This window comes from Hordeum vulgare, chromosome 7H, assembly GCF_904849725.1.
Source record: "Hordeum vulgare subsp. vulgare chromosome 7H, MorexV3_pseudomolecules_assembly, whole genome shotgun sequence".
Lineage (NCBI taxonomy): Eukaryota > Viridiplantae > Streptophyta > Magnoliopsida > Poales > Poaceae > Hordeum > Hordeum vulgare.
The window spans coordinates 471,549,714-471,621,802 of record NC_058524.1 but is presented as its reverse complement, the minus strand read 5'-3'; the positions used below and the strand labels follow the sequence as shown (position 1 = coordinate 471,621,802).

The 72,089-nt window shown below is 43.6% G+C and overlaps 1 protein-coding gene and 1 long non-coding RNA gene across 2 annotated transcripts; one reads left to right on the top strand and one right to left on the bottom strand.

Annotated features, from left to right (window-relative positions):
- Positions 1-23,147: 23,147 nt before the first annotated feature.
- Positions 23,148-45,560, bottom strand: LOC123409330 (60S ribosomal protein L27-3-like). The gene is made up of 2 exons (XM_045102265.1): positions 45,510-45,560; positions 23,148-23,653 (listed from the first exon to the last, which is right to left on the bottom strand). Exons 1-2 carry the CDS (start codon positions 45,558-45,560, stop codon positions 23,291-23,293), a joined length of 414 nt encoding a protein of 137 aa, XP_044958200.1. The 3' UTR covers positions 23,148-23,290.
- Positions 23,983-26,564, top strand: LOC123409331. Its single transcript, XR_006612844.1, has 5 exons — positions 23,983-24,202; positions 24,303-24,429; positions 25,543-25,636; positions 26,260-26,333; positions 26,416-26,564. It is a non-coding gene; the product is annotated as an uncharacterized LOC123409331 (long non-coding RNA).
- Positions 45,561-72,089: the final 26,529 nt, after the last annotated feature.

Genomic DNA, 72,089 nt, shown 5'->3' with positions numbered 1-72,089 from the left:
TGAATACCACCTTGGTCATCATATAAACTCCTTGAACCCAACAGATGGACTTCAAGAAGTGCCTATGGACAAATCCTATAAATATAACTTCAGACAACCATTAGTCCATAGGGATTGTCATCAATTACCAAAACCACATATGGAGAAATATGCTCTAACAATCTCCCCCATTTTGGTAATTGATGACAACCACTTGAAGAGAGTTTATATAAGGAAATAAGCATAACCAAGCGCACACACACAAAGCAATAATGCATGCGTGCAAGATGTAAATGCTTACGCAATAGAAGAAAAACCCTCTAAACATATCCAAAGTAAACTCTCTAAACTTCTCCCCCATTGGCATCGATTGCCAAAATGGACAAGAAGTTTAGAAAACCAATATAGTAGGTGGTCCTCCAAAAAGTGTGTACTTCTCAGCAAATGAGTGCAAAGAAATACAAAAATACAATGATAAGTAGTTGGATGAAAGCAAACTATATCGGGGACCCAAAGATTGCAAAAAGAAGGATTGTGTGCCACAAAGACATACAAAATAGAAGCAAGCAATCAAAAGATACCAGATGGAACAAAAAATCATATGGTTCTTCGAACCACATGAATAAAAGATATTATGATAAAGGCAGAGGAGTGCTTTATCAAAACTAGAGAAGCTCCCCATGATTTGTGCACTAATAAGAGATTTTTGTATTTTATACAAGTGCAAAAAATAGGATCGTTGCTCCCCCAAAATTAATAAAAACACACAACGAGTGCAAGAAGATAGATGAGACAATAAGCATATCACTTGCACAAAACAAATGGTTGAGCAACATGTAAAAGAAGCAACTTAAGAATAGGCTAAGATAAGATAAGGATGAGCATTACTCATCAACGTAGTCTTGATGAAATGAGAAATAAAGTGCAAGACTTATCATTCCCCACACACATGCAAGGAAATGGGCTCACAAGCTTACTAATAAACTAAATAAGGATCATGATCTTTTAGGTGACATTGTTATATGTTTTGCTACACATTTATATCATTTTACACATATTTGGACTAACCTACTAACTCAGTGCACCCGGTGCTAGTTTTTGTCTGCTCATGTCTATTTTGCAGGGGCTTTTACCCAATTTTCCGAAGCCCGAAAAATTCCAGGAAAAATATGAAAAAATCAGCGTAACGAAAGCTTCTAGATCACCGAAGATGGACCAGAGGGGGGCAGGGGCCGTCTAGGCAATCTCCTGGCACGGCCTACCCCCTGGCCGCGCCAGTAGGCTGCCTGGGTGGGTCCCACCTCCTCCGGCGCCCTTCTTTGGCCTATATTTAGTCCTTGTGAGCGTCAGAAGATCTCTGCCCATAGCTATGTGAATCGCGAATTTCTCCATCGTTCCGCCACCACAGCGCTTCTGAGATGGGGAGCGTTAGGAGATCTCTTCCTGGGACCCTGCCGGAGGGAGGATTGATCTCCAGGAGCTTCTCCACCGCCATGGATGTTTCCCAGACGTGTTGTGTGTAGTCCTCCTTGGACCATGGGTCCATGACCAATAGCTATGTGATGTCTTCTCTCCAATCATGTGCTTCAATGGTTAGTCCTTGTGAGCTGCCCTACATGATCAAGGCATCTATGTAATTTTGTTGCTATTGCTATGCTCGGTTTGTAGGGATCCGATGGATTATGAGATTATGTTCAGATTGTTATGAGTAATATATTTGATTATACTTTTATATTATGTTCCTTATTGATTCATGCATGTTCTCCGTTGCTATTTATTGCTTTGGCCGAGTAGTAGACTGTAACTCCAAGAGGGAGTGTTATGCATGATTGTGGGTTCATGCCCCTCGATGTCTAGCTTGAGTGACAGAAACATGAGACTAGGGGATGTGTTGTTGCCACCAGGGAGAAAACAATGGTTCTTGTGACCACGGTTGCAAGGATTGTTTACCTTACGCATAGTTCGTTAATGCAGTTGTCCGTTGCTTTGAGTTTACACTTTGGGTGGGGCTCGCAACTTAATACCGGTGAGATGTTCTGGATTGATATCTCAAGGTGGATGATTAGTAAGTAGATGATGATGAATAAACGATCTACTTGTCTTGGCATACTGCCCATTACTATTGAACCTCTAACTCTCAAGTAGCATAATTAGCATTGTGGTGCGTTCATAATTCTGTCAATTGCCCAACTGTGATTTGTTTACCCAAGCATAGTTGTTTATGATCTTTTGGGAGAGAGACATCACTAGTGAACATCATGTGACTCCGGTCCATATCACCATCATTGTTTACACCTCCACCATTTACCGCTTCCATTTACTTTTCCTTTGCAATCACTATTAGTATTCTCGCTTGTTTTTTGATCCTTTGCAAACTACAAGGTCGGAGAGATTGACAACCTCTATGTACACGTTGGGAGCAAAGTTATTTATGCGTGTGCATGTCCACTTCTTCTGCTAGCGCCAGGGTGTAAGACACCTACTTATTGGTCCTAGGAGTCCTCCAGGTTCAATAAACCTTACAGTTCCCATGTAAGGGAAAACTTGCTGCTGACTACATCCCAACCTTCCACTTGGGGTAACCAACGAGGTGCGAGAAGTATATACATCATCTCGTCATCAAGCAAAGTTTTTTGGCGCTATTGCCGGGGACTCCAGTCTTCAAGATAGAGGAGTTGCACGCTATCTTTTACTTTTGCTTTTTAGTCTTGTTAGTTTGCTTTTTTAGTTTTTGCTTTAGAGTCTTATACCAAAAACCACAAAAAAATTAGTTGCTTTGTACTTGCTTGTTGCCACTGCCATGGGTTGCACTGAGAACACCAAGTTGTGTGACTTCACTAGTCACAACAACAATGACTTTATCTGCACTCCTATTGCTGCTTCCGCCACTTGAGCCACGTCCTATGAGATTAAACCTGCTTTACTGAACCTAGTTATGGAAGATCAATTCTCCGGTGCTGGAGATGATGCTGCTTTGCACTTGAACAATTTTGTTGATCTCTATGATATGCAAAAATATAAAGAAGTAGATGGTGATATTGTCAAACTTAAGCTTTTTCCTTTCTCCTTGAGAGGAGGAGCTAAAGTGTGGCTTCAATCTTTCCTAGGAATAGCATAGATTCTTGGGATAAGTGCAAAGATGCTTTTATTGGGAAGTACTACCCTCCTGCTAAGATTATCCAGTCAAGAAGTAACATTATGAATTTTAGGCAATTGGATAATGAACATGTTGTTCAAGCTTGGGAACGTATGAAATATCTTGTTAAGAATTGCCCTACACATGGTTTGGCTACTCGGATGGTTATCCAAACTTTCTATGCAGGATTGAACTTTACCTCGCAGAATTTGTTAGACTCGGCCGTGGGAGGAACCTTTATGTCAACTACACTTGGTGCTGCCACAAATCTATTGGATGAGATGATGACAAATTATTCTCAATGGCACATGGAGAGAGCTCCGACATGTAGGAAGGTAAACTATGTTGAGGAGATCTCCTACCTTAATGATAAGGTTGACATGATCATGACTCTACTTACTAAGCAAGCTCCTATTGATGCTCATGATGTTCCTTTAAACTCTTTGGTTGCTCAAGAAAGTGAGGAAGTTGATGTTAATTTTAGCTCTAGGGACAACTTTAATAATAATGCATATAGGAGTAATTTTGGTAGCAACCCTAGACCGTTTCCATCCAACAACTATGGGAACAACAACAATTATCCTAGCACCAAAAACTCCACTTCTAAATTAGAGAGCATGCTTAAAGACTTTATCACTTCTCAAAAGCCTTCAACAAGAGTGTAGAAGAGAAATTAGAAAAATTAGATAGTGTCTCTCTGAAGGTGGACAACATAGCTCATGATGTAGAGATGCTTAAAATTAGAACTTCCCCACTTGAGGAATGGAACACTACACCCATGAATGCTATCCAAGTCCAAATTAATGAGAACATAAGAATGCTAGCCAAACTTAGGGATAGATGGGATAGAGAAAAGGAAGAGGAAGAGAGAATTAAGAGCCTTCCTACACACACTACCATTGCTACTATACAAGTTGTTGAGGATCTCAAAACTTTTAGCACCCATCGCACTCCTAGTCCCAATGGACCTTTTAATGGTGATGCTAATACCTCAACTATAGGACAAGAAAGTCCTTTGAATTTATAGACTACTAAAAGAATGAGCTTAGATGACATTACTACCACTTTAATTAATGGTAGTAATCTCGATTTTGACAATTGTAGTCTTTCCGAAGTTATCACTTTTTTGCAAAGAATGGCTAAAGACCCCCACACTAGTACACTTAATAATGCCTTCACCGAGCATATTACCAATGCTCTTATCACAGCTAGGGAGGAGAAGCTCAAGCTAGAGACTTCTATTCCTAGAAAACTAGAAGATGGTTGGGATCCTATGGTCAAAACTAAATTGGATAATATCTCTTGCTTTGCTTTGTGTGATGTTGGAGCTAGTGCTTCTCTTATGCCCAAAAGAATGTATGATATGCTTGATTGGAAACCTTATGATCCATGTTCTTTTGGTGTTCGTCTTGTTGATTCTTCCATAAAGAAACCTTTAGGGAGAATTGATGACGTGCTTATTATTGTCAATGATAATTATGTGCCCGTTGATTTTCTTATTATGGACATTGAATGTGATCCTTCATGTCCAATTATTTTGGGACATCCTTTTTCTCTGCACCGTTGGTGCTATCATTGACATGAAAGAGGGAATCATTAAATTCCAATCCCCCTTAATAAGGGAATGGAACACTTCCCTAGAAACAAGATTAAGTTACCTTATGAGTGCGTTACTTGGCAAGTTATTCTTCTGGAGTTGATAACACTTGATCTTCTTGCATTATGCTTAGCTCAAAGGCATAAAAGAAAGCGCTTGTTGGGAGGCAACCCAATTTGTTTTTTACTTTCATATTTAGTGGTCCTGATGCTTGTTACTACTGTAGAAACATCATTGTATCTTTATTTTTAAGCTTTGTTCTAAGTTATAGCCTCTGATTGCAAGAAAGTTCAAAAATTATGACATGCTGTCCAGAAACAGATTATGTCTGCTTGACGGACAAATTCTCCAGAAATCACCAGATCATCTTTTTGATCTAATTTGTTTTGAAAGCATGCTCTATATAATTGCCTTTCTGGCTTCTGTTCTGAGTTTTTTGATTTGAGTTGCAGAAGTGCCCCGAAAAAATTATTTACTACCTCATGTTCTGTTTTTCACAAATTCTGCCCTATTTTGCGTTTTCATTGTTTTGCAAATCCTAAGCTTACTTTTTATTTGCAAAAACCTTTTGGCAATCATGAGAATCAGTAGCTTTTCATGAAAATATTTATTTCCAGTAGGTAATGAATTATTTTATTAAGGAAACTAACCACTCTAATCAGCTTATGATGAGTTTCATATGAAGGGAGTTTTCAAGTATGCGATGGGAGATGATGAAAGAAGATACATGAGTGTCAAGCGCTCAAGCTTGGGGATGCCCCATGCACCCCAAGAAATATTCAAGGAGACTCAAGCATCTAAGCTTGGGGATGCCTCCGTGCATCCCCTTCTCTATCAACAATCATCGGTTCGTCCATCTCCATGCTATATTTTTATCACTTTATATGTTATGTGCTATGCTTGGAGCGTCCCGCTCTTTAATTTTTAGTTTGTTTTAGTTTTTCTGGCTGTTCATAACAAGTCGGAACCTAGCCTACCTTGTTTGGGAGACACACACGCTCCATTCCACTCTAGAACACAACATAAGTTTTCATGCTTATCTTTTTTGTGTGTTCTTCATCTTTCCATAGCTACTGTCATGCTTAGCTCTTAGTTTTCATGCTTATCTTTTTAAGAGCTTTTATTTAGGTTGCTTTTGGAACTCTCTTGAGTTATCATGCTTATCTTGTTTAGAGAGTTGGCTCGTTGCACTGAGTTGTGTGTCTTGCATGAGTAGGTAACTGAGGTTGCCACTTAAGTATAGTAGTAACTTGCAATAGTTTTGAGGTATTGATTTGAGTAATGTTTGGACTATTGGTGCCAAGAGCTTGAGCATATTAGTGATAGCTGTCGTATTTTGGGAAATCCGTGTGTTTTCAAAAACTAAAAAATTAGTTGAGAACTCTAGCTACTAAATTGATCGCTAACCTCTGGAGGGGTTGAAATATATAGAGTACCCTCACATTACCATGAGTCGAGGATGCGCAAGGATAACCAAACCCCCAAACACTCCTCCTCGGGGTACTTGTATCTTTGTGAATCTCCTAACTAGATAGAGAGTTACCGATAATAAGTGTATGAGTTCTTCGGACTAATGTGAGTATTCGATTGTTGGCACTTCCACCATCCATATTTTGCTAGCCTCTTCGGTACTGTGCATTGCCCTTTCTCACATTGAGAGTTGGTGCAAACTTCGCCGGTGTGTCCAAACCCATGACATGATATGCTCTGTCATACATAAGCCTCATTATATCTTTCCTCAAAACAGCCACCATACCTACCTATTAAGGCATTTCCATAGCCTTTCCGAGATACATTGCATGCAACATCCACCATCTCATGACTTGATCTTCATGTCATACATGCTTTTGCTTGATCCTGCTACACTGGCAAAGGCATACATTTGCAAACATCATGATAGTTTTCACTCGTCTTTATGTTGAGTACTTCTTATAAAGTGTGACGATCTTCTTTTTATTCATGTAAAACATAGAGTGTTGCCCTTAAGTGAAGAAAATATCCCAAAGAGGACAAACAAAAGATCCCAAGGAGGAAAAATGAGAGATAATAGAAAGAGACAAAGAGGCCACAAAAAAATAAAAATAAAGAAGCGAGAAGGGGGCAACACTACTATTCCTTTTGAAAGATCCACACTCGTACTCCATTGCTATACTTGTACTACATAGAGATTATCATTCATGCATAACTATGTGGGGACCCTTACACTATAGAACTTGGTTTGCATATTCCAATGATGAGCCTCCTCAAATGAGCTCTAGGTCTTCATGAGCAAACATGTTGGATGCACCCCCACTAGTTCCATCAGAGAGCTTACCTTAGCTCATATGTGCATCCCTTACATGGCAATCCCTACTCCTCACATCATATCTATCATTTGGCGTTCTCTTGCCTATGGTTGTCCTCATTGATGTGAGCCTTTCACACTCTATTTTTTGTCTTCCTTCCCCATCATTATTCTATTTTCCATCCTAAGTGCCAACATATCTTGTTTACGCTCATCCATTGCATGAGTGCTCAAAGTCGAAAGCGAGAGGATCATTTTGACTTGTGCCTGACTAGTGGTTTGGGGATGAGTCAAAATAAGATTCTTAAGGACACCAAGTGTGAGGTTTAGTAGATTGAGTTCTCAATTAAAAATATATATTTTATGATCTCAACCCATCTCCCACTTCTTGCACGCAAACACCATTTGCAGACATTCGAGTCACGGACAGCGAGAGCTCTTGCACCTTTATGTTCTTACTTTCCTAATTTCAATACTAAATATAAACTCTTGCTTGTTATTGTCTTGAATTGAATTGCATATCTTACTTGCTTTAACTTGAAGTTCTTATATGTGTGTTAGCATGTCACCACAGAAATTATTGTGTTATCATTTATCTACTCGAGGACGAGCAGAAATTAAGCTTGGGGATGTTGATACGTCCCAAACGTATCTATAATTTCTGCTTGTTCCATGAACTTTTGGGTGACATTGTTATATATTTTGCTACACTTTTATATCATTTTACACATATTTGGACTAACCTACTAACCCAGTGCACCCAGTGCTAGTTTCTGTCTGCTGAGGTCTATTTTGCACGGGCTTTTACCCAATTTTCCAAAGCCTGAAAAATTCCAGGAAAAATATATAAAAAATCAGCGTAACGGAAGCTTCCAGATCACCAAAGATGGGTCAGAGGGGGGCCAGGGGCCGTCCGAGCGACCTCCTTTCGCGGCCTACCCCCTGGGCGCGCTAGCAGGCCGCCTGGGTGGGTCCCACCTCCTCCGGTGCCCTCCTTCGGCCTATATTAAGTCCTCTGAGATAAAACCCTTTCATAACATCCAGAATCGCTAATTTCTCCATTGTTCCGCCACAGCAGCGTTTCCGAGATTCAGGAGCGTCAGGAGACCTCTTCTCAGCACCCTGTCGGAGGGAGGATTGACCTCCAGGAGCTTCTCCACCGCCATGGACGCTTCCCGGACGTGCCGTGAGTAGTCCTCCTTGGACCATGGGTCCATGACCAGTAGCTATGTGATGTCTTATCTCCAATCTCGTGCTTAATTGGTTAGTCCTTGTGAGCTGCCCTACATGATCAAGGGATCTATGTAATCCTATGGCTATTGCTATGATCAGTTTGTTGGGATCCGATGGATTATGAGATTATGTTCAAATTGTTATGAGTTATATATTTGATTATCCTTTTATATTATGTTCCTTAGTGATTCATGCATGTTCTCCGTTGCTATTTATTGCTTTGGCCGAGTAGTAGATTGTAACTCCAAGAGGGAGCGTTATGCATGATTTTGAGTTCATGCCCCTCGATGTCTAGCTTGAGTTACAGAAACATGAGACTAGGGGATGTGCTGCTGCCACCAGGGAGAAAACAACGGTGCTTGTGACCACGGTTGCAAGGATTATTTACCTTACGCATAGTTCGTTAATGCAGTTGTCCGTTGCTTTGAGTTTGCACTTTGGGTGGGGCTCGCAACTTAATACTGGCGAGATGTTCTGGATAGATATCTCAAGGTGGATGATTAGTAAGTAGATGCTGATGAATAAACGATCTACTTGTCTTGGCATACTACCCATTACTATTGAACGTCTAATTAACAAGTAACATAATTAGCATTACGGTGCGTTCATAATTCTATCAATTGCCCAACTGTGATTTGTTTACCCAATCGTAGTCGTTTATCGTCTTTTGGGAGAGAGACATCACAAGTGAACATCATGTGACTCCGGTCCATATCACCATCATTGTTTACACCTCCACCATTTACTGCTTCCATTTACTTTTCCATTGCAATCACTATTACTATTTCCGCTTGTGTTTTGATCCTTTGCAAACTACAAGGTCGGAGAGATTGACAACCTCTCTGTACTCATTGGGAGCAAAGTTATTTCTGTGTGTGCAGGTCCACGTCTTCTGCTAGCACCAGGGTGGAAGACACCTACTTGTTGGTCCTAGGAGTCCTCCTCGTTCGATAAACCTTACAGTTCCCGTGTAAGGGAAAACTTGCTGCTGACTACATCTCAACATTCCACTTGGGGTAACCAATGAGGTGCGAGAAGTATATACATCATCTCATCATCACCACATCATGTACCCTTGGGCTTCTTCCCTGTCCGACCTCCTCTCCAGATGGGCACCGATGTCGAAGAAGAAGCACCGCGGGTATCCCCAGATTGTCCGCCAACACTCTACGGAGAGATAGGGGTGGAATGGAAGGACCCCTCCCGCGGGTCGTCGACGAAGAACTACCTGCGAAGCAATCTGGACCCGCGCCCACCATCTTTGAACACCTGCCATGACAAAGAGTGAAATAAATTAGTACAACGTAAAATAATTGAATACCTGACATGAATAATAATATGTATATATATTATTTAAGTTGGGATGCATAAAAACTAATAATAGTCTGGATCGTCTATATATGCTCTAAGATCAATAAATGCATCATCATCGTCACTATCACGTGTGTCGTTATGAATGATGTGCTCATCTGGTTCAGCGACATCATCATGTGGAAGGCCTTTCTGTAATCGGTCAAGCATTGATAGGTCATCCGCAGCAGTAACCTCTTCTAGTTCTTGCTCTGCTGGTTCCGGCTCAGGGGTGAAGTCGGATTCACTGTCGCTGACTATTTTCGTGTTCTGGGGTGAAGTAGAGTGGTTCTTTGAAACGGTTTTTGGAAAGACGTGTTTCTTGGAAGAATTCTCCATCATATGTGTCTGGGTTAATGTGAGGTTCATAATCCTCTTCATTAGGGGGAGGTGGTCTAGCATGTGGCGACACTTCATAAACAACATCCCAACCATTTAGATTCTCATTAGTTTGACAAGCCCACGATAGATAGAAAAATTGGGTCGCGTGTTGAGCCGTAATATATTCATTAGGAACATCTAAATGGGTGATTTGTTCGATTTCGACTAGCCCTATATGTTAGTGAGTCCTTCTAGTCTCCTTAGTCTGGAACCAATAACATTTGAAGACTACGACGTTCGGTGGGTTTTCACCATAGAATTGAAGTTCAAAAATTGCTTCAACTCGTCCATAATACTCGGTACCTCCTTCATCGATAGCACAGACACCACAATTTTTAGATTTCCGGTCGGGCATAGATAGCCCTTTGCCAAAGGTACGAAAGTGATACCCGTTGATGTTGTATTTCTCAAATGAACGGACCTTATAGTCAAAACCATTAGCGCGCCTTGTATCACTTCGGCGTCCATAGACTCTGAGTTAGCCTACAAGTGTAATACGAAACGATTGTTGCATTAGCCGCAAATTAGACCATTATTGATAATTATCGTTTGTGTGAACTAAGAGATGAAACTGGGATACCCGCCTTCATGATTTGCCAGAAGCTCATACTCTTCGACGAAATCATTTTGGATCACCGCTCCATCCGAGAATTCGGCGACGTATCGACTATATCAAATATCCGGGAATAAGAGTAGTTCAAAGGAACTAGAAGTTGCGGAAAATGTACTAAGAACTTACTTGTTGTATGGCCGCACTTCTGTTAGGTTGTTGAAGATATACAACGAAATTGTCCGCCATTCTTCGACATCGAACGTTATTGGTTTTGAAGCACCGACTAGTGCGAGCTTCCCTTTGAATAGGCTAAGGTTGGATCCACCTTTTTAGGGTCGCCATCATTGTACCGAGGATTCGGATTATGCACATGATGATTTCTGGCTTCGTAGTATGTTGTCACGAAGTTTGCCACCTCCTCAGTAATGAATGCCTCGGCCATCGATGCTTCAATTATACGTTTATTTTTATATTTTGCTCGAAGCGTCTTCTCCATCCTCTCAGTTGCAAAGCACCAACGATTTTGCATGGGCCCACCCAATCTTGCCTTGGTCGGGATATGTAAAATCAAATGTTACATTGGATTAAAGAAGCCCGGTGGAAAGATCTTCTCTAACTTGTAGAGCAACTCGGGCGCCAACTCCTCCATGTCATCTACCATGCCAGGTGATAGTTCTTTCGCATAAAGAAGATGGAAGAAATAGCTCAACTTTGCTAGTACTAGTCATTCATCCTCAGGAATAAAGCCATGCAACAGTCACTGGCATTACTCGCTCAAGCCATATGTGCCAATCATGACTCTTGAGACCAAATATTTTCAATTTTTCAAGACTCGCTCCCCTCTTTAGATTCACTACATACCCATCAGTGAACATCAAGTGCATTTTGACCCACAAGATGATGCCCCTCATAGATGGCATTCCAAGATTGAACCAGGCCTTTGGCTTCGACCAGTTATGCTTTCCTTTTGATTGTCGCATGTTTTGTAACGGTCTATCACACACAGTCTGTTGATCGACTCTAGCCTTAGGATTATCCTTTGACTTCTGCTCTATGCCAAACAATGTACCAAATATGGCCTCTCTGATATTCTTTTCAGTGTGCATCATGTCGATGTTGTGTGGAAGAAGGATGTCTTTGAAGTAAGGCAGATCCCACAAGCATGTCTTGTGAGTCCACACGTGTTCTGAATTATACCCTGGACGCTCTCGATCAGGCTCGAGAGCATTTAACTGATCCAAGATCTGTTGGCTTGTCAACGCAGGTGGTGTCGAGTTTTTGACAACTTTACCTTTGGTAAAGTTCTTCTTCTCTTTTCTGAACTGATGGCGAGGATCCAGGAACTGTCTATGCAAGTAAAAGCAAGAATACTTCTGACCCGCCTACAACCAATGAAACTGAAGAGCTTCCTTGCATGTGGGGCACGAGAACCTTCCATGAACACACCAGCTAGAGAATAGCGCATACGCTCGCAAGTCATGATCGAGTACATGTACCAGACATGCATTTTGAAGTTTTCTTTTGTAGCGGCGTCGTATGTCTTGAACCCATTATCACAAGCTTCTTGCAATTCATCCTTAAGCGGTTGCATGTACACATTCATATTCTTCCCTGGATAGTTGGGCCCTGGAATTATCAATGTCAGGAATATGTTCTTTCTTTGCATAATGTGTCCGGGGGGGAGATTGAGTGGAATGACAAATACAAGCCAACTACTGTATTAGTTTGTCGTCATACCAAAGGGATTGAACGCATTCGTGGCAATGCAGACTCGGGGATGCCTTGGATCTTCCGCTTTATCCGGATGTAATGGATGGAAGTGCTTCCACGCTTCCCAATCTGATGTGTGTACCGCCATCTTATTCCCATCTGCATCAACTTCGGTTCTTTGGCCCAAATTGTGCCATGTCATCTGTCTGGCCGTCTCTTCGACCATGAAAATACGTTGAAGCCTTGGTATTATTGGCATATACCGAAGAACATTAACTCGGATTTGGGTCTGGCTCTTCTCACCCATACCATTGTCTACCATAACGTACCTGGAAGACTTGCAAACGGGACAATAGTTCAAGTCCACATACTATAGCCTAAATAAGGCACATCCTTTCTCACAGGCATGTATCTTCTCATAGGGCATCTTAAGTCCACGAAGTATTTTGTTTGACTCGTACAGGTTTGCAGGCATGACATGGCCTTTGGTAAGAAAGTGTCCAAATAGTGTCATCACCGCATCATAGCATTCTCTTCTCAAGTTGAATTGAGCCTTCAGAGCCATTACTTGTGTGATGGCATCCAGCTGACAAAGCTGAGTGTGCTCGTGGAGAGGATGTTTTGAAGACTCCAAAATTTCATAGAAGGCCTTTGCAGATTCCACCATCTCATCGTGCAAATCCCGAGCATCATGAAAGCCTTGCACCATGTCTTCGATCCCGGTACCATGCTCGTTGGTGTGATGATGAACTGGCTCTGGTGCGTTGGGCACACTCACCATGAAATGTCCACACCGTATAATCAGACGTAAAACCCCTCATGTGTAGGTGTTTACCCATTTCATCATGTGTCCTCTTTTTAAAGTTGTCGCACCCAGATTAGGGGCACCAGGTTGTTCTCTCGCCATTTGCAAATGCGGCTTTCACAAACTCCTTGGTTTTTTTAAACCATTCTTTGGTCATCTATTTCTGACTAGTGTGACCGCTGTACATCCACGCACAATCACACATCTTTCCTAGCTACTAAACACACAAGAAATATATATATAATTCAGCATATATATATATTCATGAGTTAATCAAGTTTGTCAGTTTTATTACGTCCATGTAACCTACACGCTAATAGGGAAAGATAGGTCTTAATCCCACCCGAGTATGTGTAGATTGGGTTCATTTTCCCATGCTCTGCTCCGGATGTGACGCAAAATTTTGGAAGCACCTCCCCGCTGTTGTCCTGATACATGTCTTGGCAATAAACAAAGAGGATGTGTACCCAGAGATTAACAGGGAGGCACTGACAAAATTATGCATCGGATCTGGAGCAGAGGATATGGGAAATCAAACTCAATCTACACATACTGAGGATATCCATGGATAAAGTTAGACAATTCGAAAGAATCACGGTTATAAATATATGAAAATGCATGCATATTTATAACTGTAATCCTTTCGAATGGGAGATGCATACTGATGATTCAATCTACCTATAGCTAGCAAGTTTCATCAGCACGAAGACTGGAACAGAGCAAATGAAGGGGGAGGAGGAGATTTCATTTGTGCTCACCCAAGAACGTAGGGGCAGAGCTCACCGAACACCAGACCCTCGCACCGACGTAAACAACTACACATTTAAATCCAACGATGAGTAACATAGCATTATTGTTTTTTCCATCAACCTAACTAAATGTTTACAATAGGATGCCACCACCAAGTTGTAAAAAAACAACTCGCACTGCTCATTTGTCCACATGGAGACACCCCTACCCGGAATATATGTCATTCAGGGATTTGTCGACGTCGAGGCACCCCTAACCTATATAAATGTCATTTAGGGTTCCATCGACACTGAGGAACCCCCTAACTCGCTCGTCCCCGACGCCCTCGGGTATGGCAACGCACGATTGAAGGGTCAGCACACCATCTCTTTCGGTTCCGGAGACCCCTCCTCTCAGCCTCTCCTCTCCTCTCCGATGGTGCTCCTGATGAGGTCCGCCGCCGGCGGCCTCTAGAAGGCCGAAGAGCACCTTTTCGGTCAATAGGAGGCCGAAGAGGTTTCGGCAGTCAGGGGTTGGGGTCGGGGTTTAGTGGCGTCGGGGACGACGTATTAACAGCTGCGTGGAGTTTTGTGCCGGGGTTTTGGGATGTTGTGTCGGGGTGTCGGGGTGTCGGAGTGTCGTTTTCTTCTTCCTCTTCTTTTTTTTTCCTCCTCTTGCTTTTCTTCTTCTTCATCTTTTTCCTTTTCTTCCTCTTCCTCTTCTTCTTCTTCTTCTTCTTCTTCTTCTTCTCTTCTTCTTCTTCTTCCTCCTCTTCCTCTTCTTCTTCTTCTTCCTTCTTTTCGTTTTTCCTCTTCTTCTTCTTCTTCTTCTTCCTTTCTTTTTTCCTCTTCTTCCTTCTTCTCCTCTCTCCTCTTTTTCTTCTTCTTCTTCTTCTTCTTCTTCTTATTCTTCTTTTCTTCTCCTCTAACTAAGATAATTAACAACTAACCTAACTAAGCTAATTAACAATAGCTAATTATTAACTAACCTAACTAAGCTAATCAAGAGTCGCTAATTAATAACTAACCTAACTAAGCTGTTTAACAGTAGTTAATTAACAACTAACCTAACTAAGCTAATTAACAAATTAGATGGAAAAAGGAAAAAAGAAGGGCTCATCGGAGGGAGGTGGCGGCGGGCGATGAGGACGACGTAGGGAGGTCGGGCATAGAGGAGGAGGTGGCGCGGGGAGGAGGGGGTGCGCCTGGAGGAGGGGCGGTGCGGTGGTGGAGGAGGGGGTCACGGGGAGTAGGGGTGCGGGGAGGAGGGGCCGGGGCGGTGGTGGAGGAGGGGCATGGGGGAGGAGGAGGGCCTGGGAGGAGGGAGGACGATGGTGGAGGAGGGCCGCGGGGAGGGCTCGCTCCAGCGACAGGGCACGGGGAGGAGGGGATGGGTCGCTCTGACGATGGGACACGGTGGTGGTTTTCGGGGGTGAGAGAGAGATGCGTTATGAGGGAGGGAGAGGGGGTGGGGGGTGGGGGCCAACGGCCATTAGGGTGCCATCTTCTTTGTCGTCTGCCAACTGACGGCAAAGAGGTAGAAGGCTAACGGCAAAGAGTAGCAGATTGTATACATAACGTCCGGTTGACCAACGGTCCAGTGGGCCACCCCCATGCTCTCTGCCATCTGCCTTTCGTCTCTTTGTCGTTAGCTGACTGACGACGAAGAGCTCATTGATGGCAAATAAAATCTTTGCCATCAATCACCTCTTTCTCGGCTGGTTTTTGACAGCTGATGGCAAATACCCTCTTTGCCATATGCGAGTAGACGACAAAGAATAGGCGGATGGCAAAGTACCTGATTCCAGTAGTGTCTCTCGGTCTAACTGACCTAAGTGTTTAAGCTCCTAAGTAGATGGGCTCTAATCTTGATATAATTGGTCTAACTGACCTAAGTGTTTAAGCTCTCTCTCTCCCTCTCTCTATCTCTCTCCCGCCCCCTCTCCCCTCCCCCCTCCACACTCTCCCTCTCTCCCTCTCCCTCTCCCCCCTCTCTCTCCCTCTCTCCCTCTCTCTCCCTCTCTCCCTCTCCCCCTCTCTCTCCCTCTCCCCCTCTCCCTCTCTCTCTATCTCTCTCCCTCCCCCCTCTCCCTCTCTCTCTATCTCTCTCCCTCCCTCCCTCTCTCTCTCTATTTTTCTCACAGTTCTTTGTTTTGGACGTCGAAAATTTGTCGGGCTACTACTTCGGAACATGTGGATACTTTGGAGGCGTCGTCTACTTAGACTCTCGTCTTGGAGAACACAACTCTAACCTAATTGTGGGAATCTTTAGGCATCGTTACGCTGCACCGACTATTCACTACTTTCACCACTCTATTTCTCGGTGAGTTTGATCGTTGCGACTATCTTCATAGTGTTCCTAGGTATGATTGTGTAGCATGTTCCGCTACAGATGAAAGTTCATATTTCTATTTGCTAACATTGCCATACCAGGAACAATGCCACGCAAAAAATACTTTACTCGAAATTTGGTGCTCCCACAAAATGCTCCATACATGATTAATATCCGTTGATCCTTGACCACCACTTCTTCTAGTTAGTGGACCATATTGATGTTCACAGAGAAAGTATAAGATTTTGTAAGTTGCAATACAACAAAATCATCAGTCATGTTCAAGCTCAAAGAATTTTTCAAAATTATTTCTTCGTCCACACAAATAAAAATATATCTCGTGAGCAACTCATCCCACTATCCATTGTATGGATCCACTCATCTATTGGTTTCTATAGATTTTGTCACTTTGTAGGTACAACCTTTTTGCTTGGACTACTAGGCATCCAATGGTCCTTCCAAATATTAATACTAGTTCCAGAACTAACTCCGACTTCTCATAAATGTATGTAAACCAACAAGCACACTTTGTCATGCGAGCGAGGATCCCTTCTTAGGCCCTGCTTTCCATAAATTGACATTTGCGTAGTATTTAGCTTTGAAAACCCTTGCACACAAAGAATTTGGTTTAGTGATCAACATCCAACTATGTTTTGCCAACATTGCTAAATTGACGGCATGCAAGTCCATGAACCCCATCCCTCCATTCTTCTTAGGGATGCACATCTTCCAGCAAACCTCTCAATGCATTCCTTTTTATTCGTCTGTGTCTCCCCACCAAAAACAAAACATTTCATCTGTTATTTGCTTAAATATCTTTTATGAGATGTTGAACATTGTCATAGCAAAAACTGAAAGAGATTATAACATATTTTAACAGGATTCCCACAAAAATAATCGCCATAGCTTCAAACACTTAAGTAATCTTTCAAGAAGATGTATGAAGGTGTCACTAGTATTTGCACCTAACGTTGCAGGAAGGCCAAGATACTTATCACATATAGTGTATGTTAGGATATCCAATTGGTTGCACACTTCGGCCTTCACCTCAACATCAACATTAGGGCTGAAGAAAATAATGCACTTTGCCTCACACACAATTTGTCCCGAGTTTGCACAGTATTGATCAAGAACATGCCTCAACAAGATTGCATTATTCAATTTTGCTTTCATAAGGATCAGGGAACATCAACAAAAAGTAAATGAGAATATGAGATACCGACAGCGCAATCCGTATAGGGAAGGTTAGTTGTGCAGAATTCTAATTTGTTGGACATTATTGTATATTAGTTACATATATGCTCCCATATTATGTAGATGTTGGCATTTCAAAGAGACATTACTACTCGTGAAAATAAAAAACCGCTCTCGGTTTTTTTTCATTCGTCCAATCAGCTTCACCGCTTGAGGAAAACATTGTACTCCTTCTGTCCCAAAATAAGTGTCTTAACTGTATACTAACTCTAGTATAAAATTGTACTAAGCTTAAGACACTTGTTTTGGAACGGAGGGAGTAGAATTTAAGTACAAGGAACCGAAAAACACAAGGAGCATGAAAACTAAGTAATTACTCCCTTCCTTCCTAAATATAAGTCTTTTAGAGATTTTAATGTGGATTACATACGAAGCAAAATGAGTGAATCTGCATTCTAAAATATGTCTATATATATCTGTATGTAAAGTCTATAATAGAATCTCTAAAATGTCTTATATTTAGAAACGGAAGGAGTACAAGACTATTACAGAAATGAGATGAACAGGTTCCTTGAGTTTTCTTCTTCTTTGTTGAATCTATGAGACTATTGCAGACCAGCAGTCTTAACAAAAGGGCGTGATCCGTCAAATGTGTTCTGAAGTCAATCACACAGCCATCACAAGGAACAAAGACGCCGAGTTTCTCCTTCCGAGCTGAACAGTAAAATAAAAAAATGAAAAGAATTTTAAACAATCTGAATTTTCTTTTTGTGATAAACTTTGACAAAAGTTTTAAGTGCTTGGAAATATTCGTCATGTAATCACATTCCTAGAAGGCGTGGCAAAAAAAACAAAATTCATACTCTGAAAATACTACTTTCAAAAGCATTTTGGAACACCGATTTATTTCTTTTGCCACGCCTTCTAAGAATGTAATTCCACGAGAATTTTTGCAAGCACTTAATTTTTTGTCAATGTTTATTAGAAAAAAAACAGATTTTTCTGAGTTGTTTTCAAATTTTTTTTTGCTTTTACTGTTATCAATCTCGTTTGAGTTCCCGAGCTGAAGAACACTTTCGTTCTTGGTGCCAATTTTAAACCTCATTAAAGATTTATAGTGCATGGAGTAGGTAGGATAGGGCGAAGCCTACAGATGGGGAAAAGGAAATAAAAGCACTTTGCACCAACGAACACAACCCCATCCCTGCTCTTGGCCAGCTGGAATACCATTCCAACGCGATGGTACTACCTATTTTCAGAACATCGTGTTAGAATGATACCTTTCACTGCAGATTTTGCAACATCAGATAACTGAGCGGTGTACAACCGACATCAACAATAAAACTGTCACGAACACAACATATTTCCTCCGTTTATAAATATAAGTCTAAACTTTTTAGAGATTCCAATGCGGACTACTTACAGAGCAAAATGAGAGAACCCAAACTCTAAAATACATCTATAAACATCCGTATGTAGTTCATATTAATTTTTTTTAAACAGACTTATATTTAAAAAACGGAGGGAGTACAACACAAAGCAGTCATTGCAAGTTCATCAAGTGGAAAAATTGGCACCCTAGCACTATGACAGGTAAAATGATAGAGGCGGAGCTGTTGAACATTGAACTAAAACAAGACCATATAGTCAAATATAAACCATTGTTCAAGAATTCGTCCGATTAACCAGTTAACTTGCCAGTTAATCGCTACTCTTAGGGTGACCGAATCGAATAAGACCTATTCACCGTGTTAACTTTCCATGCCGATTAATTGGCCAGTTAGACCGATTAATTAGTTGTCATACCGATTAATCAGTTGCGAGACCGATTAATCAGTTGTGAGACCGATTAATCACTACTGCCCATTAACTGGTGGGCAAACGAATCTCAAAATTTTGACACGTAACCCCTGCCACCCTCTCTTGCTACTAAATACCTAGGATTTGGCCTTCCTCCCGCTTCCTCATTCTCCTTTCATCCCCTTCTAACCTGGATGGTGGCTAGTCGTGTCTTCACGAGTGCCAGTCACCACACTATACCTGCAAGATCTAGTTGCTCCGCCATTCTGGTCGCCTGCCTGGACCCCACCCCACTTGGCCACTCCCCATCCCCTCCCATGGAATGCTCCCCAATCTCTACCTCAATTGCGTCAATAGTAGGCAAGGCACTACCATCTTTCCCCCTATCTTAGTGGAGAATCCACATTCATATATTAGTAGATTATGAATTACAATTTTGTAGATAGGTGGATGGAACTGTTGGTATTGGTTGTTATTTGGAATATATTGTGTGATGTATGTTAGCAACTATATGAATAAGTTTAAATGATTAATTGATAATTTTGAATTTTGAGATTTTATATATTTGGAAGTATAACGATTATTAATTTTACCTCTTGTCTATTTTATATGCCTACAATAGAATATTTTGGTATATTACATAGCTAGGTGCGCGGAATTATGGTATAATACATTGAAAATGAAGATATAAGTTGGAAAGTTTCTATTTAATCAACCGATTAATGGTCGACCGATTAATCCAGTTAATAGGCCGATTCACTGATTAATCGCTACTCCCAAGCCGACCGAGCAGTTACTGGTTACCGATTTCTTAAACATTGATATAAACATCAGTTGAACAAGGCAATAAAGCAGAGCCACTTCATCATAGGAATTTAAATCACTTCACTGAACCAAAACAAATTACTCCAATATACCATTAGCTGATGAATATAGGAACAAAACTATTTTGCAGTCGGTAAAATAACTATGATATCGTAATGGGAGCGCTCCAGGAAAATCAGCCAGAAGATACGGCTGCCTATTCGGGCTTCCAGCGGTTGCAGCTGGCTCCAAAATCACAAAAACAAACACTCGGGCTTCCAGCAGTTGCAGTCATCTATTCCCCTCTCGGCCTCGGCTTTTTTTAGAAAAGGAGGCTGAGCCCCGGTATCTGCATCGAGTGATGCATGCAGCCATCTTTATTACTTATTCAAAAAAGGTCTGACAAGTACATACATCAAACCACCCGAAGCCCCCTCTCACACCTACATACCATGATAATGTGGAGTGCTCTCACTCTCCATATCTAAATCTGGTTCGTCTCCGATCCATCCACGTAACGTATCGGAACTCACAACCGGTGCAGCAGACCTAAAGCGTACACCACATGCACACGTTTTAGAAGCCGCCATCATCCTCGAACCGTTGAACCATCTTCAGAAGAGAGATCCACATAATCCTTGTCAGTCCAGCCATCCGTCGACGCCACCACGGCACCCAACGGCACCACCTCCCCACGCTCGTCCATCCAAACACGAAGGCTCGGTAAGATCTGTCGTGCGTAGCACCTACTGACCAGGCATGACAAAGCGTAGCATCTGTCGGCCAGGCATGACCAGACATCACCACTGAAGCTCCGTGCAGGACGAAGACGCTCCACCTCCTGCCACCGTCTTCCAGCACTGCTCCACAAACGATGCTCCCTAGAGAGGAACGACACCGCAATGCCGCCATCGTCCGATCTGGAAAACCAGATCCTAGGGTTTCCCCCGGAGCAGGACGAGTGGATCAACAGTAGTTACAGTCATCAAGGTAACGGCTCAGAAAGCCGCCATCGTTTGCCGTCGGCACGTTTTTCACCGGCAACCATGTCTCCCCACCATCAGACCCGTCATCCCCGGCGGAGGGGACGCCGCCACCACCATGGTCCCAGGTAAGCCGTCGTCGTCGGCACCGCCAAGACCGGATTAGATCCGGCCAGCAAGCACCAGGAGAAGGCGCCCGGAACCAAGCTGGCGCGATGGATCAGGCTGGATTACCAGGCGACCCGGCCCCGGGAGTCGAAGCCGCCGCCACCCCGGGTGCCGCCGTCCAGGCTCTCGAACCCCGCCGCCACCAGGAGCCGCCGGCCGAAGCCACCGCCGTCCGTGGGCCGTCGTCCAGGCCTGAGATCCCCGCCGCCACCGGTAGCCGCCGCCCCTGGAACGAAGCTGTCGCTCCGGGAACCGCCGCCGTCCAGACGCAGGGTCCCCATCGCCACCTTCATCAAGGCCACAAGCCAGTGTTGTGGTTCCCTCTGGCAGCGGTAGAGGAGAGGGAGAGAGGGGGAAAACGCGGCGGCGGTGGTGCTAGGGTATCCCCCGAGTCGCCAGGGAGGAGGCGACGCAGGGGACGCGGGGCGATGCGATTCTTAGAATTCTCGGCCTCGGCTTAACCCTGCACAACCATCCTGCTAGGGTTACTCCTTCCCAAGTCCGGCCACGAAGATCCTCTTTACTCTGGCCACCAGACCATCCCCACCCCCTAGCCCCTCCTTGTCGAGTTGTGCTTCGCGCTTCAAATCCCAATTTTGCTGTATGTGCATGCTGGATGGATGATGTGCTGACTGGAATAAAACTATGTGATGAGTGCCTCCTGGATGGAATGGATGTGTGTGCCTGATGTATGTACTTGCATAGTTCATCCGAGTTAAGACTGTATACTAATTATGCCGTTTGTTTGTAAAATCTTGCAAATTGACCATATAGTTGTCCAAAGGATTTGTATTGTTACAACCTATGCAGTTCATCCAGGTTTAGGTTGCCAATTCATAAGTGATGATTTGATATAGTATGTCTAATATGTCAAAATTGTTGAAATACGCTGTCTATCACATTAAACAATATGAAACTTGGCAATCTGCTGCAAAAATAGCTCTTAATCAAGTCATTTATGATTATAAGCAACATTTACAACACAACTAAGAAACGACTGCATCTTGGCTCAGCTAGCAGCTACAGCTGCTCATTCGAACCAAAGCCGTTGCAGCTGTGGAAGTTGCAGCACAAACAAACACACCACTAATGAACTTACATACAACATTTGACATCGCAAAACAATCAAGCGGGATCAAAAATAATTATAACCAATACAGAATACCCAACAATCCTGAAATGTTCTCACCGCATGACACTAACATGGAAGTGTTGATCCATTTATTTTCATCATGCATCTAAGAGAAGGAATATATACGCAGCACACAAATATGGCAAACCAAATCAAAGGCAACCCAAGACTGATCTAATGCTAGCACTGCATATCCCAGTTACCATTCAAGCACGAGTGAGACAAAGAAAAGAAAATGTGGAACATGTAAGGAGCACCACACAACTGATTGCAGACAAGAGATTCAACTCAAAACAGGCCAATGCAAGCAGGATTTCAATCTTTGAGATCATGTTGCCCTGTAAATGTTGTTTCTTGTATTACTGGGTCAACAAACTGTTTCACCGCATTATTGACTCATATCCGCATTTTCATTAAATACTACTCCCTCCTATCAGAGGGAGTACTAGATCAGAGGGAGTAATGTATATCATTAGTTGCTTCCAAGGGTACACATGTATCCAAGCGATAACTTCTACGAGGCTCTAATACTATGTTCAATTGAGAAAAACAAGTGAATGCATTTCATTTGTAAGCCACAAAGGGTACATGATAAAATGACAATATGAGACTAGTGTCTTGGCAATGCATAAACTGTATTTAAAAGCTATGCAAGACAGTGAAAGGGTCAATATGAAGAAGTTTACAAGCATACCAAAACAGTACTAAACCCAACACAACATGCCAAAGGACGGATCAGTGAAGCTTGCAAGGCAGTGAAAGAGTCAATATGAGGAGGCTACAAGCATACAAAGCAGTGTGGCAATTATTACAGTTAGAGGGCTAACTGAATCCATGGTAGTCCTACACAACTCATCAATCACGAACAAGACTAAACAATATAATCAGAATTGGGGAAATAAACGGCTCAGGGAATAAGTTTCAACAAAATTGCAACCATGTGCATCCTTTAGCATGATTTAATACATGGAACATCATCATCATGCCTTAATTAAATTCTCTCCGAGATCCATACTAACCACAAAATCCTCATGCACAATACAAAACAGTGATAGAGATAGCTCAGTGTGTGACTGATTGCAAGAACAAGGAACTACTGGTATTGTAAAGACGCTCTGCACCTAGAAGCGGAGCTTGGTGAAGAACCACCTGTTCTTGCCGGTCTTGAACCTCTCCTCGAGACGTGCCTTGGCGGCCTTGCAGGAGGCAACCTTCTTGTCGCGGGTGGTGAGAGCGTCGGGCCCGCCAGAGGCGAAGTCCTTGAAGTAGACGTCGAGGGTGTAGCGTGTGGGCATGATGTGGGTGAAGTTGACCACCTTCAGGAAGCACTTGACGCGCGACTTTGCAGTCTTTTTGACCGAGTCCTTGCGGATCACCTTCTTGGTGTACTTGGCTAGGCCGGCGACGAGGCAGTGGCCGTAAGGGCGTTCGCGTGTGCCCTCCTCGAAAACGCGCACAATGATCGCCTTACGACCGGCGAACCACTACTAGAAAAACGACTATAGCTAATATGAAATCAATGACGCACCATGTAGATATATGTGCGTTATTAATGACCATATTACTAATGACGCATCTGGTGTGTGATGCGTCATTACTATTTTTGTCCTGGCCCCACACCTTTTCTAGACTTAGCAGCGGAAAGTGCGCCATTACAAGTTTGAACGAGTAATAACGCACCACATCCACGATGCGCTACTACTAATAAATTTTTTTATTTTTTATTTTAAAACTAATAATAACACACCACACACCGTGCATCATTAATAACCCTGTTTACCATGACGCCCTCACGCAGCCAAATCCGAGGGGGCAGGAGCCACGCGCGACGATCCCCAACCCCCCGAGCGAGAGCCGTCGCCGCCGACCAGATCCGCCGCGCCTCCGGAGGCGGACAACACGGCGGCCGCCAGGATGCTGCCCGACGGGATTGCAGGACTCGAACAACCTCAAGGATGCGCTCAAGTACTCGGCGCAGATGCTCTCGGAGCTGCGCACCTCCAGGCTCTCCCTGCACAAGTACTACGAGCTATGTGAGTTGGGGGTTCTCTTGGCGCCGTCGAATTCCGGTAGTGCGTGTGTGTGGGGTTTCAGTCGGGGTTTGACGAGATTTTGCTTGTTGGGCTGCTGCAGACATGAGGGCGTTCGACGAGATGCGGAAGCTCGAGATGTTCTTCAGGGAGGAGACCCGCCGGGGCAGCTGCTCCGTGGTTGACCTCTACGAGCTTCTTCAGCATGCTGGCAACGTGTTGCCGAGACTGTAAGCCTCATTGCCCCCCTTTTTAACTCTTACAGAAATTGGTGCTAGTTCGATTTTACTTGCTCGGAAGAGACTGGCAGTGGGTACCATTCCAATCGGTGTGATATTGTCAGTAAATGACATGCCATATCCACATTAACAACAATGAGAATTGTGTTGATTAGACTAGTTTAAATGAAGTGCAGATTCTATGGAGACATATAGGAATGAAAGACTTATTGCATCTGCAGTTCCACACATTTGAACAGTAAACAGTGATATGTAATTCCATTCTGCCACCAGTCTCGTTGTATTGTAGATTAATTCCCAATATTGCAAAATGGACACAGTTTATTATTTGTTATGGTTCAGTAAGACATTTCATGCCATTCAACACGTGCTATATCATATTGTACTGTCATTCATGAAGTACCATATCAGTTAGAAGTTACTGTACTGATTTGTATGGTTGTATCAACTCAACCGCACCTGCAAATACCATTGGGAAAATATAATCAGTATTGTATTCATAGTTTGCTTGGTGGTGGGACCACTCAATTCTTTTAGTTGTGTCTGTTAAGTTTGAACACAATCGAGGAAACTTTATTCTTTACCACATCTTTGTTGCTTGCAAAGAGTGTGGAATGATATGTCAGGACTAGAATCTCCAATGACATTCGTGTCAATCAGAGGTGGGGATTTTGAGCTTGATTCGGCGTGAATTGTGATCATCGGATTTAGTTACCCTCGAGTTCATGGCGCTCCTTCCATTTCTTTGCTAGTAGAATCGCATGCTACTACCGTAGATTCCTTTTTTTTTTCTTTAATCATATGGGCATTTAGAGCGAGCTGCTGCTGCTGCTTGTGCGCCACACGCACTTGGACCGGTTAATAACGCCCCTGTGAAATCTTTGTTAGCTAGTAACCATGTGCAACTGTTTGGTACAATCCACATCCGATTGCTTGTCGTTATGTTTGGGTTGTGGATACCCCATCGGCTGACTCTCCATGGTCATTGCCTCTTATCTCTGATGTTAGATAACCGCAGGCTACATTCCTTGTGCATCTAATTATCTGTCTGTGCTTTTAAGTTGTGAACACGCCATTGGCTAATGTCTGCTTTTGGTAATGCAGCTGCGGAGCTTGCGGAGTGCTGTGGATTGTGAGCGCTCCAGCCTTGTTCGCTACTTCTCTACTGGTTCTGGGTCCTCTGCCATAAAGGAAAATGGTATGCTTGTCTCTCACCATTTCCATGCTTGATCATTTTTTGTTTCAGTGATTACTATGCATCCTTGATCTATTTTAAAATTAAGTTTGAGCTCCCTGTCTGATGACTTACTATTGCCATAACTCTTATGTTACTCATGCATGTAAGTGGCCTGTTACTGTCTAGTTGTGCCTGTGCTTGCTGTTTGGTATTGGTCGTCCTGGATCCTCTAGAATACACCATGCATGCCTCTTCTTTTTCTCAGTTAGCTTGGGGTATAACAAAGAGTAGTTTATAATGTGCAGGGGTCTAGTACATGGGCATATAACATGAACCATAATTGATTGATATGCTTACATTTTTACAAAAGAAGATGACAATGCAGATGAAGTAGATGTGCCATCCTCATTTCCAGTGACATTACTCTTTTTACTGTTCCCTGTACTCCTACTAGACATGCTTCAGCTGACTGAATTAATCCCTGTAATTTATATTAAGGTGTGGTTTGTCATCTATCTACTTTAGTTGTGCCCCTGCTGTTTACTGCAGGCAGTAGCTCTCTTTATTTCTCTTGGACTTTACGTGCACCGTGAGAATTGTGTGTCATTATTGGTGATATAATCTATTCCTTGTGGTTTCTGCAGGTGTCTAGAAAAGAATTGGAGGCGCCAGATTTTCTCAGTACAAGCAACCTGGGAAAGAGCTTGAGACCTTCAAGGTTGTGTCCTTGTAAATTATGCTCCGTAATTGAAATCCTAGCATCTTGTCTTGATATTCTGATTTCTTGTTTCATTTTTCAGGTGTCACTAGGAGTAAACGGAAGGTCCACTTGTAGAAGAACTCTCATCAACCGTGTCCCAAAGGGTACATCACTAGGGCGGAGGCGGAAGCTAGATACGCGCGCTATCTAGCGGGAGAGAGGAGGGAGCGGAGGAGGAACAAGATGAAGATCAGTTTCATCGCGATGATGCTCATCGTGACCGCAACCCTCTTCTATGTGATGGTAGTTTAGATATCGACTTGTAATATGAAGACAAACTCGCTACTCGCGGTCTCGAGACTCGTAATGTTCTAACTTTGTTCGGTATTTTGAATTCGGAGACGAATATGATGAATTGTATTCGGAGACTAATCTTCTATTGTATTTGATAAATCTTTTGTTTATATTTTGTGCGGTAATGTATTTTGTAACTTGTGCAAATATCAGAAAAGCAATTTTTTTCCTAATATTCATACTAGTGGCGCACCATATGTCACATCCCTAACCCTTAAGCAAGTTAGTCTTGTGCTCATGTCTTCTTTGCATTTGCATCTAAGATTTTCCAACAAGAACAAAGAAAGAGGTGAGGGAAAAACTCAAACCCTAGCCACTTCTTTAAACAAAGGAAATCTCAAACTAGTTAAAATCAATGAACCCAAAATGGCCTCAAAAAAAGTTCAAACATTTTGATAAATCATGAAAGTAAATGAGCATTGGAGAAAACTATTTTCTTGACACTTTAAGCATTTTAAATAAATGCAAAAGCTACTGGTTTCAAGGTTTAAATTTGAAAACAGAAACTTTAAATTTTCAAAAATGTTGAAAACTTTGAAAATGGTTGGGAATATTACAACAAATATTCAGGTGTGTTTAAAATAGTTTTTACAACCATTTTGGAGCTGAAATAAATAGCAAAACAATAGTTAGCAAAACAGAAACAAAATAGAAAAGAAATAAGAGAAAGAAAACCCTTACCTCTATTTGTCGCCGGCCCAGCCCACCAGGGGCTCCCCGATCATCTTCCTCCTCCTGCCAGAAGGCACGGGAGAAGATGAGCACGGCGGCGGCGCGGGCCACCTCCTGCGTGCCTGCTCGCTGCTGGAGGCCTCCAGGAGCGCCAGCGCGACGCCCGCGTCTTCTTATCCTTCTCCCCGCGTCGCTATCCTCTTCCCTAGGCCTCTCGATCCCCTTTCCCTCTCGGATCTCTCTCTCCCCGAAGCTCCGGCCGCCGTCGATCTGTCGTCTCCTGGTCCTCCCCGACCCTACCGGCAGTCTCACAAGATCCGCAGTGAGCTCCTCTTCCTGTTCCCCCTCTTCCCGAGGCCTTCCCCCTCCTCTAACCACGTTAGCCACCGGAGCCCGAAGGACCTCGTCGTCGGCCATGTCATTGCCGTCGATGTGGTACTCGGCTCGCGAGGCCGAGCTCAGGAATGAGCTCCTCGAGCTCTGTAGATGGCGTAGGCCCTCTCTCCCAGCTCGCTAGCCCCCTGCATCGGCACTCTCGTCGACGCCCGAGCCGTAGCCGCCGCCGGCCTCGTCGCCGGCAAGGATTCCAGTGACCACCGGGTCCAGCTCCACCCGAGATAGATGCGACGTTGCACCAGCTACCCGTAGCTCCTTTCTGCGCCCAAAACCGACGGCTGATGCGCTGTCTAGCTCTCTTCGGCGAGCCCTCCGCCGCGCCCGTGGTCGCCGCCGGCCATACTCCGGTGGGGGCCGACGTGGCCAAGTTAACCCAGTAGTTTAGGGGCTTAAACTCTCGCTGACAGTGGGCCCAAGGCCAAGTCAACGTAGTTAAGGGGCTGGTCAGCGCGGGATTAATCCCAGAGAGGCTGACCAGTGGGTCCCCCCTGTCAGGTTTGACCTGAACAGGTCGGCTGACCTGCTGACGTCAGGCTAATGCAATAAAGAGAATTTCCAGTATAGAAATAATTCCAGAAATGTTTAAAACTTAAAAAATTCATAGAAATTAATCCGTAGCTCCAATGAAAATAATTTATATATGAAAAAGTATGAGAAAAATTCAAGGAATCTGAATATGCTATTTTCAATCATGTTTGAAAAAGTTACAGAACCCAAACATGTAAATTAATGATTAATCCAATTGTTATAAATACTTTTAAAATGGAATTTGGAAAAATATTCAAATTTCATTATGAATGACATGATCACACACTGTCCTAACTACAAATCAGTACCCTAACATGACATCTCATGCATGTTAACATCAAGTTGATCTGAGCATCAGGTCGAATCAATTAAAACGGTATTCGAGAATACCCCGTTTGAATTGATATTTGAATACGATTCAAATCAACTTCAAACCTAATACATGTTGATTATATTAGTATATCTCCTTGCATTCTCATGCCATGTTCATGCATCATCTTGTTTGCATATGATTGTTATTGATTGTTGCCATTCAGTTCGGTAGGCTCCGCACCCCCGGATTCCACCGAATATCCGTCTGACGGATATTGTCCCTCCTCTGAGCAACAAGGCAAGCAACCCTTTTGATCATCCCGATAATTCCCATGTTCTTGCTCCTGCACTTATTTATTGCATTAGGATCAAATGCTTCAACTGCTTTTGCCACGATTAGTTGAACCCACTTCCTTTGCATGACCTAACCTTGTCACAGTAAATAGCCGAACCTTGCAACCTAGCATACCTGGTAGTTGCTTGAGCCTTGATGTGCCTTATCCTGCTATGCATGCTATGCTTAGAGTTGTGTATGGTCTGTCATCTGGGAGATGAACAGAATTGTGAGAACGTGTTCGGTAAGCAAAGGTTGTGTGTTGAACCTGATTTGGTAAAGGTACCGGTGAAAGGCTGTGTAGGAGTACATGGCGGGTTGTTTCATTGGAACCGTCCATAGGAACTGAGTTCTGTGTATGTAATCCAAGACTAGATACTACCACATGCTGGGCCCTGAAATATGACCCCGCTCGGCCTATTAATCGCTTAGTACTCGGTCCAGGAGTTGCAAGTAGTTTCTGGTGTTTATAGTAATGCTGGAGGCCGTGCATGGTGCTGACCTGAGAGGTGGGCCGTGATGCGGTAGGCAGTGGCACGGTGTACCAAGTGGCACCCGGATGGTGGGCTTGGGAACCCTGCGCACATCGTTTGAGGCCGTGGCGGAAACCTCGGCCGGACTTCCGTACGGGTTACTCTCAGATAGGCGATAAACCTGGACTAGGTACTAGTGTGGTTAACGGTCGTGGCCGACTCCCTCGCCGGGCTTCCGCTTGAAGGTTGCCGAGGTGCATGACGTGCACATGGCGATAAGTGGAGAGAGCGTGTGTGACGAAGTACACCCCTGCAGGGTTATGATCTATTCGAATAGCCGCGTCCGCGGATATGGACTACTTGGAGACATATGTTGTTCATAGATAACTTCAATGGCTACTCATAAAATTGCCAAGATAAGCGTGAGTGTCGTGGACGGCATTTCCGTATGGAGACGGAATGATTCCAAGATAGTGTATTGTTGTGTTGTTAGTGGACTCGTGTGCGAGAAATCAAGTTGTCAAAATTATTTAAAAATGCAAGTTGTCTAGCCACGAGTCAAATGCTGGCTTTCCGCATGAAACCCCACAATACCTTTTGATACCTTGCATGAGTAGTTAGTTATCCTAAAGTCTTGCTAAGTACCTTCGTACTCATGTTTGCTTAATAAATGTTGCAGAGGTTGCTAATGACCCTAATGGAGGGTTTTTCGTAGACATCGACGACGACGAGTAGCTGGTGTCCCAGCTACGATCTGGCCCTACGTGGGTCTGTAGTATAGTCAGGCCATGTGCCTTCTAGTTGCACTGTCTGTACTCAGACAGTTTAAACTCTTCCGCTGGCTTGTAACTGAATGACTGCTATTATGGGTCGTGAGACCCTTAATGTGTAATATTATATGTGTGGCTCTTCCGAGCCTCTTGAACAAAGCTTGTATGTTTATGGTTATGTTGTGATGCCATCGATGTATCTATACATATCGGTATGCCATGCGTACGTGTGTCGTACTTGATATGTATGGGGTTCGATTACCTAGTCGTGAACTTTAGTAGCACTCCTTACAAGGAAATGCCCCTTTGTGATCCAACGAGCCTTGGTAGTTCGCTACTGCTCCGGACAGATTGGTTGACCGGCATGTGTCCTTCTTAGCTGCTGTGTCTGTCCCCTTTGGGGAAATGTCACGCGACGTAATGGAGTCCTGGTAGCTTGCTACGACTCATCTACGATCGCTGATGACCGACACCTGCTTTGTTGGGTCATGTATGCCTGTCCTTGTGCGGTACTGCCACTTTGTTTTATGACTAGACATGTCGATCTGGGTTCTTTGACATTGGAATGCTAGCAACACTATTGCATACGTGAGTCAAAAGACGCAAACGGTCCCGGCTAAGGTAAGGCTGCAGCCGTGGAGTTAACCGTGCGTGAGACCGCAAAGGGATGCGATGTGTTACAGGCTAGATTCCTATGGCTTAGGATCGGGGTACCGACAGCGTTGGTATCAGAGCCTGACTGACTGTAGGATTACTAAGCCAAACTGGTCGAAGTTGAGTCTAGAATTGCTTTAGTTATATATAAGGGAATTGTTTGTAGAAGGGAACGTAAGACTCTTGTTCTCTTCTCAAGTTATTCTATTCTGGTCATCCTCGTCTTTTCTGCGGGAATTAAGGACTAGGTTACTCATCTTCTTCTAGGCTCGTGTTTCTGATCGGTAGATTATAGGACTACGGGTCAAGAGATATTGGGTTTCTGTCATTCCTAGGAAAAAGGAAGTAAGTTTGATGATCAGAGAGTTGAACTTGATAGTTGAGTGGTTACGCTATTCCATTTTGGGTTGTCTCAAAATTTGTTTTTGAGCATTTACAACCGTTATGCTGCCCAATTTTGCATTCGGAGCTCTAATGCTTTTGCATTACTCTCTATTTACAGATGCCTGGCCGTCCTTCTCGTCAGGTGGTACGTCTGACCAGGTGCATTGATGTGCCGGGTCATACGGCCATGCTGGTCAGGGTGATGTCGGTGTGCGGTTACCACTGATATCCCGAGTACACAGTGGAGGAACAGTACCGAGACTTCAACCAGAGCCAGTACATCTGCACTGTTAGGGCATATCCAGACTACCCTGAAGCTGGGAAGCCAATCCATTGGTCCTATGGGTTGGGGGTCACCGTTGACATGGCAGTACAGGATGCTGCCTATTCAATGCTGACCATTATGAGAGCGAGACATGCACTGCTGTAGAACTCAGAGTTCTGCTATGTTCTGGCCTCTCAGCCTGGTGAAGAGGGATACCTCAGTGGAGTCTATTTTGATTCTTCTATGGAGGATCAACTACTGCAGTCCACTGTTGAGATGCTAGAGAACAGAGACAGGGATGCTCGTGCTCTCCGCATGGAGCTTTATGCTACCCGTGCCCGTCTGTGGACGGCTTTGACGCAGCTGGCACCGGTAGTCCAGACAGGGTATGGAGAGATGGAGATGCTGAACCCTGTTAGGAACCATCTTCCGGCTCACGTTGACTGGCCAGCTATAGGAGGAGTCACACCTCTTCGGGGACCCCTCTTGCCACCAGTCAGGGGACCAAGGCCACATCCGTGTCCTTATGGATCCCAGGGATCTCAGGCTAGAGTGTTTCCTGATTCGCAGGTTGAGCTTCCAGGTCATGGAGGTAATCTCTATGAGATGTTCTATGTGGATGCCTGAGCTGTGAGCGGAAGGATAGCATGGTAGTAGCCGTACGTTCAAAGTCCTGCGTGACTTGTGAAGTATGTCTGTAATGTGAAATGAAATCCGGAGGCCTAGATAAATAATGTATAGGAAGCTTGTAAGCCTCTGATGAGTAGTTTCACAATTTCAGTAGTTTTCTCTTTGAGTAAGTTTGTACTGAACTATGTAAGGGTGTGTATGAACCATGGTGTATATATAGCAGTTGCTTGTTACCATGCTGTTCGGATATTCATTTCCGCATTCCGTGTGTTCAGTACATTCTTAATCCATAGCTAGTATTGATATGATATTGGTCTAAGCTATGAGTTTGTTTGTCAGGATGGTGTTCACCAGGTTGAACCGTGCCCCTGGTCATGAGCAAGGCGAGGGTAGTCAAGCGTCGCAGGAAGACCAGCCTCACCCGCCCTCTCTGGCGGAAATGATGCTTGAGGCAGAGAGAAACAAAAGGGAGACCAACCGTCTGCTAGAGCGTATTGAGCAGAATACGGCTCGACAGCCTAGGAATGCCGCAGTGTCCCTCAATGACTTTGTGAAGCTGAATCCTCCAAAGTTTCATCATTCCGTCGATCCCCTCGACGCTGATGACTGGCTGTGCAGCATCTCACGCAAGATTCGCTCTGCGAATGTGTCTGAGGCCGACAAGGTGACCTTTGCGGTGTATTTCCTGGAAGGACCCGCCAATCTGTGGTGGGAGAATTTTGAAGCTATGCGTCCCTCTGAACCAGTAGCCACATGGGCAGACTTCAGTGCAGCTTTTCGTCTGCACCATATTCCAGAGGGCCTGATGGACAGAAAGAGAGAGGAGTTTTGTGCCTTCACTCAGGGCAAGTTATCTGTGGATGCCTATAGCCGCGAGTTCGGTAATCTCGCCCGCTATGCAACAGAGGAGGTGTCTACCGACGCCAAGAAGCAAGCAAGATTCCGTAAGGGTCTGAGCCCTGAGCTCCGTCGTGACCTGCGCCTCCATGAGTGTGCAAGCTTTCAAGCCCTGGTCAACAAGGCGATCAGTGCCGAGACTGGTCATACCGACTTCGAAGCCACAAGGAAGCACTCCCGTGACTTTGGCTCGTCTTCTGGTTCCGCGTTTCCCAAACGCAGGCTGTGGGTTCCGAACAGTTCTCTGCCGCCAAGATACACTCTGAGGCCATCCTACGTGGCACCTCAGACGAATCAGGCCAACCCTCCAGCAAAAGCTTATGGTGGTCCAGCTAGCAATGCTGCACCACGTGCCAACCAAGTGATATGCTACAAGTGTGGAGAACCAGGGCAGTATTCCCATGAGTGTCCTCAGAATGTGGGTGCCAAGCAACCCGGAAAATCCGTCGGGCAGGCCAAGTCGGGCAAAGCTTACTATGTGAACCCAACTCATGCACGTGGCCGTGTGAACTATGTGTCAGCAGAAGAAGCTGTAGAGGATCCCGACGTCATGCTGGGTACGCTTCTTGTTAATCATCACCCAGCGTCCGTTCTCTTTGACACTCGGTCTTCTCATTCCTTCATTTCAGAAAGTTATGCACAGTTGCATAACATGTCTTTTTGTGATATGCCAATCCCATTGGTTGTCCAAACCCCTGGTAGTAAATGGCAAACCTCTAGGATAACCTATGACAATGAAATTCTAGTAGATAGGCTAGTTTTTCTAGCCTCATTGATAGCCTTGAAATCTTTGGATATTAATATCATCTTGGGCATGGACTGGATGTCAGCTCACTATGCCAAGATTGATACTCATTCTAGAAATGTCCAGCTTACCCATCCCTCGGGTGAGATAATAAATGTCTCCACTCGAGTTGCCAAATGCCAGCTCTACTCCCTAAATGCCAACCCTCTTCCGGAACTTGAAGACATTCCGGTAGTCCCTGACTTCCCGGATGTTTTTCCAGAGGAACTGCCAGGAATTCCACCTGACAGAGATGTAGAGTTCGTGATAGATCTTGTTCCAGGAACTGTCCCAATAGCTAGAAGACCATATAAGATGGCACCCCTGGAGCTAGCCGAACTTAAGAAGCAACTAGATGAGGCCTTGAACAAAGGTTTCATTCGTCCTAGCTCTTCTCCTTGGGCTTGCCCCGTCCTCTTCGTCAAGAAGAAAGACGGAACGGATCGGACGGTTGTAGATTACCGACCAGTTAATCTGGTCACCATAAAGAACAAGTATCCGCTCCCCAGGATCAACGACCTGTACGATCAGCTCGCTGGATCCTCAGTCTCCTCCAAAATGGATTTGAGGTTGGGATACCATCAAATCAAGATTAAGAACGGGGACATTCCAAAAACAGCTTTCGTTACTCGTTATGGCCAATACGAGTACACCGTCATGTCCTTCGGTTTGACCAATGCCCTGGCCACCTTCTCTTGACTGATGAATTCAATCTTCATGGAGTATTTGGATAAATTCGTCGTGGTATACCTCGATGATATCCTCATCTACTCGAAGAATGAACAAGAACATGCCGAGCATCTAAGGCTGGTATTGATGAAACTTCGAGAGCATCACCTTTATGCCAAATTTTCAAAATGTGAATTCTGGTTACCAGAAGTGACCTATCTGGGTCACGTAATCTCTGGTAAGGGTATTGCCGTCAATCCCGAGAGAGTTCAAGCTGTCCTTGATTGGACTCAACCTGAATCGGTTAAGCAAGTTAGGAGTTTTCTTGGTCTAGCGAGCTATTGTCGCCGCTTCGTCGAGAATTTCTCCAAGGTTGCAAAGCCTCTAACTGAACTCCTCAAGAAAGATAAAAGGTTTGAGTGGACACCACAGTGTGAGCATAGTTTTCAGGAACTGAAAAGATGCCTGAGTTCCGCACCTGTGTTGCTACCACCAGATTTTTCTAAGGACTTTGTTATCTACTGCGACGCCTCGCGACAAGGATTAGGTTGCATTCTCATGCAAGATCGTCATGTGATCGCATACGCATCTCGACAGTTGCGTCCACATGAGGATAATTATCCCACACATGACCTTGAGCTTGCAGCTGTGGTCCATGCACTAAAAATCTGGCGACATTACCTTCTGGGTAATCGTTGCGAAATATTCACTGATTACCAAAGTCTGAAATATATCTTCACCCAGCCGGATTTGAATCTCAGGCAAAGACGGTGGGTTGAGTTGATCTCGGATTACGACTTAGGGATAACTTACACCCCGGGGAAGGCCAATGTTATGGCCGATGCACTAAGTCGTAAATCTTATTGTAACAATCTGATGATACAACAAGGTCAACCACATCTCCATGAGGACTTTCGGAAATTAAATCTTCATATTGTTCCTCAAGGATTCCTTTCTACCCTGGTGGCGAAGCCTACTCTTAAGGATCAAATTATAGCTGGCCAAAAGCGTGACAAGGGTATATCACGGATCAAGGAGAATATTTTTAGCAGAAATGCTAAAGAATTTTCCATGAACGATCAAGGTGTTGTGTTCTTCCAGAATCGTCTAGTGGTTCCTACGAACCCACATCTAAGGCAGTTAATCCTTAAGGAGGCTCATGATTCTCCTCTCACCATTCATCCCGGTAGTACTAAGATGTATCAGGACCTACGCCAGAGGTTCTGGTGGACTAGGATGAAGAGAGAAATTGCTGAGTTCGTTGCTAACTGCGACGTTTGTCGTCGAGTTAAGGCAGAACATCAAAGGCCTGCTGGCACCCTTCAACCTCTAGCTATTCCTGAATGGAAATGGGATAAAGTTAGCATGGATTTTATTACCGGATTTCCCAAGACCAAGAGAGGAAATAATGCTATCTTTGTGGTCATTGACCGTCTTTCCAAAGTGGCTCATTTTCTTCCTGTTCGTGAGAGTATAACAGCTAGCCAGCTAGCAGAGTTATATATCTCCCGAATAGTGTCTCTTCATGGTGTTCCCCTGGAGATTAACTCAGACCGTGGGAGTATCTTTACTTCTCGCTTCTGGGAAAGTTTTCAGAATGCCATGGGGACTCACTTATCTTTTAGCACTGCTTTCCATCCCCAATCAAGTGGTCAAGTAGAAAGAGTGAATCAAATCCTAGAAGATATGCTCCGAGCTTGTGTTATTTCGTTCGGTATGAATTGGGAGAATTGCCTTCCATTCGCCGAATTCTCTTATAACAATAGTTACCAATCAAGCTTGGGCAAAGCCCCTTTTGAAGTTCTCTATGGACGAAGATGTCGAACACCTCTTAATTGGTCAAAAACCGGAGAGAGGCAACTCTTTGGCCCGGATATGATCCAGGATGCAGAAGAGCAGGTTCGCATCATTCGTGAAAAGTTGAAAACAGCCCAGTCTCGTCAAAAGAGCCAATATGATCGTCATCATAAGGCTGTGACCTTTGAAGTTGACGAGAAGGCTTACCTTCGGGTTACACCTTTGAAGGTACCCATCGATTAGGTATCAAGGGCAAATTGGCTCCTCGTTACATTGGTCCTTTTCGCATTCTTGCCAAACGAGGAGAAGTTGCCTACCAGTTGGAACTTCCTCCGCATCTTTCCAAGGTTCATGATGTTTTCCACGTCTCGCAACTGAGGCGTTGCTTTTCGGATCCTATCCGTGAAGTGGACCACGAAACGCTTGATCTCCAAGATAACCTTTCATACCGAGAATACCCCGTGCGTATTCTTCATCAAGCTGAGCGTACCACTCGACGTCGAAACCTCAAGTATCTTAAAGTTCAATGGTCAAATCATTCTGAAAAGGAGGCAACTTGGGAAAGAGAGGATCGCCTCCGACTTGAATATCCTGCGTTATTCCCGACGACTTCTAAATCTCGGGACGAGATTCTTTTGAGTGGGGGTGAGTTGTCACATCCCTAACCCTTAAGCAAGTTAGTCTTGTGCTCATGTCTTCTTTGCATTTGCATCTAAGATTTTCCAACAAGAACAAAGAAAGAGGTGAGGGAAAAACTCAAACCCTAGCCACTTCTTTAAACAAAGGAAATCTCAAACTAGTTAAAATCAATGAACCCAAAATAGCCTCAAGAAAAGTTCAAACTTTCTGATAAATCATGAAAGTAAATGAGCATTGGAGAAAACTATTTTCTTGACACTTTAAGCATTTTAAATAAATGCAAAAGCTACTGGTTTCAAGGTTTAAATTTGAAAACAGAAACTTTAAATTTTCAAAAATGTTGAAAACTTTGGAAATGGTTGGGAATATTACAACAAATATTCAGGTGTGTTTAAAATAGTTTTTACAACCATTTTGGAGCTGAAATAAATAGCAAAACAATAGTTAGCAAAACAGAAACAAAATAGAAAAGAAATAAGAGAAAGAAAACCCTTACCTCTATTTGTCGCCGGCCCAGCCCACCAGGGGCTCCCCGGTCATCTTCCTCCTCCTGCCAGAAGGCAGGGGAGAAGATGAGCACAGCGGCCGCGCCGGCCACCTCCTGCCTGCCTGCTCGCTGCAGATGAGCACGGCGGCCGCGCCGGCCACCTCCTGCTTGCCTGCTCGCTGCAGATGAGCACGGCGGCCGCGCCGGCCACCTCCTGCGTGCCTGCTCGCTGCTGGAGGCCTCCAGGAGCGCCAGCGCGACGCCCGCGTCTTCTTATCCTTCTCCCCGCGTCGCTATCCTCTTCCCTAGGCCTCTCGATCCCCTTTCCCTCTCGGATCTCTCTCTCCCCGAAGCTCCGGCCGCCGTCGATCTGTCGTCTCCTGGTCCTCCCCGACCCTACCGGCAGTCTCACAAGATCCGCAGTGAGCTTCTCTTCCTGTTCCCCCTCTTCCCGAGGCCTTCCCCCTCCTCTAACCACGTTAGCCACCGGAGCCCGAAGGACCTCGTCGTCGGCCATGTCATTGCCGTCGATGTGGTACTCGGCTCGCGAGGCCGAGCTCAGGAATGAGCTCCTCGAGCTCTGTAGATGGCATAGGCCCTCTCTCCTAGCTCGCTAGCCCCCTGCATCGGCACTCTCGTCGACGCCCGAGCCGTAGCCGCCGCTGGCCTCGTCGCCGGCAAGGATTCCGGTGACCACCGGGTCCAGCTCCACCTCAGATAGATGCGGCGTTGCACCAGCTACCCGTAGCTCCTTTCTGCGCCCAAAACCGATGGCTGATGCGCTGTCTAGCTCTCTGCGGCGAGCCCTCCGCCGCGCCCGTGGTCGCCGCCGGCCATACTCCGGTGGGGGCCGACGTGGCCAAGTTAACCCAGTAGTTTAGGGGCTTAAACTCTCGCTGACAGTGGGCCCAAGGCCAAGTCAACGTAGTTAAGGGGCTGGTCAGCGCGGGATTAATCCCAGAGAGGCTGACCAGTGGGTCCCCCCTGTCAGGTTTGACCTGAACAGGTCGGCTGACCTGCTGACGTCAGGCTAATGCAATAAAGAGAATTTCCAGTATAGAAATAATTCCAGAAATGTTTAAAACTTAAAAAATTCATAGAAATTAATCCGTAGCTCCAATGAAAATAATTTATATATGAAAAAGTATGAGAAAAATTCAAGGAATCTGAATATGCTATTTTCAATCATGTTTGAAAAAGTTACAGAACCCAAACATGTAAATTAATGATTAATCCAATTGTTATAAATACTTTTAAAATGGAATTTGGAAAAATATTCAAATTTCATTATGAATGACATGATCACACACTGTCCTAACTACAAATCAGTACCCTAACATGACATCTCATGCATGTTAACATCAAGTTGATCTGAGCATCAGGTCGAATCAATTAAAACGGTATTCGAGAATACCCCGTTTGAATTGATATTTGAATACGATTCAAATCAACTTCAAACCTAATACATGTTGATTATATTAGTATATCTCCTTGCATTCTCATGCCATGTTCATGCATCATCTTGTTTGCATATGATTGTTATTGATTGTTGCCATTCAGTTCGGTAGGCTCCGCACCCCCGGATTCCACCGAATATCCGTCTGACGGATATTGTCCCTCCTCTGAGCAACAAGGCAAGCAACCCTTTTGATCATCCCGATAATTCCCATGTTCTTGCTCCTGCACTTATTTATTGCATTAGGATCAAATGCTTCAACTGCTTTTGCCACGATTAGTTGAACCCACTTCCTTTGCATGACCTAACCTTGTCACAGTAAATAGCCGAACCTTGCAACCTAGCATACCTGGTAGTTGCTTGAGCCTTGATGTGCCTTATCCTGCTATGCATGCTATGCTTAGAGTTGTGTATGGTCTGTCATCTGGGAGATGAACAGAATTGTGAGAACGTGTTCGGTAAGCAAAGGTTGTGTGTTGAACCTGATTTGGTAAAGGTACCGGTGAAAGGCTGTGTAGGAGTACATGGCGGGTTGTTTCATTGGAACCGTCCATAGGAACTGAGTTCTGTGTATGTAATCCAAGACTAGATACTACCACATGCTGGGCCCTGAAATATGACCCCGCTCGGCCTATTAATCGCTTAGTACTCGGTCCAGGAGTTGCAAGTAGTTTCTGGTGTTTATAGTAATGCTGGAGGCCGTGCATGGTGCTGACCTGAGAGGTGGGCCGTGATGCGGTAGGCAGTGGCACGGTGTACCAAGTGGCACCCGGATGGTGGGCTTGGGAACCCTGCGCACATCGTTTGAGGCCGTGGCGGAAACCTCGGCCGGACTTCCGTACGGGTTACTCTCAGATAGGCGATAAACCTGGACTAGGTACTAGTGTGGTTAACGGTCGTGGCCGACTCCCTCGCCGGGCTTCCGCTTGAAGGTTGCCGAGGTGCATGACGTGCACATGGCGATAAGTGGAGAGAGCGTGTGTGACGAAGTACACCCCTGCAGGGTTATGATCTATTCGAATAGCCGCGTCCGCGGATATGGACTACTTGGAGACATATGTTGTTCATAGATAACTTCAATGGCTACTCATAAAATTGCCAAGATAAGCGTGAGTGTCGTGGACGGCATTTCCGTATGGAGACGGAATGATTCCAAGATAGTGTATTGTTGTGTTGTTAGTGGACTCGTGTGCGAGAAATCAAGTTGTCAAAATTATTTAAAAATGCAAGTTGTCTAGCCACGAGTCAAATGCTGGCTTTCCGCATGAAACCCCACAATACCTTTTGATACCTTGCATGAGTAGTTAGTTATCCTAAAGTCTTGCTAAGTACCTTCGTACTCATGTTTGCTTAATAAATGTTGCAGAGGTTGCTAATGACCCTAATGGAGGGTTTTTCGTAGACATCGACGACGACGAGTAGCTGGTGTCCCAGCTACGATCTGGCCCTACGTGGGTCTGTAGTATAGTCAGGCCATGTGCCTTCTAGTTGCACTGTCTGTACTCAGACAGTTTAAACTCTTCCGCTGGCTTGTAACTGAATGACTGCTATTATGGGTCGTGAGACCCTTAATGTGTAATATTATATGTGTGGCTCTTCCGAGCCTCTTGAACAAAGCTTGTATGTTTATGGTTATGTTGTGATGCCATCGATGTATCTATACATATCGGTATGCCATGCGTACGTGTGTCGTACTTGATATGTATGGGGTTCGATTACCTAGTCGTGAACTTTAGTAGCACTCCTTACAAGGAAATGCCCCTTTGTGATCCAACGAGCCTTGGTAGTTCGCTACTGCTCCGGACAGATTGGTTGACCGGCATGTGTCCTTCTTAGCTGCTGTGTCTGTCCCCTTTGGGGAAATGTCACGCGACGTAATGGAGTCCTGGTAGCTTGCTACGACTCATCTACGATCGCTGATGACCGACACCTGCTTTGTTGGGTCATGTATGCCTGTCCTTGTGCGGTACTGCCACTTTGTTTTATGACTAGACATGTCGATCTGGGTTCTTTGACATTGGAATGCTAGCAACACTATTGCATACGTGAGTCAAAAGACGCAAACGGTCCCGGCTAAGGTAAGGCTGCAGCCGTGGAGTTAACCGTGCGTGAGACCGCAAAGGGATGCGATGTGTTACAGGCTAGATTCCTATGGCTTAGGATCGGGGTACCGACAGCGTTGGTATCAGAGCCTGACTGACTGTAGGATTACTAAGCCAAACTGGTCGAAGTTGAGTCTAGAATTGCTTTAGTTATATATAAGGGAATTGTTTGTAGAAGGGAACGTAAGACTCTTGTTCTCTTCTCAAGTTATTCTATTCTGGTCATCCTCGTCTTTTCTGCGGGAATTAAGGACTAGGTTACTCATCTTCTTCTAGGCTCGTGTTTCTGATCGGTAGATTATAGGACTACGGGTCAAGAGATATTGGGTTTCTGTCATTCCTAGGAAAAAGGAAGTAAGTTTGATGATCAGAGAGTTGAACTTGATAGTTGAGTGGTTACGCTATTCCATTTTGGGTTGTCTCAAAATTTGTTTTTGAGCATTTACAACCGTTATGCTGCCCAATTTTGCATTCGGAGCTCTAATGCTTTTGCATTACTCTCTATTTACAGATGCCTGGCCGTCCTTCTCGTCAGGTGGTACGTCTGACCAGGTGCATTGATGTGCCGGGTCATACGGCCATGCTGGTCAGGGTGATGTCGGTGTGCGGTTACCACTGATATCCCGAGTACACAGTGGAGGAACAGTACCGAGACTTCAACCAGAGCCAGTACATCTGCACTGTTAGGGCATATCCAGACTACCCTGAAGCTGGGAAGCCAATCCATTGGTCCTATGGGTTGGGGGTCACCGTTGACATGGCAGTACAGGATGCTGCCTATTCAATGCTGACCATTATGAGAGCGAGACATGCACTGCTGTAGAACTCAGAGTTCTGCTATGTTCTGGCCTCTCAGCCTGGTGAAGAGGGATACCTCAGTGGAGTCTATTTTGATTCTTCTATGGAGGATCAACTACTGCAGTCCACTGTTGAGATGCTAGAGAACAGAGACAGGGATGCTCGTGCTCTCCGCATGGAGCTTTATGCTACCCGTGCCCGTCTGTGGACGGCTTTGACGCAGCTGGCACCGGTAGTCCAGACAGGGTATGGAGAGATGGAGATGCTGAACCCTGTTAGGAACCATCTTCCGGCTCACGTTGACTGGCCAGCTATAGGAGGAGTCACACCTCTTCGGGGACCCCTCTTGCCACCAGTCAGGGGACCAAGGCCACATCCGTGTCCTTATGGATCCCAGGGATCTCAGGCTAGAGTGTTTCCTGATTCGCAGGTTGAGCTTCCAGGTCATGGAGGTAATCTCTATGAGATGTTCTATGTGGATGCCTGAGCTGTGAGCGGAAGGATAGCATGGTAGTAGCCGTACGTTCAAAGTCCTGCGTGACTTGTGAAGTATGTCTGTAATGTGAAATGAAATCCGGAGGCCTAGATAAATAATGTATAGGAAGCTTGTAAGCCTCTGATGAGTAGTTTCACAATTTCAGTAGTTTTCTCTTTGAGTAAGTTTGTACTGAACTATGTAAGGGTGTGTATGAACCATGGTGTATATATAGCAGTTGCTTGTTACCATGCTGTTCGGATATTCATTTCCGCATTCCGTGTGTTCAGTACATTCTTAATCCATAGCTAGTATTGATATGATATTGGTCTAAGCTATGAGTTTGTTTGTCAGGATGGTGTTCACCAGGTTGAACCGTGCCCCTGGTCATGAGCAAGGCGAGGGTAGTCAAGCGTCGCAGGAAGACCAGCCTCACCCGCCCTCTCTGGCGGAAATGATGCTTGAGGCAGAGAGAAACAAAAGGGAGACCAACCGTCTGCTAGAGCGTATTGAGCAGAATACGGCTCGACAGCCTAGGAATGCCGCAGTGTCCCTCAATGACTTTGTGAAGCTGAATCCTCCAAAGTTTCATCATTCCGTCGATCCCCTCGACGCTGATGACTGGCTGTGCAGCATCTCACGCAAGATTCGCTCTGCGAATGTGTCTGAGGCCGACAAGGTGACCTTTGCGGTGTATTTCCTGGAAGGACCCGCCAATCTGTGGTGGGAGAATTTTGAAGCTATGCGTCCCTCTGAACCAGTAGCCACATGGGCAGACTTCAGTGCAGCTTTTCGTCTGCACCATATTCCAGAGGGCCTGATGGACAGAAAGAGAGAGGAGTTTTGTGCCTTCACTCAGGGCAAGTTATCTGTGGATGCCTATAGCCGCGAGTTCGGTAATCTCGCCCGCTATGCAACAGAGGAGGTGTCTACCGACGCCAAGAAGCAAGCAAGATTCCGTAAGGGTCTGAGCCCTGAGCTCCGTCGTGACCTGCGCCTCCATGAGTGTGCAAGCTTTCAAGCCCTGGTCAACAAGGCGATCAGTGCCGAGACTGGTCATACCGACTTCGAAGCCACAAGGAAGCACTCCCGTGACTTTGGCTCGTCTTCTGGTTCCGCGTTTCCCAAACGCAGGCTGTGGGTTCCGAACAGTTCTCTGCCGCCAAGATACACTCTGAGGCCATCCTACGTGGCACCTCAGACGAATCAGGCCAACCCTCCAGCAAAAGCTTATGGTGGTCCAGCTAGCAATGCTGCACCACGTGCCAACCAAGTGATATGCTACAAGTGTGGAGAACCAGGGCAGTATTCCCATGAGTGTCCTCAGAATGTGGGTGCCAAGCAACCCGGAAAATCCGTCGGGCAGGCCAAGTCGGGCAAAGCTTACTATGTGAACCCAACTCATGCACGTGGCCGTGTGAACTATGTGTCAGCAGAAGAAGCTGTAGAGGATCCCGACGTCATGCTGGGTACGCTTCTTGTTAATCATCACCCAGCGTCCGTTCTCTTTGACACTCGGTCTTCTCATTCCTTCATTTCAGAAAGTTATGCACAGTTGCATAACATGTCTTTTTGTGATATGCCAATCCCATTGGTTGTCCAAACCCCTGGTAGTAAATGGCAAACCTCTAGGATAACCTATGACAATGAAATTCTAGTAGATAGGCTAGTTTTTCTAGCCTCATTGATAGCCTTGAAATCTTTGGATATTAATATCATCTTGGGCATGGACTGGATGTCAGCTCACTATGCCAAGATTGATACTCATTCTAGAAATGTCCAGCTTACCCATCCCTCGGGTGAGATAATAAATGTCTCCACTCGAGTTGCCAAATGCCAGCTCTACTCCCTAAATGCCAACCCTCTTCCGGAACTTGAAGACATTCCGGTAGTCCCTGACTTCCCGGATGTTTTTCCAGAGGAACTGCCAGGAATTCCACCTGACAGAGATGTAGAGTTCGTGATAGATCTTGTTCCAGGAACTGTCCCAATAGCTAGAAGACCATATAAGATGGCACCCCTGGAGCTAGCCGAACTTAAGAAGCAACTAGATGAGGCCTTGAACAAAGGTTTCATTCGTCCTAGCTCTTCTCCTTGGGCTTGCCCCGTCCTCTTCGTCAAGAAGAAAGACGGAACGGATCGGACGGTTGTAGATTACCGACCAGTTAATCTGGTCACCATAAAGAACAAGTTATCCTAAAGTCTTGCTGAGTACCTTCGTACTCATGTTTGTTTAATAAATGTTGCAGAGGTTGCTAATGACCCTAATGGAGGGTTTTTCGTAGACATCGACGACGACGAGTAGCTGGTGTCCCAGCTACGATCTGGCCCTACGTGGGTCTGTAGTATAGTCAGGCCATGTGCCTTCTAGTTGCCCTGTCTGTACTCAGACAATTTAAACTCTTCCGCTGGCTTGTAACTGAATGACTGCTATTATGGGTAATGTGTAATATTATATGTGTGGCTCTTCCGAGCCTCTTGAATAAAGCTTGTATGTTTATGGTTATGTTGTGATGCCATCGATGTATCTATACATATCGGTATGCCATGCATACGTGTGTCGTACTTGATATGTATGGGGTTCGATTACCTAGTCGTGAACTTTAGTAGCACTCCTTACAAGGAAATGCCCCTTTGTGATCCAACAAGCCTTGGTAGTTCGCTACTGCTCTGGACACATTGGTTGACCGGCATGTGTCCTTCTTAGCTGCTGTGTCTGTCCCCTTTGGGGAAATGTCACGCGACGTAATGGAGTCCTGGTAGCTTGCTACGACTTGTCTACGATCGCTGATGACCGACACCTGCTTTGTTGGGTCATGTATGCCTGTCCTTGTGCGGTACTGCCACTTTGGTTTATGACTAGACATGTCGATCCGGGTTCTTTGACATTGGAATGCTAGCAACACTATTGCATACGTGAGTCAAAAGACGCAAACGGTCCCGGCTAAGGTAAGGCTGCAGCCGTGGAGTTAACCGTGCGTGAGACCGCAAAGGGATGCGATGTGTTACAGGCTGGATTCCTATGGCTTAGGATCGTGGTCCCGACACCATATTGCATTTTAGTGGGGCACGTAAATAAACACACCAATGACGCATTATCTAAAAGTGCGCCATTAGTAACCCACATCAGTGGCGCACTTCTGGGCCTAGTAATGGTGCACCAGGTGGTGCGCCATTGTTATGTAGATTAACAGTGGCGCACGAGGCGTGCGTCATTATTATTTATTAGTAGTGACGTGATAATAGTGGCGCACCTATAGTGCGCCACTAATAGCCAAAACAGGTGCGCCACTAACAACCTTTTTTCTAGTAGTGAACCGAGCCCTGAAGAAGGATCGCCGCCTTGCCGAGCTTTAGGAACTTTACCATCTTTGCGTGCTCCGCCGCTGCTGAGTGGGTTGTGTTGGTTGGTCTGGGAAATGGGGATAGAGGGGACGGGAGGAGCTTAGAGCAACTCTAGCAGACCCCGCATCCGCCCCCGACCCGCAAAATAACCGCCAAAATGCGGGTCGGGGCGGAAAAGCGTGCCCGATGAGACCCCGCATTCCGCCCCGGCCCGCAAAATTTTTTAGGAGGCGCGACAAATTCCCGACCCCAACTTGGGAAACGCGGGTTTTCCCCTCGCGGCTGCGGTGCCCTGCATCACAGAGAAGCAGTTGGCGGGAGGGACATTTCAGCCCGCGCTATTTTCCACCTCCTTCCGCCGCCGCCCCACCCTTGCTTCCGCCCGCCCGTCGCCGGTGATTTCAGCCATATCTGCAGGCGAGCCGCTGCACCGCCCCTCTGGGTCTGGCGAGAAGAGCCGCCCCCCCGCCGCCGCCGCCGGGGATCGACCACCGCCTCATCGCCGCCGCCGGTTAGTACCTTTTTTGTGGTTCCTACTATCCTCCCGCCCGCCCGACAAGATGGAGTTGACCCGTGCGAGAAGTTCCTACTATCCGATTCGTCCGATTCGGACGGCTCGGATGTTAAGACCATGCTTGCGACCTTTCATCAGCAAACATTAGTCATGGCGCTTGCCGTGAAGGAGCATGAAGACGAGAACCAGAAGAGGAGGCGAGGATCGACTCTCGGGCGTTTGTGCATTCCTCGGAACCGCCATCTTGGGAACGAGATGTTGATGCAAGACTATTTCCCGGAGAATCCTACATATCCTCCACACCTCTTCCGGAGAAGGTACCGAATGCACCGATCCCTCTTTGTGAAAATTGTTCAAGCTTGCGAGGAAAATTGCCGGTATTTTACTCAAAGAAGGAATGCCGCGGGCTTAAAGGGATTTAGTGCATATCAAAAAAAATCTACGCAGCTATGCGGGTGATTGCATATGGCGTTCCGGCTGACTATGCCGATGAGTACCTTCGCATATGTGAAGATACCACAATTGAGTCTGTGCGTAGATTTGCGAAAGTGATCATCCATGTCTTTGGTCCTGAGTATCTTCGGTCACCCAATGAAGATGACACAAAGAAATTGATGGCATCTAATGAGAGGAGAGGTTGGCCTGACATGCTAGGTAGCATTGATCGTATGCATTGGAATTGGAAAAATTGCCCCAAGGCTTGGCAAGGAATGTATTATGGCAAGTCTCGTGATGCAACAATTGTGCTAGAGGCCGTAGCATCCGAGGATTTATGGATTTGGCATTGCTTTTTTGGTATGCCGGGCACTCTCAATGATATCAATGTGTTGCAACGGTCTCATTTGTTTGCTAGGCTTGCTAGTGGTGATGCTCCTACTTGCAACTACACTATCAATGGGCATGAATACACAAAGGGGTACTATCTTGCAGATGGTATATACCCTCTTTGGTGCACATTTGTCAAGAGCATCAAAGAACCCAAAACAAAAAAAAAAGAATGTGAATTTGCAAAGGTGCAAGAGGCAGCCCACAAAGACATTGAAAGAGCATTCGGTGTTTTGCAATCTAGGTTTGCCATTGTCCGTGGTCCTGCTAGTTTTTGGGATAAGAAAACCTTGAAGAACATCATGACATGTTGTATTATCCTGCACAATATGATTCTTGAAGATGAGAGAGGATTGAACTTAGAATTCTTTTACGACAATGTGGGTAGCCGTGTCAAACCAGCTAGAGACCCAAACCGCATTGGAGCTTTTCTTCAAACATACAAGGAGATTGAAAACCCACACACCCACTTTCAACTTCAGAAAGATCTCATTGAACACCATTGGCAAAGGGCTGGACAGTGACTTGTTTTTTATTCATTTGTATTTGTATTCATGACAAGTTTTGAATAATTATTTGTAATGCAGATGATTATTGCATTGTGTTTGATTCGAATAATTCAGTTTGTTTTCAGCTGTTGAATTATGTTGTATTTGATATTTGCGGGCTGATGATATGCGGGAAGCGACGGTGCAAAGAGCAGAGCCCGCAAAGCCGACCCGTAAAAAAGAATATTCCGCGAATATACTTTTTTATGGATCCGTTTGGGCGGTCTGCATCTGTGCCAACCCGGGCCAGCCCGCAAAAGCTGTTTTCCGCGAGCTGCAAACGCGTTTTGCGGGCCGGCGGGATGCGGGGTCTGCTAGAGTTGCTCTTATATAGTTCGGCGGTGCTAGGGTTTTGACGATGGTTGATCGGTTTGGATGGTTTTAATTTGATCGGACGGTGATGAGGTTGGGAATAAAGTTTTTTCCCTTCTTTTTTCTTTTGACATCGATATCGGATGAGATCGTGGGATTAGGGCCGTGAACTATTTTTTCTGTTCCTTTAATATTATTTTGAACAGTTTAAAGTGCTTACTATTGAGCCGGCATTTTAAGATTGACGAAGTTACTATAAACATATTCGTAGTTAATGAAAACATCTTCTTTTACTAAACGCACGTCACCAAAAGACCTAGAATAATTTAAAAAAAAAGCGAGCACCAATATCAAGTACCTCCTCAATTCCCTTATACAATACCACAAACTTATATTACACGTAGCAAGGTAAAAATTAAGGGAAACATTTCGATCTACACGCCGGCGGAACGCTTCCGCGGGTCGCTACCATTCGCTCGCTCGTGCGCCCTTCAGATCCCTCGCTCGCGCCCAGTTTTTCCCTTTCTTATTTGTTTCTTCTTCCTCTCGTCTCTGTCAGATCCATTTTTCGTTCCGGTCAGATCCATGGTGGACGGAAAAGTTACATCCGGCTACACGAGAGCTTCAACCGGCAAACGGGAGGAGCTGCAAACAAAATGGCAACGACGAGCGGGTGATCCAATGGCCGGCAGGTGAGGTTGCTGCACGAGGATCTGCAGGGATGATGTCGCGAATGCTACAACCACGTATCACAAAAGCTGCAAGCATTCAAAAAAAGCTACAACCATTGATAAAAAAGTTAGAACCACATCCGTGAGAGTTGCAACCAAACTTCACCGGAGTTGTAGCCGGAGTTGCAACCATGATGAAAAAATGCTGCAACCATTATACAAATTTGCTACATCAATCATTCTTTTTGGTTGCAACCGTATTGTTTTTTTTGCTGCAACCGTTGGCATGGCGAGCTGCAACCATGATGGGAAAATGCTACAACCATTATATATTTTGCTACATCCATCGTTTCGTTTTGTTGCAATTGTATTGTTTAGTTGCTTCCACCGACATCATTTTTTTCTTCACGGGAGGAAAAATGCTACAACCATTATACAAATTTGCTACATGCGTCATTCTGTTTTGTTGCAACCATATTCTGGAAACGGAGCTCATCCCAGAGCTTGAGCCCAAATCCATGGCAGCAAGTAGTTGATTCTAGATGTAAACATGGTTGAAGCAGATCCTAGGTCCCGTGATAGGTGGGGAAGACCCTCCTCGAGCTAATCCTGTCGCCCGTAATAAAAACCTGGCGGATCCGGCCGCCGCCGTCGTGGATCGGGGATGAGCTGATGCAGGGGCAGGAGGCGCGTAGATCCAACGGACGTGGCTATGAGGTCCTGCTGGAACCAGCGAGGACGACGACCAAGGACTATGATGGCGACCCGCAGCAACGACAGCAAGCCATAGCGATGACGGCGAGCGGCAGCGAGCTCGGCATGTTTCAAGCTTCAAGATTAGGGTTTGGAGCAGCCATGGCAGTGTCCAACACAAACCGTTGTTTTTGGATTGAATGCGATTTTTGTTGAACTAGAAAAAGCGATGCAACGATATGATCTCACGGTGGATAAAAAAGGATCCGACGAACCACATGAGACCGGCGGAACCATTCGGCAGGTCCGCCGGCGCCCAGCGGTGCCCAAAAATTAATGACTGTTTTATAAATCAACTTTTTCTTTTTGTTAACCGAAATCATTTATACGTCACTGCTGCGGCAACACACAACAGTGCGAGAGATTGGCACATTGTCGGAGGCTGGGCTTGCATTGGTTTTTCCCTTGAAGAGGAAAGGGTGGTGCAACACAGGAGCAGTAAGTATTTCCCTCAGTTTGAGAACCAAGGTATCAATCCAGTAGGAGAATCTCGTCAAGTCCAGAGTACCTGCGCAAACACAAACGAGCTTGCACCCAACGCTATAAAGGGGTTGTCAATCCCTTCAATATTGATTGCAAAGTGATATCTGAAGGCGGAAAGTGCAATGAAGTAAAAGAGTAAGGTTGAAAATATGGTGTGGAGTAGAAACGGGGGCCATAGTGTTCACTAGAGGCTTCTCTCAAAATAGCAAATATTACGGTGGGTGAACAAATTACTGTCGAGCAAAGTCATGACGATATCTAAGGTAATGATCATACATATAGGCATCACGCCCGAGACAAGTAGACCGATACTTTTTGCATCAACTACTATTACTCCACACATCGACCGCTATCCAGCATGCATCTAGTGTATTGAGTTCATGACGAACAGAGTAACGCCTTAAGCAAGATGACATGATGTAGAGGGATAATCTCAAACCAATGATGAAAACCCCGTCTTTTTACCCTTGATGGCAACAACGCGATGCGTGCCTCACTACCCCTTCTGTCACCGGGTGAGGTCACCGCACGGTATGAACCCAAAATCAAGCACTTCTCCCATTGCAAGAATCATAGATCTAGTTGGCCAAACAAAACCCACAACTCGAAGAGAATTACAAGGATATGAAATCATGCATATAAGAGATCAGAAGAAACTCAAATAAGATTCATAGATAATCTGATCATAAATCCAGAATTCATCGGATCTCGACAAACACACCGCAAAATAAGATTACATCGGATAGATCTCCGTGAGGATCATGGAGAACTTTGTATTGAAGATCCAAGAGAGAGAAGAAGCCATCTAGCTACTAGCTATGGACCCGTAGGTCTATGGTGAACTACTCACGCATCATCGGAGAGGTCATGGTGTTGATGAAGAAGCCCTCCGTATCCGAAACCCCCCTCCGGCAGGGAACCAGAACGTGCCCTAGATGGGATCTTGCGGAGACAGAAGCTTGCGGCGGCGGAAAAGTACTTTTGATGATCTCCTAATTTTTTTCTGGAATTTATGGGAATTTATAGGCGAAAGACCTAGGGCAGGGGAGGCCCAGGGAGCCCACAAGCCTGGGAGGCGCTGGCCCCCTGGCCGCTGGCCCCCTGCCTTGGTTCTCAAGCTTCCCGATCTTCTTCTGTTTTGGAAAAAAATCTTTTTGGAAGTTTCATTCCGTTTGGACTCCGTTTAGAATCCTCCTATGAAAAGGGTAAAAAACACGGAAAAACAAGAACTGGCACTTGGCATTGAGGTAATAAGTTAGTCCCAAAAAAGATATAAAAGGCATACAAAACATCCAAATTTTGACAAGATAATAGCCTGAAACCATCAAAAATTATAGATATGTTGGAGACGTATCAAGCATCCCCAAGCTTAACTCCTGCTCGTCCTCGAGTAGGGAAGTGATAAAGACTAAATTTTTTATGTGGAATGCTACCTAGCATAGTTGTCCTTTGTAACTTCTTTCATGTGACATGAATGTTCAGATCTGTAAGATTCAAAACAATAGTTTTCTATTGACATGAAAACAATAATACTTCAAGCAAACTAGCAAGGTAATCATGAACTTTCAAAATAACAAGGCCAAAGAGAGTTATCCCTACAAAATCATATAGTTTGGCTATGCTCCATCATCCTCACACAACTAATGTAAATCATGCACAAACCCGCTATTGGCTAAGTAATTGTTTTCACACTCTTACTTTCTCAAACTTTTTATAACTATCATGCAATACATGAGCGTGAGCCATGGATATAGCACTATAGGTGGAATAGAGTGTGGTGGTGGTTGTGAGACAAAAAGGAGGAGATGGTCACATTGACTCGGCGTATCAAAGGGCTATGGAGGTGCCCATTAATAGATATCAATGTGAATGAGTAGGGATTGACATACAAAGGATGCACTAGAGCAATAAGTATTTGAAAGCTCAAAAAAGGAGAACTAGTGGGTGTGCATCCAACTTGCTTGCTCACGAAGACCTAGGGCAATTTTGAGGAAGCCCATCATTGGAATATACAAGCCAAGTTATAATAAAGATTCCCACTAGTATATGGTGGTGACAAAACGAGAGGCTCTCAATCATGAAGAACATGGTGCTATTGTGAAGCACAAGTGTGGAAAAAGACAGTAGCATTGTCCCTTATCTCTTTCTCTTTTTATTTATTTGGGCACTTGGGCCTCTTTTCTTTTATTTGGGCTCTTTGGCCTCTTTTTTTATTTCCTCACATGGGACAATTCTCTAATAATGATGATCATAAAACTTTTATTTACTCACAACTCAAAGCTCAGAACGATGATGACTCTAAAGGAAATGCCTCCGGCAGTGTACCGGGATGTGCAACGATCTAGCTTGGCATATGACATTGAAACATCTTGCTAGCTATCTTACGATCATGCAATGGAAATATGAGAGTGACGACACAAGTAATGGGACGGAACGGTGGGAGTTGCATGGCAATATATCTCGGAATGGCTATGAAAATGCCATAGTAGGTAGGTATGGTGGCTGTTTTGAGGAAGGCATATGGTGGGTTTGTGTACCGGCGAAAATTGCGCGACACTAGAGAGGCTATCAATGGTGGAAGGTGAAAGTGCATCTATACCATGGACTCACATTAGTCATGAAGAACTCACATACTTGTTGCGAAAGTTTTTATTAGTAATCGAAACAAAGTGCTAAACACATACTTCTAGGGGAAGGGTTGGTTGGTGTTAACCATCGCGCGATCCCGACCTCAACACAAAGGATGAAAATCAAAAGATCAATTATGCTCCGACTTACTAACATAGTGGTTCACCATACGTGCATGCTATGGGAATCACTAACTTCAACACAAGTATTTCTAGATTCACAACACCCTACTAACATAACTCTTAATATTACCAAATCCACGTCTCAAAACTAATTGAGAGGAATCAAGACTTCTCTTTCTACTCAATGCACATGAAGATGGAGGTTTTGTATCCTCTTTGGGTACCTATCACCTTTGGGACTACTTCCATAGCATAAGCCAACTACCAAGTCACGCACCGCCATGCTCTAAAAGATCTAAGTGAAGCACAAGAGCAAAATTATCTAGCTCAAAAGATATAAGTGAAGCACGATGAGCATTCTAGCAAAATCACGATGAGTGCATGTTTATCTCTAAAGGTGTGCATCAAGGATTATTGTGACACAACAAAAATAAAAGACTCCTACGATACAAGACGCTCCAAGAAAAACACATACCATGTGGTGAATAAAAATATAGCTCCAAGTAATGTTACCAATGGATTGAAGACGAAAGAGGGGATGCCTTCCCGGGGCATCCCCAAGCTTAGGATTTTTGGTGTCCTTGAATTTGACTTGGTATGCCTTGGGCATCTCCAAGCTTGAGCTCTTTCCACTCCTTATCTCTTTGTCCATGAGAACATCACCCAAAACTTGAAAATTTCACAGCACAAAACTTAAACAGAAACTCGTGATAACATTAGCACAAGAAAACAAACTACCACCCCTTTAGGTACTGTAGCAATCTTGATTTCTATTTATATTGGAGTTGGGCTACTGTATTCTCACTTTCCCATGGCTAGTACCCCCCTGATACTATCCATAGTTTCATCAAAACAAGCAACCAACTCAACAAAAACAGAATCTGTCAAAAATAGACTAGTATGTAGGAATCTGCATACTTCGTATACTTCTGGTACCTAAAAAATTCTGAAAAATTACGACTGTGTGGGAAAAAGGCATATAAATCATAAGCAAAAATAATAAACTCAAAATCTCTTTCTGAATAAAAATGAAAAATCATCTCGTGAGCGAAAAGTTTCTGTCTTTTTCCAGCAGGATCAAACAACCATCACCGAGACTAGTGATAAAGGTTTTGCTTGGCTCAAACACAAAAAGAAACACAAAAGACACAATAATAACAGAATTATGATGGTGTGGACGCAAGAAAACATAAAAAAAAAATCATTGGGAGCGCTATTGTTTAACGCCCTTAGCTAGGCATAAAAGCGAAAGAATCACGTATCGTCGCCTTTGGTGCTGAAACCATAAGGAGCCCTCATCATGGATTCATAAGTAAATCTTATTTTCTTTCTAGGAAAGTGCTCCATGCCCTTCTTTAGAGGAAATTGAAATCTAATATTCCCTTCCTTCATATCGATGATAGCACCGATAGTCCTTAGGAAAGGTCTACCATGAATAGTAGGGCATGTAGGATTGCAATCAATGTCAAGCACAATGAAATCCATGGGTACATAGTTCCTATTTGCAATAATAAGAACATCATTGATCCTTCCCATGGGTTTCTTGATAGTAGAATCCGCCAGATGCAAATTAAGAGAACACTCTTCAATCTCATTAAAATCCAGAACATCACATAAAGACTTTGGAATCGCGGAAACACTAGCACCCAAATCACACAAAGCATTGCGTTCATAGTTTTTGATTTTGATTCTGATAGTAGGTTCCCACTCATCACGAAGATTTCTAGGGATAGAGACTTCCAATTCAAGTTTCTCTTCAAGAGATTTTATCATAGCTTCGACAATATGATCGGTAAAGGCCTTGTTTTGGCTATAAGCGTGTGGAGAGTTTAACATGGATTGTATCAAGGAAATGCATTCAATCAAGGATCAACTATCATAATTGAATTCCTTGAAATCCAAAGTAGTAATTTCATTACTACTGAAAGCTTTAATATGTTCTACTCCACTTTCAATGCTTTTAGCATCAAGATAGATGGACTCTGAATCATTGGGGCATTTTTCAACCAAAGTGGATTCATATCCAGCCCCATCATCATTAGGTTTGACACAAGAAAACAAAGATTCAATGGGAGTCACACCAAGCACTTTAAGATCTTCGTGATTCTTATCACGAGAACACGCCTTTTTAAGCCATTCATGTGTAGCACGAATTTGGGCGGTTCTTTCTTTGCTCTCACTCATGGAAACACGCATAGCTTTCAAAGTTTCATCCATATTGATCTTGGGAGGTGCACATCTAACTTTCAAAGCATCAATATCACTAGACATTTTATCAACGCTCTTAGCCAAATCGTCAATTTTGAGTAGTTTTTCTTCTATGGACGCATTGAAAATCTTTTGCGAGTTGATAAACTCTTTGATATTACTCTCTAGATGAGAGGGTAATCTATTGTAATTTCCATGAGTATTGTTGTAGGAGTTGCCAAAGTTATTAGAGGGGTTACTAGGAAAAGGCCTAGGAACATAGTTTCCTCTAAAAGCATTGTTGTTGCCAAAATTATTCCTACCAACAAAGTTAACGTCCAAGCTAGCGTTGCGACTAGCAATCAATGAAGACAAAGGCATATCATTAGGATCTAAAGAGCACTTCTACTAGCAACCAAATTCATTAACTCATCCATCTTAGCACTCAACGAGTTAATTTCTTCTATAGCGTGTACCTTCTTACTAGTAGGTGACCTTTCAGTGTGACATTGAGAGTAGTTCGTCATGATATTGTCTAGGAGTTTTGTGGCTTCTCCTAACGTAATTTCCATGAACGTTCCACCTGAGGCGGAGTCCAAGATATTTCTAGAAGCGAAATTCAAGCCAGCGTAGAAGATTTGTATAATCATCCAAAGACTCAAGCCATGAGCGGGACAATTTCTAATCATCAATTTCATTCTCTCCCAAGATTGTGCAACATGTTCATGATCAAGTTGCTTAAAATTCATGATATCATTACGAAGAGAGATAATCCTAGCCGGCAGAAAATACTTGAATACATAAGCATCTTTGCACTTATCCCAAGAATCGATACTATTTTTGGGCAAAGACTAAAACCAAGTTTTTGCTCGATCTCGCAACGAGAAAGGAAAAGGCTTCAATTTAATCACATCATTATCGACATCTTTGTTCTTTTGCATATCGCAAAGCTCAATGGAGGTATTAAGATGTGATGCGGCATCTTCACTAGGAAGGCCGGAGAATTGCTCTTTCATAACAAGATTCAGCAAAACAACATTGATTTCGTATGACTCCGAACTAGTGGCGGGAGCAATCGGAGTACTAATAAAATCATTATTATTAGTACTCGAGAAGTCACAAAGTTTGGTGTTTTCAGTCATGGTGACTTCAGCAAGCAAGCAAGCACACAAGCGAACAAAGAGCAAGCGAGAGAAAAGGGCGAACGAAAAGGAAAACGAAAAAGGCAAATATTTTTTGTAAATTTTTGTTTTTTCAGAAGTGGGGGAGAGGAAAACGAGAGGCAAAAAAAAGTAAGTGCAAGAGATGAGTTTGCGACACTTACTTGGATGAGTTCTTGACTTGATCCTCCCCAGCAACGGCGCCAGAAATTCTTCTGCTGCGGCAACAAACAACAGTGCCAGAGATTGACACGTTGACGGAGGCTGGGCTTGCGTTGGTTTTTCCCTTGAAGAGGAAAGGGTGGTGCAGCACAGGAGCAGTAAGTATTTCCCTCCGTTTGAGAACCAAGGTATCAATCCAGTAGGAGAATCTCGTCAAGTCCAGAGTACCTGCGCAAACAGAAACGAGCTTGCACCCAACGCTATAAAGGGGTTGTCATTCCCTTCAAGATTGACTGCAAAGTGACATCTGAAGGCGAAAAGTGCAACGAAGTAAAAGAGTAAGGCTGAAAATATGGTGTGGAGTAGACCCGGGGGCCATAGTGTTCACTAGAGGCTTCTCTCAAAATAGCAAATATTACGGTGGGTGAACAAATTATTGTCGAGCAATTGATAGAACCACGCATAGTCATGACGATATCTAAGGCAGTGATCATACATATATGCATCACGTCCGAGACAAGTAGACCGATACTTTCTGCATCTACTACTATTACTCCACACATCAACCTCTATCGAGCATGCATCTAGTGTATTGAGTTCATGACGAATAGAGTAACGCCTTAAGCAAGATGACATGATGTAGAGGGATAATCTCAAACCAATGATGAAAACCCCATCTTTTCACCCTTGATGGCAACAACACGATGCGTGCCTCACTACCTCTTCTGTCACTGGGTGAGGTCACCGCACGGTATGAACCCAAAACCAAGCACTTCTCCCATTGCAAGAATCATAGATCTAGTTGGCCAAACAAAACCCACAACTCGAAGAGAATTAAAAGGATATGAAATCATGCATATAAGAGATCAGAAGAAACTCAAATAAGATTCATAGATAATCTGATCATAAATCCACAATTCATCGGATCTCGATAAACACACCGCAAAAGAAGATTACATCGGATAGATCTCTATGAGGATCTTGGAGAACTTTGTATTGAAGAGCCAAGAGAGAGAAGAAGCCATCTAGCTACTAGCTATGGACCCGTAGGTCTATGGTGAACTACTCACGCATCATCGGAGAGGTCATGGTGTTGATGAAGAATCACCGAATCCCCGCTCCGGCAGGGCATCAGAACATGCCCTAGATGGAATCTTGCGGAGACGGAAGCTTGCGATGGCGGAAATGTACTTTTGATGATATCCTGATTTTTTCTGGAATTTATGGGAATATATAGGCGAAAGACCTAGGGAAGGGGAGGCCCAGGGAGCCCACAAGCCTGGGAGGCGCGGGCCCCCTGGCCGCGGCTTGGGGGCTTGTGGGGTCCTTGGAGACCCCCTTCCTTGGTTCTCAAGCTTCCCGATCTTCTTCTGTTTCGGAAAAAATCTTTTTGGTAGTTTCGTTCCGTTTGGACTCCGTTTAAAATCCTCCTATGAAAAGGGTCAAAAACACAGAAAAAACAGGAACTGGCACTTGGCACTGAGTTAATAAGTTAGTCCCCAAAGATATAAAAGGCATACAAAACATCCAAAGTTTGACAAGATAATAGCATGAAACCATCAAAAATTATAGATACGTTGGAGACGTATCAGTCACATGCATGCAAAAAAAGAATGAAAAAAACCTAAGTGTATTACGACTACATGCATGCAAGTATTAAATAAGTTGCTACTATGAGAAAACACCATTAATTTTTGCCTTGGTTACTGTTAGTGGCCTTATATATATGCAAAATGTAATTTTCATAATGGCCTTTTATAAAGGAATGGAGGGAGTATATCTTTTGAGAGTAGTTTGATGTTTACCCTTGTGCTTCACTTATATCCTAAGAATAAATTGTGAATGAATGAAATATCATAAACCTAAAATTATCAATGCTTTATGCTTAGTACTAGTTTCACACTTGGTTTAGAAAGTAAAAACTATTGAAGTTTGACAACTACAATATTTGTCATACAAGCAATTCATGAATGATTAGTATAAGAAAGAGAACTTTCACATACAAATATATTATCTTGGATACCTTTTGTGATTGTGAATATCCATTAATTATTTTCAAACTATATCAAATTGCTAAAGTTGGACAAGGAAGACAACGTAATGATTATGTTTAGGTGTATTTGCATAGAAGTTATATTGTTATGGATCCTTCAACATGTGGTGCTTGTTTAGAACATTTTGCTAGCCAAAACTTCTTACTAAGTAGAGATACTACTTGTACATCCAAATCCTTGAGCCAAGTTTCTTTCATGAGAGTCCACCATAGCTACCTATATATGATATTTCACTGTCATTCCGAGTAAATTTGCATTTGCCACCTCTAAACATTCCAATAAACATCCATTTTGTGTGCTTGTACCGCTCATGAAGTGACAGGGCGGTCATTGTCTTTCATACTAAATGAGTTATTGTCAAGATAAGTGTTTAGTCACTTGTTATTGCATGAGAGAGGTTGGTAAAAAGGATGCCCAGTCATGCATGATACAAAAATAAATAAACAAGAAATCCCCTAGAAAGTTGATTGTTTGGAAGGCACCGGTGGATATGGTTAGCCATGGAATATGATTAAATGGTTGTGGGGGAGTAAAATTTCGTTTTTGTTTGGGAACCGCCAATAATGTGATTAGCATGGAAGATATTGAAAAATGTGTTATGACGTTGACACGAAAGGCACACCATCCAAAATTACATATCCATAATGAGTTGTCACGCCTATGAAAATCCCTACTTCCCTCTACAAAGGGATAATCTATTTACTTTCATGCTATTTACTTTTTATGTTGAGTCAACTTCTCATTCCAACCTCAATCTATTAGTTGGCAATCACCATGTGGTGGGGAAAGATCGAAACATATATATTGAGTCAAATATATTTGATCATGATTCATTATTATTGACAATTATCTTTATGATAAGTATGTTGGGAGACGAAACTTTAAGCCCTTATCTTTCTTTGTGTTCGATGGATGTTGTTTGTTCTAAAAATATGCTTTGAATATTAGCGATCATAGAAGCCTATATGATAACTGAGTATGTAGATCTCTTACTTAGACTTGATGATGCATTGAAGCTGTTTGGTGACTAAGAACATGGGTTATTAAGTTTCAAGAAATGCATTGTTTGAACCATGACATGTGAATTGATTGCTACTCAGCCATGATGTTTTTTATGAAAAAGTTACTGGTTATGATGCTAGAAAAAATGATTGGAATCATCATTGATCAAACTTATATACTATACTAGCATTCACACTTCATAAAGTATTTCTTTTATCATTTACCTACTCGAGGATGAGTAGGAATTAAGCTTGGGGATGTTGATACGTCTCCAACGTATCGATAATTTATTAAGTATTCATGCCATATTCATCTATGTTTACAATATTTTTATATGGATTTGATGCACTTCTTGTGATTTATTTAGAACTAACCCGGACTGACGCTGTTTTCAGCAAAATTACCGCGGTGTTGTTTTTTGTGCAGAAAATGTAATTTCTCGGAATCACCGTAAACTTTATGACTATCTTTTCTAGAATATATGAGCAATATTGGAGGAAAGAACCACCAGAGGGGAGCCACATGTGGTCCACAAGGCAACGGGGCACGACAAACCCCGTGGCCATGCCCTCATGCCTTGTGGGGCGCACGTGGCTCCCTTTAGCATGATTCCAACGTCAAAAAATCCTATATATAAAAAACCCTCAGAAATAAACAGAGAATTTCTGCTTCGCCGTCGCAACTCTCTATATCGACGGAAAACCCATCTGGAGCCTTTCAAAAACCCTGTCGATGGGGGAAATCATCTCCGGTGGCCATCTTCATCATCTCGCCGGAGGCCAATACAAGGATGGAGTAGTTCACCCTCAGGGCCGAGGGTATGTACTAGTAGCTATGTGTTCAATCTCTCTCTCTTTCTCTCTCTCTCTCTCTCTCTCTCTCTCTCGTGTTCTTGAGATGGCACAATCTTGATGTATCACGAGCTTTGCTAATATAGTCGGATCATATGATGTTCTTCCCTTGCCATCTTGTTATGATGAAGTGAATCTTTGTCTTTGAGATCTCGTTATGTTGGATTGAATATTTTGGTTTGAGAATGATTGATGTATGTCTTGCATACGGATACCCGTAGTGACATTGGGGTATTCAATTGATTCACTTGATATGTGTTATGGCATCAACTTGTGGATTCCGGTGACCTTGCGGATCAATGCATAGGGGTTGATTCCACGTTTTCATACTACGTTCTCGAGTAGAAATCTTGGGGTACTCTTTGAAGTTCTTTGTGTTGGATTGAATATGATGAATCTGAAATTGTTTGATGCATGTCGTATAATTAGCCCACACATACTTGAGGTGACATTGGAGTATCTAGGTGACATTATGGTTGATTTATATGTATCATAGGTGTTATTCTAGTACAAACTCTAGGGTTGTTTGTGACACTTCGGGAATAGCTCAAAAGATTGATCATAAAGAATAAATTTAAGGTGGTTCGGTGCCTACAACAACTTCTTATTATGTTCTCCGCTAATAGGAAGTTTGGAGTGATTCTTTGTTGCATGTTGAGGGATGACCATATGATTCTACTATGTTAGCATTGTTGAGAGATTGCACTAGTGAAAGTATCAACCCTAGGCCTTATTTCCAAGCATTAGTGTACCGTTTTTCTTGATGTTTACTAAATATCACCTTGGTGTTATTATTTATTCAGATTATACAAATGTATTTCTACTATCCATACTACACTTGTATCACTATCTCTTCGCTGAAATACTGCACCTATACAATTTACCATTGTATTGGGTGTGTTGGGGACACAATAGATTCTTGTATTTGATTGCATGGTTGTTTAAGAGAGATCATATTCATCCTACACGTCCCACGCATTGATAAACCTTAGGTCATCCACTTGAGGGAAGTTTGTTGTTGTCCTACAAAACTCTGCACTTGGAGGCCTAACAACGTCTACAAGAATAAAGTTGCATAGTAGACATCACCTACTTCCAGCTCAATCCACCCAATAGGATAAGAAAATTTTCCTGGAACGATCCCATGAAAAATGTCGAAGATGGCACGAGTTGTTTCTCTGACAAGTTCATACGCCTGAAAGTATCATAATACAAGATGTTGATGTTGCTTCCTCCGTCCATGAGTACCTTGGTGGGCTTATAACCACCGACTTGAGGCGCCACCCCTAAGGCGAGGCAACCTCGATTCTCGACCCGGGGCGGGTGATCCTCTCTGATCCATACAACTGGTTGCGCTGACCAGTTTAAGTACTAAGGAATCCCTGGCTTGACCATATTAACGACCCGTTGTTGCAGCTTTCGATCGCTCTTACAAGTGCTAGTGGTGAACACGTGATACTGCCCACTATTTAACTGCTTAGGATTGCTATGAAAACCTGTCTGGTTGCTCTAATGCTGATTACCGTGGCTAGGATGTTGATTTCCGCCCCATGATTTCCAAACCCCTGATAGCGAGAACCTGAGCCATGTGCCCTGAGATCCAGAGTTCTGATAATTACAAGACGAGCCGCCTTCTCGAAAGCTTGAGCTGCCCACACATGGTTGTCTAGGGTTTCCACCACTACCGCCTTGATGATTTGTAGTAGGTTTGATTGCGGTAAGCCTGCATGAGATGGCAGGTTTCCCATGAGTGACTTGTCGGCCTATACGGGGTATTGTGCTTGGGACACGAACCTTTGAGGGCTTCTTCAAAATTATGACCTTGTTTACATTGAACGACCTCCCAGAATTGTTCTGCCTTTACCCCTTGAAACCAGCGTTGGTATTAGCAACAAAATCTGAGCCACCCTTCGGGTTATTGCGTTTGCCACCATTACCCTCATTGCCATGGTTGCTAGAGTAACCAGAGTTGTTTTGTTGTTGTCCCTTACCAGCACCATTTTTCTTGCCCTTGTCGGCTTTCTCGTTGTGTGACGTCGGATCCTTGGTTGTATCTGACTCGGCGTATCTGGTGAGGACATCCATGAGTGAAAGCACAATTTCTCCCTAGGGTGGTTTTGATAATAGATTACAACATATGCATCATTGGACTAATGTGTTTTCCAAGTATATTTCAGAAAAGTTCAAAATATGCTATGGCTTAAGGTTTATGTGGAGATGCCCCTTGATGCAAGAAAGGAATAATATTGGCTCAATCTTCAAGCTAGAAGACTCTTCATTTTATATTTGTGTGAAATCACTTTTGAGTCCATAGGAAATCCAATACTATCAAAAGGGGGTGAGGTAGTAAAATGAACCGATTGCTCAAATGCTCAAAGTTAGCCACCAAAACACTCAGTCATTTTCCCACATATCCACTCTGTCAAGTTCCACATTCACAAATTCAGTGTCACTAACATTACCACATCGGACGCATCGAGTTTGACCTCAGACTGAACCCTAGCCATTTCCACCAAATCGGTGCAACCGAAACTGCATCGGTGCTATCGAGTTCAGTGTGACCAACATTCTGTTGCCAAGATAGACAAAAATCAGAATTTCCGAGTTTGAGTATCGGTGCCACCGTTAGTCACCTTTTCGGTGCCACCGAGTTCTATATATCGGTCTCACCGAGATTCAAAGTTCACACCTTTAGTACTAGTCGGTACCACTCAGTTGTCCACTTTGGTGTCACCGAGTTTGCACTTTGGTGTGTAATGGTTGGATTTTGGCTGTTGCCTATATACACCCCTTCACCCACCTCTTAGTCGTGGGAGAAGCACTCAGAACACACACTTCATTTCCAGATCCATTTTCTGAGAGAGAACCACCTACTCATGTGTTGAGACCAAGATATTCCAATCCAATCATTTGAAACTTGATCTCTAGCCTCCCCAAATTGCTTTCCACCAAATCAACCTCTTCTACCCATTCATATTCTGTGAGAGAGTGATTTGTGTTGAGGAGATTATCTTTAGAAGCACAAGAGCAAGGAGTTCATTGATCTACCCCATCTATTACCTTTTGGAGCGTGGTGCCTCCTAGATTGGTTAGGTGTCACTTGGGATCCTCGTACTTCGTGTTGTGGAGTTTAACCAAGATGTTTGTTAGGGCAAGGAGATCGCCTACTTCGTGAAGATATACCGTGAGTAAGGCTAGTCATGTGTGGACGGAAGCCGTGGTGGAATAGACAAGGCCGCTTCTTTGTGGACCCCTTGTGGGTCGATCCCTCCATGGACTCTTGCAGCCGTTACCCTCCCATGGGTTGAAGTATCCACTAACATGAACGTACGATAGCGCCACCTATCGGAACTATGCCAAAAATCGCCGTGTCAACCTCATGCGCTTGATCTCCCTACCTTACTCCTCTACTTTAGACTTGCATGTTTACTTTCCGCTGCTATACTGTTAGAACTGCATGTGTAGGGTGTACTTGACTTATTATAACTATCGTAGCTGCTTTCAAGTAAAATTGGGTAAAGGCAAAATTTTTATCTTGTCAAGTAGTTTAATCACCCCTAGACATACTTTCGATCCTACAAGTGGTATCAGAGCTTTGGTCTCCATTTCATTGGTTTAGCAACCTAGGAGAGTATGGCATCTAGTGGGGGAAATTATCATCGTAGAGGTCCTTACTTTGATGGCACTAATTTTGCTAGTTGGAAGCATAAAATGAAAATGCGCATACTTGGCTTTAATCCTCATGTTTGGGCTGTTATTCGTGTTGGTGTGCAAGGTAACTTCTTTGGAGAAGGGCATGAACCAGATCGTGATGCGACAACTGATGAACTGAAGATGTTGCAACTTAATGCTCAAGCCTCCGATATCATATTCAACAACCTTTTCCCCGAAGAATTCAACAAAATCAGTCGTCTTGAGAATGCAAAAGTAATTTGGGATACTTTGGTTGATATGCACGAAGGTACTGATTCTGTCAGAGAATCTAAGTTGGATGTGCTTCAAAGTTAGCTTGAGAAGTTCAAGATGAAGGATGGTGAAGGAGTCACTGAAATGTACTCTAGGTTAGCTCTCATCACATGTGAGATTCCCGGCTTAGGAAGCGAAGAGATGACCAACAAATTCATCATCAAGAAGATACTTAGAGCTCTTGATGGCAAGTATGACACAATGTGCACATTGATCCAAATGATGCCAAATTACAAAGATCTCAAGCCAACTGAAGTTATTGTTAGAATTGTTGCTCATGAGATGTCACTCAAGGACAAAGATGAGCTGCACAACAAGTCAAGCGGTGCTTATAAAGCTTCATGTGATGGTCCCACTACTTCAAAAGACAATCTTGTCACTGATGAAGAGATAAGCCTCATGGTCAGAAAATTCAAGAAGTTCTACAAGAGTAGAGTCAAAGATAGAAGCTCAAGTTCAAAACATGATGAGAAGCATTCGTCCAGTCGTGATCGAAACTGCTACAAGTGAGGGAAGCCCGGACACTACTCAAATGAGTGCTCGGATCCCTACAAAAGAAGAGAAGAGTCACCTCGAAGAGGAAGCTCAAGAGTTGAGTCACCTCGTAGAGAGAGAAGGATGCGAGAAGATCACTATGAACGAAGACACTCACGGAGAGGCAAGGAATCGGAGAAGAAGGACAAATACACCAAGAGCAGTTCAAGAATAAAACATCAAGCTCATGTTGGTGAATGGGTGTGTGGCTCCGAGTCTGATACTACTCCGAGAGAAGCTATCACTCCAACTTCGACTATAGTCAAGATGAAGGTGTTGCCGGAATTGCACTTGTTTCCACCAACTCATGCGACTTATTTGATTCACCAAATGAGGGAGTCAGAAACTGCTTCATGTCTAAAGGCCCCAAGATATTACATCCTGAGTATCTCGATTTCAGTAGTGATGAGGATGACTTGTTAGGAGAACATGACTTGCTTCTAGATAAAGCTAGTGAATGCACTGAAAGTGAACTTGCAATTTATCATGCTAGTCAAGAGAAATCGAATGATGATGATAAGAAATAAATTGAACGACTAACTCAAGAATTAAAAAATCTTAAGTTATCTCATGAGACTACTCTAGAAGATCATAGAGAGCTTGCAAGAACCCATGAGAAGCTACTCTTCAAGAAGCTCAACTTGGAGCAAGAGCATGAGTTCTTAAAAGTAATCAATGATGATCTTCGAAAGAAGAGTTCTTCTTATCTAGCCAAATGATTACTCTTGTCTAACTTCTTTCCACAAGTTAAACCCAGGAACACTAGTAACAAAGGCAAGAAGGTTTCTTAATCTAGTAACAACAATGCTAAAGCTAAATCAAATAATGTTGTTGCTAGTACCTCTATTGATTCTCCTAACGATTCTCTTAGCCAAGTTACACTTGAGCAAGAAAATGATCTATGGAAAGGGATTATATAGAGAGGTGTATTCAAGAGTCTTGCTGGAAGTAAGCAATTTGAGGAAATTGTGCGCAAGCAAGGAGGACATCGAAAGAAACAAGGTGTTGGCTACTTCAACACCAACGGAGATGTTTGGGAAGAAGGTCCATATGCCACTCCCAAGTTTGTTCCCCAAGAGGAGAAGTCCACTCCTTCCGAAGGAACAAGCTCACAAGATGGCCTTCTACCATAAGACCACAAAGGCAAGGGGAAGCTTCAAGATGACATTAACCTATTTGAAGAAGAACCCCAAGCCAAGGTCAAGTGTATTCCTAAGGATACTACTAGCTCTACCTCAACAAGTGATACCACAACTCCAAGGATTCCCATCAATTTGGTGTGGATTCCCAAGAGGAAGAACTAGAAGTTCTTGAGGGGTGACTCTGCCAATGAAATTCACTCTTATTCAATTTGGCAAGAACTATATGCAATCAACCTTAACCAAATGCATTAGTTCAAGGAGTCACACATTCCCACAAAGGTAAGCAAGGAACAAGGTAACTAATGCATCTTTGGACATTATCCCATCTGTGCTTCACTCCATGTCAATAGATATCCTTGCATATGTTTCTTTGCTTTGGGACTAACCCATGTAGGTGAGAAGAGTATGAAAACTACAAGGATTGCTCCCAACTCAAGATGATCTTCATCAATGTTGAGCATCCACCACTACTTCACCTACTTGAAGTCTTCTACGACAAAACCCAAGGTTAGTTGATCCCTCTTAGTGGGGATATCATATAAAGGGGGAGCTTTACTCTAAGACTTGAGTATAAGCATATCCTAAGGATATGAACACATTAATTCTTATGTAAAAGTGGCAACCCCACTTGTGCTTAACGATGAGTATGACCTATGATCAAGTATTCTTACTTGGCTCCTATGTCAATATACTCATATATAGATGACTTTGTCATCGCCCAAGTGCTTGATAGCTGCTAGGATGTGTGTGCATGCTCACCATGTTTTATTCATCATTCTTATTGTGTGAGCATGTTGGTCTGCATGTGTTTGATCATTTGAGGACATCCAATTGTTGTTATTTGGCTTTTGATTTATCTTTTGCCAATTGGATGGACAAGAATTCCTAGGACCCTTCTCTAGCCATCTATGCTATCTTATCTCAAGTTCTATTCATGCTTCAGCACACATCTTGAACAAGCACTTGTCGATCCCTCTGTGTGAAGGTGCACTCGGAGTTCCGTATCGTCAAAGGCTGCCTTCCAAAACCTCTTTGAAAAACTCGGTGTGACCAACTCCACAAACTCGGCGGCACCAATTTTTCGAAGTTGATCAGGTTTTCAATCTCGGTACCACCGAAATCGCAAACTTAGTTACACCGAGTTTCTCTGTCTGGTAATAGTTAAGGAACTCGGTGACACTGATTTTGCCATCTTGGTGACACCGACAGCGCACGGGTATATATACCTGCGGACCAAATCTTTGACTTCACTTTGTCAAAATGTTTCGTTCGCCAAAACCCTTGTTGCCCCTAAGACCCCAGGTCATCGCCCTTGACTCCACGAGCGCCGCCACCTCCGGGATTCGCCGCTGTCGACGCAATCTGCTCCGCCATCGTTTGATTAGGTGTCACTTGGGAGCCTCCTACTTCGTGTTGTGGATTTGAACCAAGATGTTTTTAAGGGCAAGGAGATCGCCTACTTCGTGAAGATCTACCGTGAGTAAGGCTAGTCCTGTGTGGACGGAAGTCGTGGTGGAATAGACAATGCCGCTTCTTTGTGGACCCCTTGTGGGTGGAGCCCTTTGTGGACTCTCACAGCCGTTACCCTTCGTGGGTTGAAGTCTCCACTAACATGGACGTAACTTAGAGCCACCTATCATAACCATGCTAAAAATTGTCGTGTCAACCTTATGCGATTGATCTCCCTACCTCTCTCCTCTACTTTATAGTTGCATGTTTACTTTCCGCTGCTATACTATTAGAACTGCATGTGTAGGGTGTACTTGACTTGTTATAACTGTCGTAGCTGACTCTCAAGTTAAATTGGGAAAAGGCAAAAAAATTATCTTGTCAAGTAGTCTAATCACCCCCCTCTAGACATACTTTCGATCCTACAATGAGACCTCCCATATCTCAATCGTCCAGTTAAGCCGCCTGAGGTTTTGAACCCAAAGGATCAAAATGACAATTTTTCTACAAAATTAAGACAACCTGGGCGACTGATATGCCATCAGAAGAGTGGATAATATCCGCAACCCGGCGGGACTAGTGATGAGCTGACTCGCCCTCACACTTGACACGGTAGTTCAGATCAACGATTGTCATTGGTCGCTTGCAAGTTCCTTGGAAGTGCTTGATGAAACGCTCCTTCAGCTCCGCCCAAGTGTTGATGGAATTAGGGGGCAAGTTTTTCAACCAAGTACGAGCCAACACCTCCAACATCATGGTCAAATACTTAGCACATACCGCGCCGCTGACATCCAGCATATCCATAGCGATCTCGTAGCTCTCAATCCAAGCCACCGACTCAAGGTCAGGCGTGTAATTGGAGACCTTACGAGGGCCTTTGAAGTCCTTGGGCATACACTCATTACGAAGAGCCGATACCAAGCATGGGATCCCAATGGTCCTAGTACTTGATCCCACTCCTTACGAAGCCAGGGGTCATAAGAGGCGACTGCCGAGCCAGCGTGATACGTCTCCAATGTATCTACTTTTCCACACACTTTTGCTCTGATTTTGCCTTCTAATTTGCATTATTTGAATGAAACTAACCCTCCTTCATGTTATTTTCAGCAGAACTACCTTGGTGTTATTTTTGTGCAGAAATAGAAGTTCTTGGAATCAGACGAATTTTTTTGTGAATTATTTTTGGAAGTTATAAGGATTTATGGAGCGAAGACCTACCGGAGAGGAAGTGCCACGGGGCCACAAGCCAACAGGGCGCCCCCAGGTCGCGCCCTGATGGCTTGTGGGGCCCTCATGGCTTCTCTGACCCTAATTACAGTCCTATAAATTCATATTCACCGATAAAAAAATAAGAGAGAAGTTTTCATCGCGTTCTATGAGACGGAGCCACTGCCACCTCGTGTTCTTCCTCTGGTGGGCTGATCTGGAGTCCGTTTGGGGCTTTGGAGAGGGGGATTCGTCGCTATCGTCATCACCAGCCCTTGTCCATCAACACCACCATGATGCTCACCACCGGTAGTGAGTAGTTCCTTTGTAGGTTTGCTAGATAGTGGTGGGATTGGATGATATTGATCATGTAATTGAGTTAAGTTTGATAGGGCTTGATCCCTAGTATCCACTATGTTTTGAAATTGATGTTATTATGACTTTGCTATGCCTAATACTTGTGACTAGGGCCCGAGTGCCATGCTTTGAGATCTTAACATCTTATGTTTTCATGAATATGAGAGTGATCTGGATCATATCTTGCAAGTTATAGTTACCTATTACGTGTCTTGATCCGCATACCCCAAGGTGACAATAATTGGGATTCTTTCGAGTGAATGTTGTAGTTTGAGGAGTTCATGTATTCACTATGTGTTAATGCTTTGTTCCGATTCTCTATTAAAAGGAGGCCTTACTAACCCTAAGTTTCCCATAGGATCCCGCTTCCATGGGAGGGCAGGAAAAAAAATATGTCATGCAAGTTCTTATCGCAAGCACATATGACTATATACGGAATGCATGCCTACATTATGTTGATGAATTGGAGCTAGTTCTATGTCGCCCTAGTGTGTAATTGTCATATGATCAATGTCATCTAAACCATTATTCATTGCTGATCCATGTGCCTACGCTTCACATATACTGTTGCTAAGTTACTATTGTTGTTGCTACTGTCACACTTGCTACTAAAGTGCTGATGTTACTACTGTTACTACTGTTACCAAAGTTGTTCCTATCACTATTACTGTTACTACTATCACTTGTTGTGCTACTGAATACTTGTTGTAGGAAGATATCTCAAGTGAGATTGAATTGAAAACTCAACTGTTATGGCCAATAAATATTCTTTGGCTCCCCTTGTGTCGAATCAATAAATTAGGGTGAAATGCTACCCATGAAGACTGTCGCAATCCCCTATACTTGTGGGTTATCAAGACCTTTTTCTGGCGCTGTTGCCCGGGAGCATAGCTATATTTATTATGTCGACTTGAGGATATCAGGTTGCCATTATGAAGAATCTAAAAGATAATCGAACCAAGATCGTCCCCTCTCGCACGAGAGGAGGTAAGGAACTACCATCTAGTTCCGCTTTTGATTGACCTCTATTTTGAACCAACTTGTTACATGACCACTTGTTACTTGACCTGATATGCCACGTGAAATTGATGATGCTACTTCTGAAATTAATGATGATATTATTGGTACACACGATGAAACTAAAATTGTGCCACTGAGTGAATTACTTGATGCCCATATTGCTAGAGCTAGTGAACTTGAAAATACTGAAATTGATGAAGACTTTGAACTACTTGCTATACCCCTTCTTCCTAATAGATATGAATTGCCTTATGTAACTGAAAGTTATGCTATGGGTGGTGAAGTAGTTAGGGACTTTCTTGCTTGTAATGATAGAGATAATTTGAAGAAATTACCAGGTAAACTAAAAGAAAAATCTATGATGGAGAAAATGAAATATGATCCTAATTTTTCTACTTCTCCTATACTTGTTACTGACAAGGGCTATGAATTTGCTATAGACCCTGAACTGATTCCTATAGTGGAATCTGATCCTTTCCATGGCTATGAAAATGAAACTATGGCAGAACACCTTATGAAACTGAATAATATTGCTGCCTTGTTTACCAATGTTGAAAAGATATGATACTATTATATCCTTAAGCTCTTTCCTTTCTTACTGAAAGGCGATGCCAAGGAATGGTTCTTTTCTCTTTCTGCTGGTTGCATGCATAGTCCCCAAGATATGCTCTATCACGTTGCTGAAAAATATTTTCATTCTCATAAGAAATAAGCTGCCTTACAAGAAATATTTAACTTTGCTCAAATTAAAGAAGAAAATCCCCCTCAAGCTTGGCGGAGGATTCTCCAGTTACTAGGAGCTCTGCCTGATTGTGCACTTAAGAAAAATGAACTTATGGATATCTTGTATAATGGACTAACAGACCCTTCTAGGGATTTCCTAGATAGTTGTGCTGGTTGTGTTTTCAGGGAAAGAACCGTTGAACAAGCCGAAAAGCTATTAAATAATAGCTGCAAAACGCTGATGATTGGGCACTCCTTGGACCACCACCTGAGCCTATCCAAAAGAAGAGAGGTATTCTATTTCTCAGCCCTGAAGATATGCAAGAAGCAAAAAGAACTATGAAGGAGAAACGTATTAAAATTGAGGATATTAAGAAATTACCACCGATCGAAGAAATACATGGACTTGATATCCCGACACACGTAGTAGATGTAAACTCTCCTCGTTCCTTTAATGAGAATTATATACCTTATGCTAAGAATTTTGATCAATGTATGGATGAATTTCATAATTACACTGTTAAGCAAGAGCACTTTAATAACTATGTTAAGAATCAATTGAGAAATAATGCCATGATGATAGATCATTTGAGTGACTTGATGTTTAGAATTACTAATGATGTGAAAGGTCTAGGTAAACATGCCTCTATGGTTCACACCCAACTAGATCAAGTAGCTAAGTCACAAAAATGATTTGCTGATCTAGATGAATAATATTAATGATCATGTTGTTAGAGTAGTGACCAGGGGAGGTAGAATGACTCAAGAGCCTCTTTATCCTGAAGGTCACCTTGAAAGAATTAAACAGGATTATTAGAGAATGAATGAGGATACACTTAGTCCTTCGAAGAAGAAAAAGAAAAGGAAAAAGATAGGACTTTGCATGCTCGTAGGGAACATGATATAGAAAAACCTATAGAGAATCACAATGGTGTTTCTATGTCTGATGCTTAGACACAATCTAGTAGTGAACATGCACCTAGTGATAATGAAAATGAAGGTAAGAATAATATGGTTCATGTAGATGTTCCACCGGATAGTAATAAAGAACATGATAATGATATAGAAATAGAACCTGCTGAGGGTCTTGATAACCCACCTCCTAAGAATAAACTCTATGATAAGAGAGGCTTCGTTGCTAGAAAACATGGTAAGGAAAGAGAACCATGGGTTCAAAACCTATGACATTCCCTTAAAAGTTTTACCAAAGTAGGGATGATGAATATTTTGAATGCTTTACTGAAATGATTAGACCTGTCTTTTTGCGTACTCGCTTGACTGATATATTGAAAATGCCCCCGTATGCTAAGTATGTGAAGGATATTATTACCAACAAAAGAAAGATACCTGAAACTGAAATTGCCACCATGCTTGCTAATTTTTATTTTGATGGTGGAGTACCTAAGAAGTTGGGAGATCCAGGTATCCCCACTATACCTTGCTCCATTAAGAGAAATTATGTCAAAATTGCTTTATGTGATATAGGAGCCGGTGTTAGTGTTATGCCTTTCTCCCTTTATAAAAGACTTGAATTGAATAAGCTTACACCCACTCGGATGTCTTTGCAAATGGTTGATAAATACACTGCTCTACCTATTGGAATTTGCGAGGATGTTCCCTTTGTGGTTGCAAATGTTACTTTCTTAACAGACTTTGTTATTCTTGATATGCCTGAGGATGAAAATATGTCGATCATCCTTGACAGACTCTTTTTAAATACTGTAGGGGCTCTTATTGATTGCAACAAAAGCAATGTTACCTTTAATGTTAATGGTAAGCAGCATACCGTGCATTTTCTGAAGAAGCAAATTTTGGTTAATAATATTAATGTTATTGAGACTTGTGCCACGACCATCATGGGAGACTTTCAAATCCCTCTACCTA

Bases quoted from the DNA above. Each gene is read 5' to 3' on its own strand.
- LOC123409330 (XM_045102265.1), bottom strand. From the start codon at position 45,560: ATGGTAAAGTTCCTAAAGCTCGGCAAGGCGGCGATCCTTCTTCAGGGC. The intron at 23,654-45,509 runs GTTCACTACTAG...TTTTTCTAGTAG, and splicing joins CGATCCTTCTTCAGGGCTCG to TGGTTCGCCGGTCGTAAGGC.